The sequence below is a fragment of the Lactuca sativa genome, chromosome 6 (genome assembly GCF_002870075.4).
Source record: "Lactuca sativa cultivar Salinas chromosome 6, Lsat_Salinas_v11, whole genome shotgun sequence".
NCBI classification, from domain to species: Eukaryota; Viridiplantae; Streptophyta; class Magnoliopsida; order Asterales; family Asteraceae; genus Lactuca; species Lactuca sativa.
Window position 1 is genome coordinate 79457229 of NC_056628.2, and position 72089 is coordinate 79529317.

The following is a 72089-nucleotide window of genomic DNA, read 5'->3' on the forward strand; positions in this document are numbered from 1 at the left end:
TTCTCAACCCAACAACGAAAGAGCCTAGCCTCCATGCTGAAGGGTTATTGACAGTTCTTATTCCTCAGGGAAAGCGAAATGACTGATTGATGTGACGGTTTGGTTGCTGCACAATTTTTAAGGAAAAAGTGCACATCACTTTTTAGGCGTGGCGTATGGTGTGGTAACTAGCCCTATTTTCAAGGAAACACGTGGCATGATCTTAATAAACAACCACTTCAAAGTCAAACTTGGGGTTCATGTATAAAAGGGTATTGGGGACGTTTCATTCACTTTTTACACAATCAGACTTAAGTTTTCCCCAATTTTCTTTCCTTTTATTCTCAAAGCTTCACACCCTAACAATGGCGGCCACAAATATGAATGTTGATCCTTCTCAAACCACCGATGATACCACATCTCAACCTCTGTTGAAGATTCAGAGTTCCAACTATGTTGTTCAACCTAATGTTAGCAAGTTTCCTGAAGAGTTGAAGATGCTGATTGTGGCATTGAATCACTCGATTTTATCTGCAGTGGTGTCATCTTCTTTTTCTGTTTCGATGACATGGTTTTCATTTGTCGGTTCAACTGCTTTGTTTAACAAGACAACCAAGGTGGTTATGTTTCAACTTGAAAATGACAAGAAATACAAACGGTCAATGAAGCAATTCACGCAAATCTTGAACATTCCCAATATTGAACCTTTCTATGAGGTCGCAAATGAACAAATTGTTCATATGTTCAATGAGATGAGACATCAACCTCCACTTACCAAGATCAGTTATTTCAAGAAATCTTCCTTACCTTACATCTGGAATCTTCTCTTTGGTATTTTTCTTAGATGCTTGACAGGTCGAAGGGTAGGGTTGGATAAAGCCAATGTCGAAGTGGATGCGATGGTGGCTGGTCTATATTATGATCTTCAAGTGGATTCTACAACTCAGTTATGGCAAGAGTTTGGTAACAGTATTGCTCACACCAATGTTGTGAAGGGTGTTTTTGTGCCCATTACCGGAGTTAGATTTTGAGGTATGTGTATCAAAAAGAGGGTATCCTGGTCAATGATGTTCCTAAGGCTAAGTTTGTTCTATATCAACAGCCTAAGACGGTGGAGGATAATTCTGAAATTTTTCCAAATGTTGCAAGGATCCTAGATACAATACTTTGAAAAGTTGATCCAACTAATTCTGTTCTAGTGGCTTATCTTCAAAGCATCAATCCTTCTGTCGAAACAGGTGTTCTTCTGCCAAAAGGAATTGCTGGTACTTCAAAATGTGGTAAGGGTTCGAAGAAGGTTACTAATCCTGTTCCTACTCTGAAGAAGGTTACAAAGCCTATTCAAGTTCAAGATCCTAAAGAGTCTGTGAAGGAAGTTGTGCGTTCGAAATCTGGAGTTCTAAAGAAGTTGAAGAAAATGGCTCATTGGCCTCGTCATTCTCCTGAAAGACATCCTATTATCAAATCTATCCCTGAGCAGTTTAATTCTTCTCCTTAAGAAATGTTTGCTTAAAAGATAAATAAAATTCGGAAACTCAGACCAATCGCAAGGGGGTGATTATTAGGGAAATTCCTGCTCCTGTTTCTCCAGGTTCGAAGAAGCGTCGAGCTCATGAAATGGTGAAGAAAATTAAAAAGAAGCGAAAACAAGTGGATGATGATTTGGACGAAGTTGTTGTCGAGACAGAATTTGAAGATAGTGGTAAGTCTAAATCTCCACTTCGTTCTAATGATATTGGCTTCGATTCATTACAGAAGGACTCACTAGTCAAGTCGACTTTCGAGGCAACTAGTAGTCTTATTGGCAATGTGGAAACATCTAATGTGGACACAACCACTAATCTGGGTGAACATTTTGTTTTATCCGTCCCTGAGCAGACTTCGGTCATACCATCGGAAGTTTCGATTGCCATGTCCAATATGGAGGTGGTTCGAACTTCAAGCATCTCTTTGGGCATATCTAATATGGACAAAAATGTCAACATGGTTGATGGGGTGTCGACTTTCGAAGCCCATGCTGTTTCAAATATTTCTACTACCAATGTTCATGTTTCCATTATCATCTCTTCTACTTTCAAAACCACATATATATATATATATATATATATATATATATATATATATATATATATATATATATATATATATATATATATATATATATATATATATATGTATATATATACATCCACTTAGCTACCACCATTTGATTCACCCATGCCTACATCCTTACCTGCTTCAACTATCTCACCTACATATTCAAACATCATGAATCAACCTATTACTTCATTATTTCCTTGTCATTCCACTGAAGGACCCAAATCCATTCTGGATGATACCACAGATGATGATGATGATGATGATGTTTGTGTTTCATTTGCTAATATCCAATTTGATCTAGAAGAAGAAAATATTCCAGATCACATGCTCATGTCTAGGAAACAATATAAAAATATGAATCAGAAGCTCAATTCCTTGTTACAAGTTCAAACTGATGTTGGTAATCTGAATATCATATATGGGATTGAGGTAAATGTTTTGTTGAAAGCTCAGGAACTTCGGATGAAAGATATGTCGGATCGAATTGATAAGAAGAATGAGTTACGAATGAAATTTTAGTTTGATTTGTTTACTCACGAAGTCAAAGATTTACGAGCAATTGCCAAATAAAGGCGCATTTTTTTGTCGAAGCTGTAAAGCAAGTAAAAGATGATGTTAATTTCAAGCTTGAGGATATTTGTTATGATATGGCGAAAGAGGTTGCAGAACTTCCTCACAATTATTCATCTCTTCACACTAAGGTTGATATTATTGCTGCTGTTGTGACTAAGTTTGTTGAATCTTACACTTCTTTACTTCTCATAGTTGATACAAAGTCTGAGTTTGATACTTAAAGTTGTAAAAAGTTGGAAGAACTCTTAGGCAGTTTGACAAAGTTAGTTTCAAAACTTGGGTCTTCGACATAGTCTTCGATTACTTTAGACTCTTTATCTCAGAAGCTTTTGTCTTTGGAGTCCACACTCAAGGCTGATTTCGCCCCACTTATGAAGGTGGCTCATCTAATGCTAACTGATGCCCCACCTTTTCTCACATAGGTGCAAGAGGGAGAAAGGAGTGTTGGCATGAAATCAAGTGTTGGTATGGGTTCGTCGAAGTTTGTTGGTAGTGGTTTATCTAAAAGTGAAGATGATGGAAAAGTTGTTGGGAAGGTTATGCCAACACAAATTTCTATTACAATTCCTATGTCAACAACAACTACTTTAACAACCACAACTTCGAAGCCTTTAACTAAATGTGTTTTAATTGGTTCATCTGCTGGTGGATCTAGTTCGAAGCCATCTCCATCAACAAAAGAAATGAAGGGAAAAGGAAAGGGTATTTTGACTGAAGCAACTGCAGAAGAAAAGAAGCTTACTTTAGAGCAGGAAATAGAGAAACAAAGAAAAATTCAAAGTATTCATTGGCAAAGACAGAGTGATCCTCCTGGTCTTGATAAGGGTGATCCAACAAAACATTACAACTATGAAACAATTGAAGCCTCTGTTTACAATGGAGTTATGCATGAATTTGCTAAAGTTCCTAAAAAGAGATTTGATATCGAAAACACTGATTTTAATCAGTTGGACTTTCCTATTAACAAGATGGTGTTCATTTCTGCTCAATATCAAATTGTTGATAATTTTGAAGATAAAGAAGAGTATAAGATACAAGTATATAAGTCAAAGATACAAGTATATAAGTCAATGTTTATTCGTTCTTTTTGCCTTAATAGGAAAACAAATATCTTTGGGCCCATCGGTGATTTGGTGTTGACATTATAGTGATGGGCCCAACAAAGACTGGATTGATGTGTAAAGTTAGTAGTCTAATGACGTCATCACAAATCAGGAAAAAAAAGTTTGGACAACAGATTGATGTAATCCATGTCTCATGTTAATATGATATCTTGAAGAACGTATGAATATTTGATCACTTGTCTTAGGGCCAATGTATGATTGGGTCCTAGTTCGGTAGTTGCTTCGGAAAACACACTTTGCTGTGTAATTTAGAAGTTATACTTACAACGGTAGTTACTAACTTATCGAATTGGGAGACTGTTAGGTTAAGGTGTCTAAACCAATAACTAAATTGGTATATACTTGAATTAAAAACAATTTCCTTTTTGGGTTGCCCTTAAAAATAGTAATTGACTAGAATGATTTTGGAGAGAGAGAGGTTGATTTATTGATTTATTATATGATTAATAAATAGAAATAAATTATTTTTAATATATCATGAGATTAATATATAAATTAGCAATGGTATTTTTTAAATTAAGAATTAATTAGAATTAATTTTGGGATTAATTGGTTTAATTAAAAATGGAATGACTTAAGCTGTAATTGTTCAATAGTTAAAGGGATAATGAATTAAAAGGTAAAATATTTTTTGATTTGTACACATTTAGTCACTGACTTTTTTTTGTCCATATTTACCCTTTCAACTTGTTAAACTGTACACATTCAGTCCTTATGACCGGTTACTTCAGGTTAGCCGGGAAAATGACTTAATAGGGTAATATATTTCTCATTTTGTACACATTTAGTCCATAGTATTTTTGTACACATTTATTCCTTAATATTTTTTTTGTTTAAAAATAAGTCATTTTTTATTTGTACTCATTCAGTACTCATGAATGATTTCTTTAGGTTTTTCTCACGGCATCTTACGTGGGACAATTATTGATGAAGTGTGTGCGGCTGCTAATGTTTATATGTAACGTCTCATTTTCACAAAAAAAAATTCATTTTTAAATAAGACAAAACACCCTAATTATAAATCCATTATTAAGAAAAAACGTTTATTCCAAAATTTATCGAAAATCATAGTAATATAAGAAACGCGGAATCCTCAATACTGTTGATGAGTGTGTACAGTCATGTATTCACCTTCCAACGATCAACGATAGAACCTGAAAACATAAACAACCCTAAGCACAAAGTTTAGTAAGTTTTCTCCAAAATACTCGATACAAAAAACGTATTATCATGCATAATGGACCCACACTCATCAGATTGGAATACCTTGGCCCAATCAGTCATCCGACTGGAATACCAACACACAACAGGGCCATTCAGTCATCAGACTGGAATACCCAGGGTTTGTCGTCATGTCGTCTTAACCTAACCACTCTTCTCGAGCCTCTGTGCCTACAACTTACAGCCGATCTGCACCAGGTATCTTGGCCTATAACATATAGCAGGACTACCTCAACCTATCTCGCCACCATATCGCTATCCCACTTAAGATGTGAGAAAAACCTAAAGAAATCGTTTATAAGTGTTGAATAAGTACAAAAAAAAAATACTTATTTTGCAACAAAAAAATATTAAGGACTAAATGTGTACAAAAATATTAAGGACTAAATGTGTACAAAGTGAGAAATATATTACCCTATTAAGTCTTTTTGCCGGGTAACTTGGAGTAGCCGGTCATAAGGATTGAATGTGTACAGTTTAACAAGTTGAAGGGGTAAATGTGGACGAAAAAAAGTGAGTGACTAAATGTGTACAAATCAGAAAATATATTACCCTTTTAAGTCATTGTCCCGTAGTTAAACAAGAAGGTATTCCAGAACCTTCCTAAGCCTTGGACACTTTTAGGAGGCTAATTAGGGTTTCTGGAATATTACATAAGGATAATTAGGAGTTGGATAATTACCAAATTTGAAATATTAATATTAGATTCAAATTTGGGTTTCTAAGGCTCCTTGTATTAGCTGTAATAGGGCCCCTTGGCTCCTTATTTTTGTATATCACTTCTACGAATGGAATAACCGAAATTCCAACTCCATCTCCTCTCTCCTCAGGTGTTTTAATTGCTAGGGTTTAAGTACAAACCATTAAAAACGTTGGATTTTTGGTGCCTGTATTCCAAGACTCTTGAAGAAATCACTACAAATAAAATACATTTATTGGCACAAATTTTTAGTAGCATATTTCTTTTTGTGTCACTATAAGTGTCTTTAGCGACACAAATAGTTTTTGTGCCACAATAACCTTGAAAATTCTAATTTTTATAATGCTGCTTCTAAATCCCGCTAATAATAAAAACTTTCTGCCCAATTTTGGATTTTTGCGAGTTTGAGTTTGACAACCTTATCCAGAATTTAGGGAAGCTGGTGTAGTTTACGCTATTCGCAATATACCATCACCGATCAATTGTACATCCGCTTTTATACTTCCATTCCCAGACTCCTATATAGGAATGAGCAAACGAACCGACCCGGCTTGAACCAGCCCGAACCGGACCCGACTTGGGAACTGAAACCGGCCGAAATTAAGAACCGAAACCGATCGTCGGTTCTACCGGTTCTTGTCGTGTCTTCAATGTTGGAACCGGTCATCGAGAAATAGCAATATACCGTTCCAGTTTTTTCCGGTTCCTACCAATTCCTAGTTCTAAAAGTCCACAAGAATATCATCCCGGTCCCGGCCCGATCGGTTTTAACGGCTTTCGGTTCCAGTACCGGTTCCCCGGTTCAAATGCTCATCCCTACTCCTGTATATCCATCGTTTGCATCTTCTTCTCTCTCAGCGACTCAATCACAACACTATGTATCCCTTATCTACTTTAATATGGAGGTAAGAATGTGTTTCTTGAATCCTAATCCTCAATTTGGTGAAAAAGAAGCTGCCACCTTCTGATTTCTCTACAATATATGTCTATGATTTTAGGATTCAATGATTGTTCGAACAATAATATGAGATTTGGTGAAAAACAAGCTGCTATCTTCAATTTTCTCTACAATATATGTCTACAATTTTACGATTTTAGGATAACAAATACTTTTTTTAGAAATCCTTTTGAAGCATCTTAAATATTATGAAGATTTAAGCTTATATTTTAATTAATTAACAAAATTGTAACTTGTCATTGTATTTTGATTGTGGTTTTATGGGTGTTTGTAATTATGTAATTGCTTAATTTCATTTTATGCTAGGTCACCTTTTGGGTGGAGTTGCTAATTCTAACATTTTTTGCATTTGAATCATGGCTCGGTGCTGAAGATGAAAACATAAAATGGTCCTGACCTTCTTTTCTTAATTTGTTGTCTCAAAGAAAGAGCTTCCTGAGTGCCAACGTCTGCTTCCATTTCTTAAACGCTAATTAATCTTAATGGAAATTTTGTAGTTTCGTTAGCCTTACAGGTAAGGCTATTTTTAGTTGAAGTTCTACAAGTTTTAGTGAAAATATTTGTTTGATTATGGGTTTAAGCAATTTTGGCTATTTTGGTGATCAACGTTCATACTTATATGAAGCTTTCAAATCCAGAAGAAAGTAATGGCTACAATGAATTTGACATAAATTTGTGCTTTCACAGTTAACTTGAAACAGTGGATTGTACTGATGCTATCAAAATTCAAGGTTTTAATAAAAGGTTTAGGATGCTAAAAGGGTTCAAGATGCTAATGTACATCGTGGCCATTTTTGCTACCTAAACATATTCTGGCAAAAAAAAATATAATGAAATTCCAAAATTCAATAAGATACATAAGTAGAAGGTGTGTTGATATATAAATATATATAGTTACAATAAACTGTCTTTCCTAGCATGTGCTTTCTTCTCTTATGACATCATTAAAGTTTATTTTTATGTTGAATAAAATTTGTCTTGGTTTCATTATTAATGCATTGTGGTTTTTGGATTATTATATTAGTGAGTTTAATGTTGGAAAATTGATATAAATGGTGCAGGCACAATGCACAATCAAATATTCTACCAAAAAAAATGCACTAAATTGACATTAATCCGTCATTATCTGAATCAGCTTCCATCTTGATGATGGTTGGTAAGTTAGAAAATAAATAAATTTCTTATTTAAATAATATAGATGGTATAATTCCATAATATTTACACTTTACCTATTTAGTGTTCTTGTTTTTGTAAATTTTGATATGTTTGTTTTCATTGGTAATAAATTAATAAAAATTTTAAATATTATTTTTATTTATAGATGTATGCAGTTGGATCATCTTCAAGGCACCTATCATGATTGGAAAAAGGTCCACATGCACATTTGATTGTTAAGGTAAATACAACCTACCTTGTTGGAAGTTATTTTATTATTTTGTACATATTTGTTAACATATTTAAGTTTTACTTGATGTCAATGGCAATTATTTTTAACTCATATAAATATATGCTTCTTTTTATATATATCATGTTTATTGGTGATATTCTTATATGTTTTTACTATTTTATGTGATGTATTATGGTTAGATGGTAGACAATTGTTCATAAGGTATAAAGAGGAGAATCGATTATGCCAAGTTCGTCTACAATCAAGTTTCCTATTTTTTCTCTAAATATTTAGTTTGATAGTTTCATATTTTGAGTGTTACTAGCACCCCATTATATATACATACTAATTTACAACAACCACTTGAACAGTTCTTGACTTTCATTGGCTGGATTTTCAATTTTTTTTTTGATGATTTACTTTTATTTATTTATTTCATGGCTACTTGTCCTGTCTAAACCAATAAGAATAAAATTGTTGTAACTACGTGTTATGTTCTCAGACAACCCACCGCCACTAGACCTCTTGATGCTTCCCAATGCCTATGAACTTCGCTCCACCTGGGTTACTTTCATCCCTTCACCGATATACCCATTTCAGCTCCCCACGGATTTACTCTCTCTCTGTTCTCCAAAGACGTATCTGTAAGCGAAACCATATGGCGACGCAACATCTATCTTCTCTTTTCACAATCGATGATAGTGAATACATACAACATCAGCTCCTCTTCCACCATTGTTGAAGGCAAGATCTCGCTTGAAGTTCCAGAATCCAGTACGGAGTACACCGACAAATCATCATGTCTGGCTGGTCGGTGGTTCGGTTAAGGACGGAATGCTGGTGAAACATGAATTTCAGCCTGCGAATTTGAAGGCGATGGGGAAACTGCAACTGCAATTGACGGAGAATGCACAGAGTAATGGTCTTGCTACATCTACCATCGCTCTGACGACATCCAATACTCTATCCCCAACCCCAAAGACTAACTCAGGTACTTGCAATACCAATGTCGATATTTTAGGGTTTATAGGATTTTAGCTCAACAGCTTTTCACTTGTATTGATAAAACTACTTTTCAGGTCTTAAGAAGACATGCATGAAGAAAATTACATCATTACTGACTATTGTCATTATATATTCTTTTTTTTATCTAGGAGTTAATTACTCTAGGATATAATACAATATCTATTTGTTTCTTTCAAATTTCAAACGCTGCTTCTTGTGGTCAGTCGATTCTTACAATGTCTGCTTTTACTATTCAAACACTATCTCCCCTTTGTAAGTTGAGTTCTTTAGATCTATATCAAAACATATCTTACTTTTAGTTTTAGATTTTTATATATCTTCATTATTATAACCATATCAACACCTGATGGTTTTCAGGATGAGTCAGGAGATAAAGTTACATGGAGATGTTTACTTTGGTAATGTCAATGGTAAACTCCCCCATGGCATGGGTAGCTACACATGGTCAGATGGCACAGTTTATGATGGTAATTGGGAAGATGGAAAGATGTGTGGTAGAGGTCGAATCTCATGGTCTTCTGGAACAAGTTATGAGAGTGATTTTTCTGGTGGATATTTCCATGGTTTTGGCACATTAACAACTCCTGATGGATCTGCATACAAAGGGTCATGGAGATTGAACATTCAAAATGGTGTTAGAAGAAAGGAGTATATAATTCCGATGTTTATGATGGTTGTTGGAAAGATGGAGTTCATGAAGGAAGTGGAAAGTACGCTTGGGGGAATGGAAACACGTATATAGGGAACTGGAAATCTGGTAAAATGTTTGGTAGAGGGGTAATGAAATGGGTAAATGGTGACCTTTTTGATGGATCTTGGTTAAATGGGTATAGACATGGGTCAGGTGTTTATAGGTTTTCAGATGGTAATTATTATTTTGGGACATGGACAAAAGGGCTTAAAGATGGTCAACGCACATTTTATCCAGCAGGAAGTAAATGCTCATCTTTTAGAAAAAAAAAAGCCCATTCTCAAAGATTCAGGGATCCAGAACGTAATGTTACCCGAACTTATTCTGAAAAATTTACTTTTAGTAGTTTTTTTAGAGAGTCGGGTTGTATAACAAGCAGGAGAATCCCGCCGGATGACGATTATACCCTTGGGGATTCCACTAGAGAGTTTTCTACTTCTGAGAGAACAGAAATGTTTTCTCATATGTCGGATGAGGTGGCAAGAAGGTATATTTTGTGTAATTTATTTATTTTAGTTTAATGTGATTTACAAATTTTATTTTGTTTTAGGTGCGGTTTATAGTGATGGGAAATATATTTAAAACAGAATTATGGATACACGGGAGGTATGATCTGAAGGGTTCATATCAAGGAAGCTTTACATGTAAGGATCATATAGACGAGGGCACCAAATTAAAAGACCTTGATCTTGCATATGAATTTCATATGGACAAGACACTGCGTGAGGCCCTTTTCGAGTATGTCTATTATATTTTATTATAATAAGTTGAAATAATTTATGATTTTAACACAAGTATGTTATTTTGCAGGCAAATCCAGCTAGACTGTTTGTTTTTAGAATCTCAGCAGATTATTGATTATAGTCTTCTACTTGGATTGCATTCCATAGAGAAAGAGGAATGTAGAAGGTATGTCGTGGATGATGATAGCTAATCTTAACTAAAACTTTTTTAGTTATGCCCTTTTTCTTAACAAATTTTATTTTTAATATTGCAGAATTTCCTCCAAACTTAGGAAGTTTGTGAAGGTAAATGATTGACACTCAAAGATAAAAGATGAACCAAAAAGGCAAGGATTTCTTTCCATTTTTTTATATTTCCTTTTTGGACCCTTAGCTGTTTTTAACAGACATTACAATATATATAGATCAGGAAGAATTGGGAACCAGCTTGGTTTTGATGCTAGAGTTGCTGAAACAATGTTAAGAAACTGACGTTCTTTGGTATTCTTTTCCTTCCTGAATCATGTTTATTAGATAACTAAATGTGAAATTAAATATAAAATCAAATAAACCAATTTGTAGGAGACACACTTTAGATATGCTTGAAGTTGTATTAATAAAGTTTGATAGTGCCGGCAGTTTTATACCTTTGAGCACCGGAGAAAAATAACAAACAAAGATGAGGTTGGAACTGGATATGTATTTCATATGTTATTGTTATTTTTTTTAACTGTAATGACTGATCTATTATACAAAAATATGTAGAATACTACATTTTTACTTATTTGGTTATTCCTCACTAATTAATGACATATATTATGCCCCCAGACTATCAGTTAGTATAGGTATGAGTATAAACTGAAAATAAAAACAAAAAAAAGCTTTTTCGAAATTATTTATTAATAAGTGGATAAGGTTATAGTTAGAGAAAGATGGTCAATTTGAGTTGATGATGATGATGATGGAAGTGTTTGTTTGTATTCTATAAAGAGAGAAAAAGAAGGAATTTTTTTAATGCTTTGGAACATGGGGAGAGGCGTTGCTGAACTGTTGAGCTTTCAGAGTGTTTAGGAATCCAAAACCATGATTAAAGGTAACCTATTTTTTAAATATGATTGTCTTGATTTCTTGCTTTGAACATGATTTTCTTGAGAAATTTTCTTTGTATGTTGTAGGTGGGTCTATTTGTGACGATTGGAAGATTTGAACATCAATCATTACCATGGGAAAGAAGACTTGGGCACTACCAGTGAAGAAAGGTAATATTTCTCTTATTATATTCTCATATCTTACATTTTTTTTTTTACTATTAGATGATAATAAAATAAAGGGTAAACAAACGGATCCAAATTGATGATTGATGTTATATACTTATAGGAACAAAACTGACTGTAATTTTTATCAATATTTCAGGTCTTTCCCGTTGGGCCTAGGTGCAAACGCCTCCCATAATTCAATTATGGTGAGTCGTTATCTCTTATATTAGATCATATGCTGATATTAAGAAGATTATGATTATTATCCCTTGGCAAGCTTTGAACGGTATCCAACCATCTTCCAGCTGAATGATCACTGCTATTACATTAAATTTTAGTTTCTGTTTTTTGCCATCATTTTATTTATGTTAGTTTGGGAGTTTGTAATTGTATTGTTTCTTATGTTTAAATTAAATCGACTTAAGCAATAAGCGGTATGATAATTTTTTTCTATCAGTTAGTTTTTTCTAAAACAATCCAATGTTACTCAATAAAATCTTCCTATTGTGTCCACTTCTTTGACGTATCCAACCCCGCAAAGCGGGGATTCTTCCCTAGTTTGTACTAATTAAAATTTGAAGACATTTGTATTTTAAGTATTTTAAATATTGTTGTAAAACAAGTCAACTTTTAATCTAAGTGATGATGTTGTATTTTTCCATTTATTATCTTAATTTTTTAATATTTGTATTCCATTTAAAAAAACCCGACTTTTATTGATATAATTTTTGTGGTAAGAAAATGTAAGTAAAATAATAAAAAAATATTCATATTAGTAGTTAAATAATGACATAAAAATAAAGCTACTAAACCTATAAGTGTTTTAGTGTCTTAATAGAAAGTGCCACTAAAACCCAATAGGGGTGCAACGACACAATCAAAAAGTGTCACTATAGGCCTTTAGTGACAACACTTTTAGGGGCATTTTTTCTGCCGCTGATTCTCCAGTAGGGCTTTAGTGGTACTTTTTCGGTTTTTAGTGACATTTTTTCTATGTCACAAAATGTCATTTTATTTGTAGTGAATGAATTGGTTTGGATATTTTATATAATAATCAAAAGGTATGTAAACCCTAATACCTTAATAATTTCGATTATAGTAGGGCATCCATATGGTTTTTGATGTTCATAGATTACAACCATCAATAGAGAAAACTTAGATCCATAGGTTGTATGTGAACTTATTGGATAAGTTATTTCACCTCATGTGTTTAACTATAACCTATAAAACATATATATATATATATATATATATATATATATATATATATATATATATATATATATATATATATATATATACACACACAACCACTTCAAAAACCACACATTTTCTCCCATTCCATTGAAGTTACTCCAATTACATTCCAACATTTTATATTCCATTTCAAATGGATTATAGTTGTGGAAAATCCAAAAAACGGGTTCAAGCCAACGAAGAAACCGTTGAAAATATAGCGCAAGTGGTTTACAAGATTCACCGTATTTCATATTCCATTCACCAAAGCAAAACCCCAAATTATTGCTAAGGTCATCCGTTATACCACCACTAACCACTATAGTGGTGGTTGTCACATCACCATCACACTCCCGACCACTAAACACATATTTCCACCTTAGGATTTTTAATTAAATTTAATTCAAAAATAAATTAAAATCATATTTTCCAAATACTAGTTTTTATTAAATTAAAATATCACATTACATTAAAAAAAACTCAATAAAAAATATATGTTTTAAAACAAACATTACATTAATTTAATACACGCAACATAAAAAAAATTAAAAATGCAACCACAAAGAACTTAAATTAATTTTTAAACTTTGTTATTTTTAATGACTGAATTTTGGGCATTCCCTCAATTTTAGCCAAGCTTTGACATGTTTAAACATAATGTGCTTCATGTCTTCATATTGGTGCATCATCATAGCAAACGACTCGTGTTCGTGTACGTTGTTTATGACAAAGTTATAAATTTCATTGAACACAAGACATTTAACCCCCATATCGTGAAACTTCAAACATATATCATCAAGACTATGACTTCGGTAACCATTAAATCATGTACAACGTTTACAACTTTTACCCAAAAATTATGAGGCATTATAGCATCTGGATCTTCTGAAGCCGCCACCCATATATATAGTGTTAAGTTCTCTTCTTCATTTTCTGACCAATTCATTATTTTAGTAGCCATTGGTTTTGAATTACCAAGCAAATGTTTGATTGTGAATAAATTGAGAGAGGAATTGTGTGAGTAAAATGAAGGAAAAATTGTGGTATTTATACAAGATGTTTAATGGTGTTTAAAAGGTAAAAATTATATATATATATATATATATATATATATATATATATATATATATATATATATATATATATATATATATATGAACGTTACATATTTAATATTTAGCCGTTACTCACAATCGATTTTCATTGGCCGTTTAGAATCGTGATGGCTACCACGAAATGGAGCAACCACAACCGGCCGGGCTGGTATGCACGGCCGTGGTTCGTTGCCACCTCAACCATGGACCGGTTCGTGGGTTGTATACCGTATGGCCTAATATCCACTATATTTTAGTTCACTTATGATGCAATATTAGTATAACCACTTTCGAATATCTCAAGATCCTTCCAGTTTTAGTCTCTTCCTACAATATCCACCTTCCATTCCCAATACCTAATTCCATCATTCCAAAATCTCCTTGTTCTAATAAATGAGTAAGTTTATTCTCTTATTGACAAGTGTCATAATATTAGAACTCATCATTAATATTATATGTCTCTTATCATGCCACTTGTCAACCTATTAATTATCCATATGAAATTTCAAATTTTAAATTTTCCACTCTAATTACATTAAATTAATAATTGATTCTCCACTTTAAATTTTAAATTTTAAATTTTTTCAATTTCATTATATTAAATTAATAACATTAGATTAAAAAATAAAATAAAATCAATACAGATTATAAGGTGATATAACTTTACGTATTTGTTTAAATCAACGATAATAATTTTATATAACAAAAAAATATCTCTTAAGTAATAATTTATTTAAGATAATTGATTAATAATTTTAATTTTTTATTATGAAAATTTAATTAATTTTATAACCTTGGTTCTCACGGGTTATAAACTAGTTCTAAAATATAAAGCTCTAATTGTAAATTTTTCCCTTTTGTTTTGTGGTAGGTATATGTTCTAACTCTATTAAAAGAGCAATTATATAGGAAAATATCACAATGAGGCCGCTCGAGAAGTTATCACATATTTATAGTAGAAATCAGTAAGCAACAAACGTCAACAAGAACTAAGAGCAAATAAACTTACAAAGTTATAACCAAAATCTCAGATTCCCTAAACTTGTTAATTGAGGAATGGGGACTGGAATTCGCTAAATGCCAAATCCTGATCTTGAATCGTGACTTTGATGTCGTAGGGTTCAGAGAAGTCTGGTAGAGAACTCGTCTCCTCGTTAACTCTAAAACGGCAAAATCTAGTCCCCTATCTTCCTGCTATTTTTGTTTCCTTTGTTACTTCTTCGTTAAGTAATACGATGCAGACCGAAATGCACTCATTTTCCTATATTATTTAAACATGTTACTGAAAAATGGGCCTCTAGCCATTGGAGGGCCCTGGCGATTCGCCAACTTTCGTTCCCTATAGGGTATGAGGAGGAGTTACGCTTGTCAAGGAAAAACAATAGGAAAAAGATATGCAACAGTTTAATTTTTTTTAATGAAATGTTATTTTTGTTTTTAGTTTTATTTATTTAATTTACTAAGTGTTTATTTAAAAAACTTAATTGTAGAGGTTGACAGGGTTGAAAGAGACGAATTTTCATATGTTGTTGGTTCACTCGGTAGAGATGCACCACAAAAAATGTGGGCGTTAGCGGCGACATGTAACTGACGTGTTATATGTTGCCGCTAATACCTTACATCGCCGCCAATGCCTACAAAGTAGCGATCCACATCAAATGAGTCATGTCCGTTCGATATATATTCCATCCAACGGTTGTAAAGGTCTAAAAAAGGCGTTGACTTTTCCCTCCAGGGATGTCGCTGCTAATACCTCTTTTGTTGTCGCTAATAACTAGGCGTCGTCGCTAATACCTCTTTAGAGATAACCCCCAGTCTTCATTCTTTCTTGTATTGTTTGCCTCTTCTCTCACAATCCTCCCAACCGACTGCTCCCTGCCGATTCCAATCAATGAGTGCCGGTTGCTGCCATAACACTTGCTGCCAACCAGACCTCCATTACCGGCGTCCAACGACTAAGAGGGAGACACAGCTAAATTTCGGAAAAAATTGACAATCTACGGTCGAATTATTTCCCTAATTTCTATTCTTCTTCTGTTTTGATGTTAGTTTTAGTATTGAAACATGTTATGTCATTGATTTATATGTTTTCTAAGATTTTGTTTGATTGAGTGATTATATATAAATTGTGAGGTATGAAAGTGTTTATGCAATTTGAGTGATTCTATATGTTTTCTCAGATTTATGCAACCTATTGTATAATTGATTTGTGTTTATGTTCACGTGGTGTCTTGGCATGAAAATGGAATTAGACATGGTTTGTTTGATTTTGTATCTAGATGTATACATTTGTATGAAATTGAAATTAGTTGTCTAAAATGGTAGATGCTGTAAGGGATGATTGTATGAAATGGGATGTATTGCTTAATTGTTTGAAATTGGAATTTGAATTAGATGTATTGTATGCTTAATTGTATGAAATTGGAATATGAAAGTTGTATTGTATGTCTAAAATGAAATGAAAAATTGGAATTGAATGTATTGTATACATGTATGATTATGTGATATTTAGGTTTAATAGTTTGGTGTATATAAGATGAAGTGATAAAGTTCTTCATTGATAAGTTATAGTTATTGTATTTGGACGCTATTGTTTGTATTGTAAAATGCTTAATTGATAAGTTAAAACGTTTGATAAGTTGAAGTGTTTATATTTACATGTATGATTGTATTAGATGTTTATTGTGTTTTTATTTTCTTGTTAATATGGTTTCCAAGTGCTTAATTTTGTTAGTGACATAATGTTGGTCATTACAACTTTAGATTAATTAGGTTATTAATAGCAACGTATTTTTAGTAACTTTAAATTACTTATAAAATAAAGTTAATATTAATACTAAAAGAAAATTAAATTAATTATAAAATCATATTAAATTAATTTAAAATATTAAACTAATAACAAAAAAGAAAATATTAAATTAATGAGAAAATGAAATTAAGTTAATTTTAAAATCAAATTAAATTAATTATAAATTCAAATTAAATTAATAATAAAATCAAATTATAATTAATATTAAAATAGAATAAAACAAATTATAAAATCAAATTAAATTAATCTAAAAAGACTACTAACAAAAAAAGAAAATGTTAAATTAGTTATAAAATCAAATTAAATAAATTTATAATCAAATTAAATTAATTATAAAATCAAAATTAAATTAAATATAAAATCTAATAAACGGTATATTTTTTAAACCATAATATTATGTAATATAATATTAAAAGTACGATGCTATAATAGAAAATAAACAAAAGTATGATGTTATAATTAACAATTATAGCATTATGCTTTTGTTTATTTTCTATCATAACATCATACTTTTAAAATTATGGTTTAAATAATGTATCGTATAATATGATTTTCTTGTTAAAACACATTAAATCATTGATTTTAGTTTATGTTTCTTCTTCATAATCATCAAGAGCCTAGAAATACCCGCCTGAAATTGATTTAGAAATTAATTTTAGGCTGTCCCCATTTTGGGACTGCTTTTTTGAATTCTTTATCTCATTTATGATATGAACATGTATTACATGATTGTTTGTTTAAGAAAGATTCGGTTTTCTCTTTGCTCCTCGGGTATATATTTATATATATACTTTGGAGCTAAAGGGAAATGCTGCCGAAATTTTCTTAAACATACAATCATGTAATACACATTCACATATGAGATAATGTATTCAAAAAATGGGTTTAGAAGCCTACCTTTGTGAATACTCTATCCATTTATGATTATTTGTTCGTGTTTTCCCATGTTGGGGATACTTTTTGAATCATCGCCTTTATGAATACTCTGTTGGATTTTTTTTTCCTGTAGAGTAAACCTTAAAAACTAAACTATGTTTCAGTTGCATCATGTCTATTGATAAAAGCTGGATTACTAATCCACATCGTCAATCTCCCGAGTTCCAGCTAGGACTCGACTCTTTTGTCAAGAAATCCATGTTTCGCCTAGATTGTAAAGGTGAAACCAGATGTCCATGTGAGCAATGTGATAATCGTTACTTCATGGATCCGAAAGCAATGATACATCATGTTCGTATATATGTTTTCAGTCGGTTATACAGAACGTGGATATACCACGGTGAACCTTTAATTCCTCCGGCTGTAGATTTCATATCGCCAAGTAATGAGATGGCTGATGTTATTGATGATGTTATGTGGGAGTCGAGAGAAAATGATACCAACCTCGATGAAGGAACCTCGAATACAGGGGGTAGTGGTGTTAATGATGATTTTGAACAGTTGTTAGAGGCAGCCGAAACCAAGTTATATCCTGGTTGAACTACTCGAAACATAGCATATTTTTCGAGCTGATGCATATCAAGGTCAACAACAAATAGACTGATAGTTCATTTGATCAACTCCTTGAGTTGTTGCATTCAACATTTCCACCAGACAACACGGTTCCTCGTTCATATTATTTAGCCAAAAAGAAACTGAAGAAGTTGGGTTTGGGGTACGAGTCAATACATGTGTGCAAAAATGATTGTTTTCTCTTTTGAAAGGAACACAAGTCATTGCAACTTTGTCCCGTTTGGAACGAGAATCGATGGATTGATAAAAACACCAAGGGTAAGAAGGTGGCTCATAAGGTGCTACGGTACTTTCCAGTGACCCCTAAACTACACTGTTTGTATTGTTCAAGGTACACTTCCAAAATATGATATGACATAGTACCGAGGGATCATAAGATGGTGTCATGCATCATCTCGTTGATGGAGAGTCTTGGTAAAAAATTGATGTAGATTACCCTGAGTGAACCTCGCAATGTATGGATAGGGATGGCAGCTGATGACTTTAATCCATTTGGTACCATGTGTAATCCGCATAGTACATGGCCGGTGCTACTCACCACATACAATTTGCCACCATGGCTTTGTATGAAAGAGTCATCATTCATGTTGGCCTTGTTGATTCCCAGCCCTAAAGCGATTGGAAAGGACATGGATGTTTTCCTTAGGCCGTTAGTGGAAGATCTTAAGTTTTTGTGGCACTTAGACAACAAACGACTTTCCAGCTCACAGTAGTTTATCGGGTTGGAGCGGACATGGGTATAGAGCATGCCCAACTTGCAATGAAGACACTTCCTTGTACCGTGCAGTAAATAAAGTTTTTATATTGGTCATCGTCAGTTATTAGATGTTGATGATCCATTAAGGATGAGTTTGAAATTTAACGGGCAACCCGAGATAAGACCCAACCGAGACACTTTACTAATGAAGACATACAAGAGCAACTAGGTAGTCTACTACTTCATAAACCGGGTAAACATCCTAACACTCTCAAGGAAAACATGGATCGACAAGGATTCGAGTTGAACTAGTCGAAACATAGCATATTTTTTGAGCTCGAGTATTGGTCTTGTTTGCAGCAGAAGCACAACATAAATGTGATGGATGTCGAGAAAAATGTGGGTGAGAGTTTTTTGGGTATTTCTATGATGAATGATGAGAGTAAAGACACATAAAATGCATGTGAGGACTTGAGAAATCCGAATATATGACATAATCAATGGTTACAAAAAGGGTAACAAGTTCACTAGACCACATGCCAGCTACTCATTCAAGAAACCTGACAGCAAAATCTTTTTTCAATTTATAAGAGATGTTAAATTGTCTGATGGGTTTAGATCTAACATCAGTAAGAAAGTGGTAGATAATGATACTAACATTATTGGGTTGAAATCTCATGACTATCACATTCTTATGCAACGTTTGATACCGATTGGAGTTGGAGCGTTATTGGACAAAGAAACTTCTACACCAATTGTAGATCTTTGTATGTTTTTCAAGCAAGTTTGTGAAAGGTCTAGTATGCTCAAAAGTCATATTAAAGTGATATTTCCAAATAATATATGGTACTAATGGGTCACACTAACAACAACTTGATATGATTGATTATTTATTAGAAATTGATTTTAATAAATATTCAATAAAACTCTTATAATTGAATTGGAAATTATTTATTTCTAGGAAATAATTAAATTTCATTAGCAAGTAATATAACATATATTATTTCATAATGTATGAACTAATAAGTAATGTACAACCTTTTGGACTAGGTAAGCTTTTTGTCTTTTAGCAAAAGACAAAGTTTATATCTTATAAACTTTGAGTTTATAAAATATAAACTTCCCTCTCTGTTTTTGTCCATGATGGTCGAATCTTAAGAGTGTCATAAGGGGACATGGCTTTCCAATTTGTTTAATCAAAAGTAATAAGAAGCATGTGAGACATGTAAGCTTTAGGGACATGCTTGTCTAAAGTGGAAGGACCTAATGGTTAAAGACTTCACTTTAAGACAATATAAATATGAGGCTTCCACTCTTGAATTGGTGCTGTATTTTTTCTTCCCTAAAACCGTAACATCCTTTGAGGGGGTTACTCTCTCTCTCTCTCTCTCTCTCTCTCTCTCTCTCTCTCTTTTCTTCATCTCTTCTTGAAGATTACTTGCATTTCATGCCCTCTAGTTCATAATGGTTATGAACTTAAAGCTTAAGGGTTTAAGAGCTTTAGACTAGCATCTACATCAAGTTGAGTCATTGTTGGTGTCTCAAAGGTTCCAGATTCTTCATCAACTTCCAAGCCTCCCAAGAGGACCCAAAGAACTACAAAGGTTGTTATTTCGTTAACTTTTTTTTTTTGACGTTTAAATCTTTCTATAACTTGCAAGAAGATCCTTAGTGGGTATAAAATGTTTATGTTATTTCAAAAATTAAAGTCTTCCGTTGCCATATTCTTCAAGTTTATGAAACAAATTTTGAACTAAACCCAACAATTGGTATCAGAGCCACCTTGCAAGTTTGGTTAGATTTTTTTGTTTTTTGGAAATATTAGTTTTTGGAGAATATGGATAACTTGTTTTGTATAAAAATAAATTCATACATATTTTCTATGACAACTTATTTTTGTTATTTTATGTGACAAAAGTTTCATGCATCTTTTGTTATTTAAAGTTGTCTTAGAAAAACAAATGTTGTTTGATGTATATATTAATGTATATGATGTGCATAAACTAGCCAATGACCAATACGTTGTTATGTGTTGTGTTTGTTTTTTTTGTTATAAAATGGTTGTAATAATTTATTTATTCATATGGTATGTAATAATTAAATAGATTAGATTTTCTTGGTTATTTTTGTAGAGTAATAGATTAGTTTTTAGAATTGATTTATTTGTACAAAAATATAACAAGAAATCAAGTTGGAACCACTTTTTTTAAGACAAAAGAGCAATTTTCAAGTCTAAAAGTGTGCAGGATTTTCAGTAACATTTTCTGAAAAGTGTCACTAATGATGTTTATCAAGGGTTGTTGGCTTTTAACGATAGTTGCTGAATTTTAGCCTTCAAGAAGTTTTTCCAATCTTTTGCAAACAATGGGTGTTTACTCAAGTGGGAGATTCTTCAATAACATTACAAGAAGATTTTGGTCCCATAAATGTCCCTTTAGGAATGAACTCGGCATCTTTTGTGTTGGCTCACAAAAATGTCATTAGTTGGTTATGTTTATGCACATATCTTTTTATGTATGTTTGTGTTGTTTATTTTATGCAATTGTTATGTGTGGTTGATAAATTAGTTTTTCACATGCTAAAATAATTTTGGACAAAATAAACATCACGTGAAGTTTAGGCTTACAAAATTGGACATAAGATGTAACAAGTTATTATTTAAAAATAAAACACGGTTTTATCAAATCGTTAACAACGTAATATTTTTAAATACTCCGTTATAAGTTTTGAAATGATGGTTCTTATAACTTATACAAACTCCAAATATATAAGTAATAAAATGAAGTTTTATTAAATATATAAAAGGTTCAAATGCATTCAAATTTAATATCGGTTATTAAAATTACGAGTAATTACACGAATCGTCCCTCGTGTAGAAGCCAAAAGGCATCTTAGGTCCTTATTTTTAAAAATTAATTCGGACCATCCCTCGCTTAGTTAAAAATTACACGCCTCATCCCTCCGAACGTAAAATGACCTTTTTTTCCCTTATTTATTATTTTTTTTGATTTGTTTATTAGTTATTAATTATTAATCCATTAAAACAAATTGTTTATTAATTATTTATCTATTTTTTAATTAAATTAAAATGTGTAAAAATATTTCATAACCTAATTACCCATAGACCATCACCCCCAATCTTAAAATCGATGTCGGTGACAAACAGAACCCTTTCTCTCTTCTCTCCACCGGAAACCACCGACCACCACCGGTCCACCTCCCCTTCTTGCATCTGCTTCTTCCTATTTTTAGTTGGATCGACACAACCACGACCCTCTAATAACACTAAATCTCCTTGTTCTTCATCCAAACATACCAATAGAACACACGATTCAACTCCTTTCCTTTTAATCAAGTTGCAGGTTTCACATTCTTTCTTCCACTCTTTTCTCTTCTAAAAATCGGTACCAAAGCACACCATATTCTCTTTTAATTCTCAGATTTTAGGTGTTAATTTGTGGTAGTGTGTGATAGATGTACGTTTGATGGTGACTGGGATGGTGCTTATTTGGGTGGTAGATGACAATTATGGTGGCTGTAATGGAGGGATAAGGGTGGTATTGGGTTGCAGTGAAGATGATGGGTATGTAGGTGGTTGATGGTGTTATGGGGTGAAGAAGACGGTGATTAACAGGTGGTTAAAATTGAGGAATGGTGATGGTGTAAGGTTAAGATGATGAAGGTGGGTCAATGGTGATGGATGGAGAAGATCCAATTGTTTACGATGAGCCACCTCCTCTCAGTAACCTCATTGGAACTGCAAGGAGGGTTGTAAATATGCACTTCAGAATCGACCATAAAATTGGGTTCTAGCATTGATATATGGAAAAAGGGAAAATGGGTGGGTGTGATAGGTTTTCTTCCTCAAATCTGTAACAAAATAGAAGAGAGAGATGGTTGGTCCGGTAGTGGTGGTCCGACGATGGTGGTCTATAGTGGTAGCGACGATGATAGCTTTGAGAGCAGATGTTAGAGAAAAAGCGGGAGAGAGGAATACCAAGTTGGAATTTTATGGGGAGTGGAGTTTTTTATTTTCTTTTTTATTTTACAAATAACTTTAAGAAAATAAATAAATCCAAAAAAGAATAAAAAGGGTAGAATAGTCATTTTATGTCTCGCAAGGGATGAAGCGTGTAAATTTAAACTAATAATGGATGATACATGTAACTTTTAACCAAATGAGGAACGGTTCGAGTTAATTTTTAAAAATAGGGACTGAACGTGCAATTTAGTACCTGACCGATGGACGATTCGTGTAATTTACTCTAAAATTAAATTGCGTCAAATTACATAAAAAAACTAGTTTTTTATATAGAACCTTTAAAAGTGATTTTCTTTTGAAAATTGATACCACGGTTTATTATATGCATGTAACAACCATGATATCATATGTTTTTTAAACTAGAATTATAAAACATATAAATAGCCTTTTTACAAACCTCAAATCCATGCAATCCTTTTGAAGGACACTCACACGTATCTTGTATGCACTAGTGGGATAAATGATACCTAACTGCTTAGTGTTATCTTTTGATGGTCGGAGTGTATTCGTGATTTCTATAACCAAGTTATTGCCAGATTACACAAGTTTTTCAAATTGGACGATTTGATCAGAAATCTTTTGTGATAAAGCATACCTAAGCAAGAGAGTTCCGAGGCATAAATGAGATCAAACATGTCTAGTTAATTTTGTTATTAAAGATCCCATAAATATAGGAATTATATAGTGAGATATAAACGATAATCGATATCTACCGGGTTGAATTCAAATGGATCGGATAAATGATACCTAACCATTTATTTGTTTTGCAATTTGGATCCTAGACTTTGATAATTAAGTTTTTGGAAACTAAAAGGGTATTAACTATTAAAGATATAATATTCAAAATACTAAACGATTTTTTTGTTAAAATTCTGTAGTTAAATAATCCATTCTCATTATCATGAATTGTCATTTTCTTTAATGACTAAATGAAATAGTAACATTCAGTAGATATAACGTCAATGAATGAGTTCATTTCTTAAGAGACAATCTCGTGGGAGATATGAAATTATATACACTTAAAGGTCCAAGTCCTAAACAATTTGCTTTGAGCAATTAAACCTAAACATGATACCTAGTAAATATTGGAATAGTGTCTAATCCCGTAACTATATTTGGTATGTACTTGACCCGGTTGTGCATGGTCATTTGGGCTGCCTTCACCAAAGCAACTTGACAACGTAATTTAAAGAGAGAGAGAGAGAGAGAGAGGATATTATGGTTTATTAATGTATTATAAGAATAATATATTAAAGGAGAAATCATATTTATTTAATTAGTATTAGTCATAAATTAATTAGGAATTAATTTGATGACTAAAAGAGATTAATTAAATAAAGGAGCATAAACTGTCAAATGTGTGAGAGTTGAGTTTTGGGCTTGGAAACCTAATGAACCGAGGGGGAACGAAATTATGATGAAGGATCATCATATTTTGGTCCAAGGCCCTATTCCAGAAGGTTCCTTGGGTTGCTTGGTCATTAAGTTGTCCATTAGGGTTTAGACTGAAACCCTAGCAGCCTACAGTATAAATAAGACCCTTAGCCTTCAATTTTTGGCCACTTGCTTCCCAAGAGAAACCCTAGGACGAAATTAAGCATCCTCCCTCCTCTCTCATAGTTGCCTTCTTGCTTGTGGTGTTTGTAAGCCATTAGAGGAGTTACAATTGTGACTCTAAGCTCCAAGAAAGAAGATTCAAGCTTCCATTGAAGAGGTAAACATCTAGATCTGATGTTATATGTTAATTTTGAGATTATGTATGCTAGATTAGGGTTTGTAAGTCTTGGATTCGTTGCATCTACAATAGAGAAACCTAGATCCAAGCATTAGGGGTTGCATGAGCATATATGATTGTTTTTATGCATAAAATCCATCAATGGTATCAAAGCCTTGATTGGTTTCTGTTGTATGTGATGTAATTGTCGAGTTTTTACTGAAAATCATTTTTCTGGCCTCTGCCTGACTCGACTCGGCGAGTCTGTCCAACTCGGCGAGTTTGGGAGTCAGACAAAGTATATCTCAGGATTTTCTTGCTGTTTTGCTATAGGATAAATGCCAAAATCGTTTTTTTAATAATTTCAAATCTTTTGAATAATAGTTTATTTATATGATAAATACGGATTATTTAAATTAGAGTAGTTACTGAAATCGTCCCTGTGGCTTGGTCAAAATTGCATGTTTGGTCCCTAACTTTTTTTTTGCACTTGGATCGTCCATGTGGTTTGATTTTGTTGCGTTTTTGGTCCCTGTGGTTTGATTTTGTTACATTTTTCGTCCCTTACATACATAAAGTTAGGGACCAAACATGCAATTTTTACCAAACCATAGGGACGAAAAACACATCAAAATCAAACCACAGGGACTATCCGAGTGCAAAAAAAAAAAAAAGTTAGGGACCAAACATGCAGATTTGACCAAACCACAGGGACGATTTCAGTAATTTACTCTTTAAATTATTTGGTAATTATCTTGTGACTAAAATTGGATTAGGTCAAATATAGATAATCATAAAGTTAATTTTTTAACTTATATTATTTGTTATTTGATCCCTTGTGTTTTGAAGAGTTCAAAACTTGTCCTCAAGTTTTGAAATTTAAATTTTATGATTAAAAGTTTACTTTTGAATGATTTAAATTTCAAACCCTTAAGAATTTTACAAGTTTAAAATTCAACCACATACTATTATATTATTACAAGATTAATTAATATATATGTATAACTTAAAGTGTTAGTCTTACCGTTAGTAGGCCTCATTCACGAAACTGATCTATAAGGGGGGTATAGGTTATAGCCTATAAAATGGCCGTTTAATGGGTATCCACTCTTACCCACCGCTTCCTTGATTGGTGGAGGGACGTTAGCTGAACGGGTAGGATAGGGCAATCCTCTCCTCGTTAAAAGTATAATGAATGATACAAAGTAACTACAATGTTTTTACAAATTCCCAATCTTAGTTACTTTAGGGTAAAATGTGAAAATGATGCTAATCCATTGAATTACACTTTGTACCCTTGTCAAATGTTAATGGAGCATGTGTGGTTAACTGACACACTACTTTGGGATTGACATTGGTAGTGAAGGGTGGCTCGATGTTTGCCATAGATCAATGGAGCGTGTGTGGTTTACCGACACATTGATTAGGTGATAGAGACATTGAGTGCACCATGTTGATTTGCATGGTTATTCACCCCTTGTTTATGATCCTCGGTATCCCAGTCACAAACTTGAATGGCATATCAAGATATAAACATGCCATTGAAAAGTTCAATGAATCTCAAAAGAATCTAGGAGTTTTCAAATACATTTAAAACTTAAATTCTTTTTTTTTTCATGGTGGAAATTAGTGAATCATCATTCACTTACCTTCAAATTATTTTCATTTAGATTACGACATCCCTTTTCTAAGTTGTGAATAATGTTGTTGGATCCTAGCCTTGATTTTTTATTTAGGTGTTTAATCGGGGATTCATTTCTAATCAAACTTTGTTCCTTTCTATTTTCAGATGTCTGTTAACAACAACAACAACACTTCTGGGTCATTCTCGTTGATGAACGTATGTCAAAAGGTGACATTTGATGGGTCGAATTTCAACGAGTGGATGAGATACATTCATGTGATCACGCACTACGACGACAAAGAATATGTCCTCGATGAGAAGCTTGAAAAGATCATCCCAGATGTTGCTACTACTGAAGAGTTGGCCGCCTTTGAGGCCCACGAGCATGATGCTACGAAATTTCGTTACATCATGTTGGCCACCATGAACCTCAAACTCCAAAAGTCATATGAGGACATGTATCCATATGAAATGCATCAAGATTTGTTGGACAGATACCACCAAAGCGCGAGGCAAGAGCGCTATGAGATCATTACTAACATGATCACCGCTAAGATGGGGATTGGAGAATCCCTAACCTCTCATTTGCAGAAAATGCAAAGGTATATTGATCATCTTCTCAAACTTAATGTTAAGTTTGATGAGGATTTGGCTATCGATATCATCCTCCACTCCTTGCCTTCCTGCTACAACCAGTTCAGAATGACCTACCACATGAATAAGGAAGAGGTCTCCTTGAATAAGCTTCAAGGACTGCTGAGAGCAACCTCAAGGACAAATCTGTTGCATCATCCCCTACTGTGGCTGCTCTTGTGTTGGCAATTGGCCAAGGGAAGGGAAAGAAGCGGAAGGCTCCTTCAAAGAGCCACCAAAAGGGAAAGTCCCGTGATGGTTCATCCTCTAGTGGGACCAAAGCAGGTTCTACTAAAACCTCCTCTGACCCTAAGGAAGCAGAGTGCTTTTATTGCCACGAGAAGGGCCACTGGAAACGAAGCTGCCCTAAATATCTACAGAACATTAAGGATGGGAAGATAAAGCCCACCTTCACAGGTATGTATTCTATTAAATCTAACAACTCATCACTTGCTACTTCATGGGTTCTTGATACAGGATGTGGTTTCCACATTTGTTCTGATTTGCAGGGCCTAAGAAGAAGTAGGGAGGTGGAGCATGGGAAAATAAACTTGATTATGGGAAACAGAAGATCGTCACCTATGACCAGAGTCGGAGTTTATTCTTTAGTGTTGAGTAATGGGTTAGGATTAGATTTAAATAATTGTTGCTATTCGCCAGATATGGCAAAGAACATCATTTCTTTTCGTGGATTATATAGACAGGGTTTCAGATATTCATTTGATAATAGTAATGGTTCTATTAATGTTTGTTTGAATGGTGTTTTTTATTTCAATGCATTTCCTTGTAATGGAATATATGAATCTGTGTTGGTTGTAGACAATTTAGGAAATTATGTGTTGAATATTGATTTGTCTAATAGTCTAGACAAATCATGCTTATGGCATTGTCGCATTGGCCATGTCAACAAGAAACCCATAGCCCAACTCCAAAAGGATGAAGTGTTGGAGTCATTGGACCTTAGGGACGATGACGTGTGTGAATCTTGTTTAATTAGGAAGATGACTAAGTCACCTTTTACTGGCACTTTTGAAAGGGGTGAGGGTCTATTGGATCTCATACACACCGATGTGTGTGGGCCCTTTAGATCCACCACAAGGGATGCTTGCCGATTCTACGTGACTTATACGGATGATTATAGCAGATATGATATATCTACTTAATCAAGCAAAAGTCAGAAACCTTTGAAAGTTCAAAGAGTTTAAGAATGAAGTGGAGAATCAGCTGGGCAGGAAAATCAAGATGCTTCGGTCAGACCAAGGAGGACAGTACCTAAGTCTTGAGTTTAACGACTATCTAAAGGAATGCGGAATCGTTTCACAATTGACGCCTCCAAGAACGCCACAATTGAATGGTGTGGATGAGAGACGTAATCAGACCTTGTTGGACATGGTTCGTTCTATGATGATTCGGGCTTCGTTACCAATAGCTTTCTGGGGGTATGCCTTGGAGACTGCCGCCCATATCCTTAACCTAGTTCCCACCAAGAAGGTTGCCAAAACACCTCACGAGATGTGGACAGGGAAAGCTCCCTCTTTGGCGCATATCAAGGTTTGGGGTTGCGAGGCTTTCGTAAGAAGAGAGACTCACGACAAGCTCGAACCTCATAGTGAGAAGTGTTATTTCACCGGCTATCCACAGAAGTCCTTTGGTTATCTCTTCTACAGACTGAGTGACAATGTTGTCTTCGCTGTGAGGAGAGGGGTTTTCTGAGAAAAAGATCTCATAAGCCAAGAGGACAGTGGGAGGCAAATTGATCTTGAAGAGATTCAAGAGCAAAGCGATGAAGGAACTTCTAACACTAGCACTTAACCTGAGGAGGAAACTCCTGTTGAACCTGTTGACGAGTCCTTACCTCTTAGACGTTCAAGTAGGGCTAGTGTTCCACCCCAGTTGTGTGGATTTCATATGACTACTGAATGGGATACATTTATTAGTGATAGTACACTAGTAAATTTGGACGAACCTAGCAGCTACAAGGAAGCCATGGCAGGCCCGGAGTCTGCTAAGTGGAAAGAGGCAATGGGCAGCGAGATTTAGTCCATGTATGACAACCAAGTTTGGAATTTGGTTGATAATGTGTCGGGTCATAAGATAGTCGGGTGCAAGTGGATCTTCAAGAAGAAGACATACATGGATGGGAATGTGCACACTTATAAAGTGCGATTGGTTGCAAAGGGCTTTACTCAAATTCCTGGAGTTGACTATGATGAGACCTTCTCACCAGTTGCCAAGATAAAGTCTATTAGGTTGATGCTCGCAATAGCTGCGTTTCATGATTATGAAATATGGCAGATGGACGTGAAAACTGCTTTTCTTAATGCAAAGTTGGCTGAGGATGTTTACACGAATCAGCCAGAGGGTTTTGTCAATGCGAAGCATCCAAATAGAGTGTGTAACCTTGAGAAATCCATTTATGGATTGAAGCAAGCGTCTCGCAGATGGAATATTTGTTTTGACGAAAAGGTCAAAGAGTTTGGCTTTCTGCGAAGCGAAGATGAGTCATGTGTGTATGTCAAGGCCAGTGGGAGTATAGTGAGCTTCCTCGTATTGTATGTCGATGACATACTACTCATAGGAAACGACGTCCCAACCTTTCAAGAGGTCAAGTCCTGGCTTGGGAAGTGTTTCGCTATGAAGGACCTTGGAGAGGCTGCATATATTCTGGGAATAAGGATAGTAAGAAACAGAAGTAAGAGACTGATAGGAATCAGTCAGGATACATACTTGGATAAGGTACTAAAACGTTTTAGTATGGAAAATTCCAAGAAAGGGGAGTTTCCAATCCAAAGCAATACCAAGTTGAGTATGACTCAATGCCCGAGTACAGAGGCAGAAATAGCTGATATGAGCCAAGTACCTTATGCTTTCACAGTTGGCTAGATCATGTACGCTATGACTTGTACTCGCCCTGATGTGGCCTTCGCTTTGAGCATGGTCAGCAGATCTCAGGGAAACCCTGGTAGAGCCAATTGGACTGTAGTTAAGAACATTCTTAAGTACCTTCGGAGGACCAAGGAATGGTTTCTAGTCCTCGGTAGGAGTGATGACTTAAGGGTAAGAGGGTACAGTGACGCCAGTTTTCAGACGGATCAGGATAATTACCGTTCGCAGTCAGGCTGGGTCTTTACCCTTAACGGAGGAGTAGTGACTTGGAAAAGTTCCAAGCAGGAGACTGTGGCTGATTCAACGTGTGAATCAGAGTACATTGCAGCAAGCGAAGCATCAAAAGAGGCAATATAGTTGAAGAACTTCATTGAAGACCTTGGAGTTGTGCCATCCATAGAGGAGCCCATGGCGATTTTCTGTGATAATGAAGGAGCGGTTGCCTTAACCAAGAAACCAAGGGATCACGGTAGATCCAGGCATATTGACAGAAAATACAATTTTATTACACATTGGGTAGAAGAGGGACTCCTCATACTGAAGAGGGTATCCTCAGAAGATAACCTAGCAGATCCCCATTCAAAGGGACTGAGCAGGGTTAAGCATTTGCAGTAGGCTACGAGCATTGGGCTGAAGGATGATATGAGTTTGGATTAGATAGATAGGAAACGTGTAATAGATAATTTTTACTTGACATTTGATATAAATAAAGGTGTTTTATTTAAGAGTAAAGTTACTATCTTGTGTTGGTTATTTATCTATTGTTTCAGTTTTGCATGTTTTGACTTCCTGAATGATAAGATTATTCAAACGATCCACAGTCTTTCATATGTTGGAAGTAGATATGAAATAAGACTGTCATGAATCTGTTTGTAGATTGTCTAAAAGGTTTTGGACATAGCAATAGTTTGTTTCAAATTTCATGAGTGCTTATGAATTGTGATTTGAGTATTGGAATAAACCTGTGTTTGCTGGTATCACTTCGTGGTATTTTACCTCCGTTGATCGCAAAGCGATAATATCTTATAGTCTTAAAACTTAGAGATATGGTTATTGTTTGCTGGTTGGTTGTGGATTGATGATGTGTAAACGCATTAGTAACTTGATGTTATAATGTTATAAAGTTACTTATGTTATAAAGGTGATATCTTGGCCACTCGATGATTTGGTTTGACTTATGTCTCGGGCCAGGTCAGAACAAAGTTGATGTGTTCAACTACGTTCTATATCGAATGCATCAAAGATCGAGAAACAAAGTGCTGACCAATAATTATTGTAAGCATGATATCTAGAATAGAGGATTATACGATCCCTTATCTGAAGGACAATATTTTGGTCAGAGTTGACAGCAGCGTATAAGAGCTAAGATTGCTTATCGGATCCTAAAGTCATATGTGAGATATAGTTACGAGACTTAACCAAGTGGGAGACTGTTGGAATAGTGTCTAATCCCATAACTATATTTGGTATGTACTTGACCCGGTTGTGCATGGTCCTTTTGGGTTGCCTTCACCAAAGCAACTTGACACGGTAATTTAAAGAGAGAGAGAGAGAGAGAGAGGATATTATGGTTTATTAATGTATTATAAGAATAATATATTAAAGGAGAAATCATATTTATTTAATTAGTATTAGTCATAAATTAATTAGGAATTAATTTGGTGACTAAAAGAGATTAATTAAATAAAGGGGCATAAACTATCAATTGTGTGATAGTTGAGTTTTGGGCTTGGAAACCTAATGAACCGAGGGGGAACAAAATTATGATGAAGGATCATCATATTTTTGTCCAAGGCCCTATTCCAGAAGGTTCCTTGGGCTGCTTGGTCATTAAGCTGTCCATTAGGGTTTAGACTGAAACCCTAGCAGCCTACAGTATAAATAAGACCCCTAGCCTTCAATTTTTGGCCACTTGATTCCCAAGAGAAACCCTAGGCTGAAATTAAGCATCCTCCTTCCTCTCTCATAGTTTCCTTCTTGCTTGTGGTGTTTGTAAGCCATTAGAGGAGTTACAATTGTGACTCTAAGCTCCAAGAAAGAAGATTCAAGCTTCCATTGAAGAGGTAAACATCTAGATCTGATGTTATATGTTAATTTTGAAATTATGTATGCTAGATTAGGGTTTGTAAGTCTTGGATTCGTTGCATATACAATAGATAAACCTAGATCCAAGCATTAGGGGTTGTATGAGCACATATGATTGTTCTTATGCACAAAATCCATCAGTAAAGGCATCTATGTGATGCTTAATATGTTTATAACAGCAAGCTAGGAATAGTTATTCAAGACTTCTAGGAAGTCTTGGATAATTTAAAGATATATATATATATATATATATATATATATATATATATATATATATATATATATATGTCAGATGATATAATAGGTCAATCAATATTCCAATAAATACAATGATATTTTATTTAAAGCCAGTTTAAACATTGGAATAATGCAAGGCTAAAAGAGTCACCTAGTGTGATCTAAGAGGCCCATGTTTCATGGACTGAACACCTTTAAATCGAAGAAATCTACTAAATCCCACATAGATTGATCTTGTTTCTTTTCTGAAGAGACTGGACATTGGAAGATGATTTACTCCTCTTATTTCTTAAAGAAAGTCTGGAAGAGACTAGTACTTTTTGTATCTACTAGATATAACTCATACTTTTCATGTAACACTTAGGTACTTGGTACTTAAATGTTAATCTAATATTTGTAAATGGCTAGCAAATATTTACTGAAGAGTAACCAAACTGAGCACAATCAAGTAGGAACTATACTCTCAGAGTTTAGTTTATTATGCTTAGTACATAAATTACTTGTAATGTAAAACAAAATTTGTTTTGGAACAATGTATGTTTTAATTTAGCATGTCTAAATATATGTCTCCGTTATTTTATTCAAATGTTTGATCATTTACTTAATCATTTTTAATAACGATAATATTCATATTCTAAAATGATTAACTTCTATTTATGAGGCCAGATCTCTTAATAGATTTGTGAAGTAAATATCAACATTTCATAAATAAAATTAAGTTCTATATGCAAACACTTTTGACTTAAACTTGTTATAAATCAAACTCATCTTTGACATTGTTATCTTTATTATATAAATGATATTCACATATTCCAACTTCAATAAAGGGATCTTTGAAGGAAAATAATGTAGTTTATTTGACATATGTGAACCTTATATTTATATGTAAAGGATTCCTAATGCTATTTTCACTAAGGTGTAGAGAAAATAATTAAGGAACTATACACTTTGATGTATGACTTCCTTCCAAATGAATGTATGAGATTAAACACAAGATACCAAATCAACTTTGTTAACAACTATAGTAGTTTTAATTATATTTTACGTGCTAAAACATAATTGTGAAATCTTGGTTGAAGGTTTCAAAAGTTGAGATACAAACTAATAAGAACCATCTAAGGCCTTAATGATAGTAAATAATGAATTAAATCTTACGTGGTATGATTTACTTTCTAATTGGTAGAAATATCCTCCTTTAATCTTTTTGGGATAATACTTCAATCACTATTAATTGTATCTTGAATAGAAATACCAACTAATAAGTAGATTAAACACTTTATAAGATTTAGTATGGAAATGCCCCATTCTCATCTTACTTAATGTTTTATGGATTTGAAGCCGACGTTGGACTAAAGTTTCTAAACCCAAAATCTACTAAATACATATTTGTATAATACTATAAATGTGGCTTAGATTGATATAAGCAAACCCACCAAGAATAGGTTCTCTTATTTTTATGAAATCTAAGTTAGTAGAAATCAAGTTTCTAATAACAAAGCAAGTGGGAGGTACATGGAACTTGAAACAGATCAAGAACCATAACTTATGTAGTAATAGTTGGTACTAGTTATAACAAGGATTGTTAAACTTGAATAATAGCTATTCACAAACACAAATTGTTCGCATTAATGGTAGAATTCATCTATGACCTGAGAAATGTGGAATCTCTCATTGATGAGCTTTTATTGATGGTTTTTGGAAAATCGATCAAATACCAAGATGCTATGTCAGATCTCAAATCTTATAAATGACTTAGATTCATGAACATGAGATGTAATCCATGTATGAGAATCAAGTATGAGATTGATTAAAATTTATCTCTATAGCAAGGCTAGAATGAGAAAATGATTCTTCTAGAAAGAATAAATTACATGGATAACCATACACATTTAAAGCAAGACTTTTTGTATAAGGATTTTCTTATACTCATGTCATTGACTATGGTCCTCATCATACTCATGACATTGACTGTTATCAAACCTTTTCACACGTAGCTATGATTAGATCAAAAAGGATATTATTTGCAATACATTCATATTCTTAATATGAGATATACTAAACAGATTTCAAGAAAGACCGCTTTTCTTAATAAACATCTATAGGAAGTTATCTATATAGATTAGCCTGGAGGTTTTCTCCATGTTATCCTGAACAAAATGTGTAGAGCATGAGATCCACTTGTGGATATAAATCAAACATCTTGATGTTGCAATCATCATTTTAATGTAAAACCACAAGGTATGTTTTTATATCAAAATGAATAGAACGTGTGTGTTTACTAAGAACTAGTGGGAACATAATGAAATTCCTAATCTTGTATGAATGTGACATACTTAACATTTGAAATGACATTCTGACTAAGCAAGGTCGTTTTCACCTTGACTTAGAAAGCGTTTCTAAAATGAAAGACTTAGGAAGGAGAATGTACATTCTTTGATGTAAAATATATAAGGGATAGATAAAAGGAATGTTAAAAGTTTCATGTCCTTATACATATATTAACAATATCTTGAAAGGGATCTAGACACAAGATTGTTTTGGAGAATTCTTGGCATTGTCATATGGCACCATTTTGAGATAGCCTCAAAAAGTACATAGCTCATAGGATTGAACTAGATGAAATGATTTTTATTCTATTTGCTTGGAAAATGAATTCATCATTTACGCCATATTATACATAAGACATTGTATTTGATCATGCTGAAAGCATGTCATAGGATACTAATTAAATACATGGTGTAGTCACTGGATGACTAAGAGAGCATTCTATGGGTACTTTACAAGAACTAAGAGAATGCATATGAGACAATCAGTTTAAAAAGGATCTTTATAGAAAGAGCTACACAAGATGTTAATTTCTAAACATATATAAATAATTATAAATTATAATTAGATGTTGACTTCATTATGGAATAAATGATAAGTTTTATTAGAATGAGGTCCAAGAAAAACATAATGACACAATCTACTACAAAATAATAATACACTACGTTAGAAGTTGAACTCAAATATGATTGGATGAATGAGATCATTGAAAAACTATGTTGATTTATGCCATTCAAGGATCACATAGAAATGTTTGTGACTTCGAGAGTATACTTAATCAAGCTAAGGGACTTTATGTCACAAAAGAAAACCAATAATATTCTCCAAGTAATTTAATTTTACTTAGAGTAAAGTTAAGTATGGAGATGATAGTATTCATAGAATTCACATAAATTAAATTTTGATAGATCCATTGATAAAGTCATTCCTTTGAGCTAAGTATGAATAGTCACACTTCAGCTATAAAACTTTATTATTCTAGAAATGGATTTTGATTTGGATTCAATATTTGAATATTGGAACATCATAAAAACAACTATTAGATGATGTTATGATATATTGGGATATGGTCATCACATTAATACTAGTCGTGTTCTATATTAACATGTTTAGTCCATCAATAAAGTTATTATTCTAAAATTTCATAGTTAGTTATAATTGTGGGAGAAATTATGAAGTAAGACTAATATGAATTGGATTGGTTGAATCTCACTAGATGAAAGTAGGCAGGTGGTTGTAACTAAGTTTCATAGGTACTTGTCAGAGAACTAGTATTGAACTGACCTGCATCAAGATCATCTCATGGATCACTATCGTGAATGATCCTTGATTAAAAAAGGTACTATCTTTGTAACCTTAAAACCTGAGATACATAGTGGGACTTAAGTGTAGGGAGTACTATGCTTTGATATGATCAAATGTTGTTCCATAATTGGGCAATTATAAAAGCCATTTTTAGGTATGGTGTGAACTATGCAAGAGGCTTATGTAGTAAAGATGGGATTTTTTTTCTCTTCTGTGTTGAGGCGCCTTACCAAAAGTTGAACAACTAATGTGATTGATCGCGATCCGAATCTCATGTTCAACATGGTGTATGTAGCAAAGGGATAACTGATAAACTTACCTTATACACCAATTTTAGCTTTCAGATTTATGGGAATTGGGTGTTGATAGAATGGCACAAAAAGTCGTATGGTCTTGGGGGCAGTGAAATGTTGTTAGACGTTCACCACTGTCTATATCAGTCTAATATGAGTCTTGCGCAAGTGGGAGATTGAAAGGTCTAGTATGCTCAAGAGTCATATTAAAGTGATATTGCCAAATAATATATGATACTAATGGGTCACACTAACTACAACTTGATATAATTGATTATTTATTAGAAATTGATTTTAATAAATATTCAATAAAACTCTTATAATTGAATTGGAAATCACTTATTTCTAGAAAATAATTAATTTTCTTTAGCAAGTAATATAACATATATTATTTCATAGTGTATGAACTAATAATTCATGTACAACATTTTGGACTAGGTAAGCTTTTTGTCTTTTAGCAAAAGACAAAGTTTATATCTTATAAACTTTGATTTTATAAAATATAAACTTCCTTTTCTCTTTCTCTCCATGATGGATGAATCTTAAGAGTATCATAAGGGGACATGGCTTTCCAGTTTGTCTAATCAAAAGTAATAAGAAGCATGAGAGACATGTAAGCTTTAGGGACATTCTTGTCTAAAGTGGAGGACCTAATGGTTAAAGACTTCACTTTAAGACAATATAAATATGAGGCTTCCAGTCTTGAATTGGTGCTCCATGCTTTCTTCCCTAAAACTTTAACCTCCTTAGAAGAGGTTACGCTCTCTCTCTCTCTCTCTCTCTCTCTCTCTCTCTCTCTCTCTCTCTCTCTTTCTCTCTCTTTTCTTCATCTCTTCTTGAAGATTACTTGCATTTCATGCCCTCTATAAGTTAATATTGGTTATGAACTTAAAGATTAAGGGTCTAAGAGTTTTGGACTAGCATCTACATCAAGTTGAGTCATTGTTTATGTCTTAAAGGTTCCACATTCTTCATCAACTTCCAAGTCACCCAAGACGACCCAAAGAACTACACATGTTGTTATTTCTTCATCTCTTCTTTGGTTATTGTTTAAATCTTCCCATAACTTGCAAGAAGATCCTTGGTGGGCATAAAATGTTTATGTTATTTCAAAAATTAAAGTCTTTTGTTTCCATATTTTTCAAGTTTATGAAACTAATTTTCAAGTAAAACCCAACAGTTTGCTCCAAAACACTAAAGGTAGAGGATATGAGGAAAGAAAAAGAAGACATTATTAGAATCTTGTGCAAGTTAGAGTTGATTTATCCTCTAGCGTTTTTCGACATTATGATTTATTTAGTTTTGCAATTACCCGATGAAGCGATTCCCATAGGCCCGGTATGTATGAGACGGATGTATTCGTTCGAAAGGTATATGAAATAAATAAAAAACTATGTGAGAAATAAGGTGAGTCTGGAAGGTTGTATAGCTAAAGCTTATGTCGCTGAAGAAGCTTTGTCATTTTGTTCGATGTACCTTCGAGATGTGCAGACTCAATTTAATCTCCTTGAAAGAAACAAGGATGTTGTCATTGATAAAAACAAAGTTTTGGATGTTTGAGTCCAAGTGTCGACCGGTTAGCCCAACGCAAATCGAAAATCTTTATATAAGGGAAAAACGTAATATAGAATGGTTTATTGAAAGACATCTTTCATACTTAACATTATTACTCCAAGTTGCTCCAAAACATGCTACATGCATATTTATAAAACAGTATTTTACATTAATAGTTTAATTACATAAGACTGGATACAAGCCGACTAAGTTTTAGTATATTACATAACTACCCAGGAAATTATAATTTTATACATACATGATCACTAAATACAAAAGTAACATTATTAACTATTCTAAATCTTCCAACAGTATGTGTCTATACTGGATGCTTATTACCTGTAATAGTTAAACACTGAGAGAGATAAGCGGTGACGCCTAGTGAGTTCAGTAGCACATACAATATAACGGTATGTCATACAAATATATATATATATATATATATATATATATATATATATATATATATATATATATATATATATATATATATATATATATATATATATATATATATGATAGAAGCAAAATGGAACAAAGATCAACAAAGGCATATGTGAATCATGTGACAAGCTTTCCATTTTGGTCAATAAATTGATTTCAAGATTTACAATCAATGAGACATAACACTTTGAGCTTGATATACATCAATAAAGCTTCAGCCAAAGTGGCACCGAAAATATAAAATTTCTTATTATCATTTTGCTAGAATATAAAGGCTTTCAGCCCTACATATCCCTATGTCAATATCAGAAGTGATACGAGTCATGCTCTACATGGCCAAAAGCACAAAGCCGATACCAGAAGTTATACGAGTCATGCTATACATGGACAAACACATAATACAAATACCAGAAGTGATACGAGACATGCTCTACATGGCCAAAGGCACATTGCCAATACCAGACGTTATACGAGACATGCTCTACATGGCCAAAGGTATAAAACCATATTCAGGATAACATGAGAAAACATATTACACATATAACACATAACATACAATTGTTTCTATATATTGAACTCACTGTCAAATAATCGGAGGTTAAAATGGTAAGTTGGGCAGCACTTCGTTTCTACAAATAACTTTCTTCAAAGAAACCAGGAGCTTTATTGAAAACCGAGCCTTGCGAGGGCTGAGTTTCAAACCAAAAAGATAAATTCATCGGGGTCTTCGGGTGCTTCGGAACGTTCATCGGGTGTTGGGTATGATCTTGGGGCTTCGAGGGATGTAAAATAGCTTGAAAGAAGGTTTAAAGTGAAAAAGTGTGCAAAAATCCAACCAAAACCAGGAGGGTTCACACCTCCCCTTATATAGGGCGCGAGGCTCGGATCTGAAGAGGGAAGGAGGACATGCATCAACAACGAGGGGGAGGGGGAGAGGCACACGTCGGGCTCACAAGGCTGCACGTGTTGGATGCAAGGGTGAGGCACGCGTCGGATACGTAGGCGAGGTGTCTTGCTTCAGACCTTCAGACGCGCCATGAATCAGACACGCGTCACGCATGCGAGGCTTGTACGTGGCCGAGTCCGAGCCTAATATGCGAAGCTTCTCGAATTTTGTGCCTAAATCTTCAAAAACTCATAACTTTCGAATGCGAGCTCCATTTTCAACGTTCTTTATATCCACGCGTAGGTGAGATTATACTTTACAACTTTTGTTTAGACTCCGTTGGGTAATTTTGACTTTATTTTCAATATTATTATTTTTAACAGACCAGGACAGGAAAATCCGTTAAAATTTCATAACTTCTTCATCCGATGTCTGTTTTCGTCTGTCTTTTTACCGTTGTACTAATATTGACGAGACCTTCGATTCTCGTTTAGGTTGTGTCGGCTAAAAATCAGTCGATCTTTATTTAGAGTTTTTAGTTGTATACTGCTATACCGAATCATAGAAAAATCATAACTTACTCATACGAAGTCAAATTTTGACGATCTTTTTATGAAAGTTCTCGGTTTAACGAATCTATGACATTCATTTAGATCACAAAAAGATAAAAAGTAGTTTATTGAAAACTCAATTTTTATGCTAAATTGTGTTTTGTCGGTTTTGTCGCGTATCTTCGATTGGTCATAGCTTCTTCGTTATAACTCGGATTTCGATGAGGTTTTTGCCTAAATGATTCTAACAAGATAATCTACAGCTTTCAATAACATTATTTTTATTTTTTTAAAACCTTATATTTTCGTTAATTTTTATAGTTGACTTTTGATCGGAATGTCATAAGACTTCCAATACATTTCGAGTGATTCTAAACATAGTTTTACTTCAAATCTCATAAAAACCATCTTGTTAGAACTCAACGCTCAAAACATATAATATTACTCATTTTAAGCTAATAAGCTTTACAAACGCGATAGTCGAACAAGGTTATTAACGTGTAGGTTACAATTACCTACTCCTTTCGAGGATTTCGTTCCCGAAATCACAATGATTAAAACAAATGGGGATATTTCGCTCTTATCTCATTCTTATTTTCCTAAGTATAATTTGGGCCTCGATGGTGTTTCCACTTGACAAGAACCAACTACACTTCTTTGTTACATAGATTAGTCTTTCGTTCGTTTACTATCTCTTCAGGCTCTTCTACATATCTTTACTTATTATCCAGTTTCACCTCGGATAATGGAACAGTTTCATCATATATGCTTAAAGATTTACACAGATAACTAACATGAAACACGTCATGAATACCTGCCAAATCTTCAGGGAATTCCAAGCGGTATTGTTGTTTACCAATTCTCTGGATGATTTTGAAAGGACGAACAAATCTAGGAATTAGTTTTCCTTTCTTTCCAAATCGCATAATACCTTTCCATGGGGATACCTTCAACATTATGAAATCACTCTCTTGGAATTCTATTGGTCGTCTCCTCCTTTCTGCATAGGATTTTTTTTCGATCCTGGGCCTCTTTCATTCTTTCTTGTACAATTTGAATCTTGTCAGTGGTATGTTGAATCAATTCAGGGCCTCCAAGGATTTTCTATCCTACTTCACGCCAACATAATGGAGTATGAAATCTACGTCCATATAGTGCTTCATATAATGGCAATTTGATTGAAGCGTGGTAACTGTTATTATATGAAAATTAGACAAGAGGTAAGTACTTGTCCCAGTTACCACCGAACTCCAAGACAGATGCACGAAGCATATCTTCTACTGTTTGGATCTTTCTCTCAGTCTAATCGTCTGTCTGGGGATGATAGGCTATGCTAAGAGCAACTTGAGATCCCAATTCACGTTGCATACTCGCCCAAGAATTAGAAGTGAAGCAAGTATCACGAACGGAAATAATCTTTGGTGGCACACCATGTCTCGCAACAATTTCATCCAAGTACACTTGTGTGTATTTCTCCATTGGATCCGTTTCACGCATGGCAAGAAAACATGCGCTCTTAGTCAATCTGTCGACAACTACCCAAATACTTTCATTCTATCTAGTAGTCTTTGGTAATTTGGTAATAAAATTCATGCATAGCTCTTCCCATTTCCACACGGGAACACCAAGACTTTCTGGAATTCCGTAAGGCTTTTTGTGCTCTGATTTAACTTGTAAGCATACTAAACATTCCTATACGTATCTTCGAATGTCTTTCTTTAATCTAGGCCACCAATAATCAGCTTTTATATCATAGTACATTTTACTTGTACCAGGATGTATTGACAGCTTAGCTTATGAGCTTCATCTAAAATTTTCTATCTTAATCCACCAATCTTTGGAATCCATAGCCGATTCTTAAATACCTTCAATCCTCGTGGATCATCAAGTAAAACATTAGTATAATGTATCGTTCCTTCTTTCTTCACATTTTCTGGCTTTAAGGCCTCTACTTGACATTTCTCTAGTTCATCAAGAATAGTGAACTTTATTGTAGTGTGAGTAATAGTATAACACATACTATTACAATAAACTCTTTTGCTAAGAGTATCAGCAACTACATTGGCCTTTCTAGGATGATATAATATTTCACAGTCATAGTCTTTGATCAGCTCCATGGCTCGTTGTTGGCTCATACTTAGAGTTTGCTTACTGAATATATACTTGAGACTTTTGTGGTCGGTAAACAATTGGCATTTTGTACCAAAAAGATAATGTCTCCAAAGTTTTAGGGCAAATACCACTGCAGCGAGTTCAAGTTCATGAGTGGGATAATTCTTTTCATAATCTTTCAGTTGTATTGAGGCATAAGCTATCACTTTACGATGTTGCATCAACACACAACCGAGTCCCAACCAAGAAGCATTGCTATATACAGAGAAATCATTATCACCTTCTGGAAGTGATAAGATTGGAGGATGAGTCAAAAGATCTTTTAAACTTAAGAAAGCTTTTTCTTGGGCTTCACTCCATTCGAACTTTGCTTCCTTTCGTGTAAGACTTGTGAGAGGTACAACTATACGTGAGAAATCTTTGATGAATCTCTGGTAATACCCCACGAGACCCAAGAAACTGCGTATTTCAGAAGCATTACGAGGCGCTTCCCAATTCTGAATGGCTTCAATTTTGGTAGGATCTACGGATATACCGTCACCAGAAATCACATGGCAGAGAGATTGAAATTGGCGAAGACAAAATTCACATTTTGAGAATTTTGCATATAGTTTCTGATGGGTTTGAGCCATAGGAACATTCCTATGTGCACATATAAACCCTAATGCTTGGATCTAGGTTTCTCTAATGAACATGCTTTCATCCAAGACTTGCAAATCCTAGATCTATAATATAGAATTCGAAATTGACAATCTAAAAGAGATCTAGATGAGTACCTCTTCTTGAAAGCTTGAATCTTGTTATCCTTGGAGCTTAAAGTCACAATTGTCGCTCCTCTAATGGATTACAAACACCAAGAAGCAAGAGGATGATTTGGAGAGAGGCTGTAGGCACAAAATCAGCTCTAGGAACTCCTTAGGGTTTCTGGTAGCCGATTTCTGTAGCCCTTGGGTTCCTTAAATACTTGATATGCTAGGGTTACAACCTGAAACCCTAATTAGATTGCTTAGGCCTTAAGAAGTCCAAGGATCCTTCTAGAATAGGGCTTGGACGAATTCAAGGAGTCCATACACCTTGATTTCGTCCACCCCATGACCCATAAGGATCCACAGCCAAAACAAACTATCACACAATTAACAGTTCCAGTCGCCATTATTTAATTAATCTCTTTTAGATACAAAATTAGTTCTTAATTAATTCTTGTCTAATATTAATTAAACTATATGATTTCTCCTTTAATATATTAATCATATAATATATTAATAAACCATAATAACCTCTTTATTTATAAATCATCCTACCATGTTGCTCTGGTGAAAGCAACCCAAAAGGACCATGCACAACTGGGTCAAGTACTTACCAAATATAGTTACAGGCTTAGACACTAATCCAACAGTCTCCCACTTGGATAAGTCTAGCAACTATAAATATAAGCACAATCCGATTAGCAATCGTACCTCTCAAAGACGCTGTCCAACTCTAATCTTATCAGTAACTTTGATTTTATACGTGTGCACATTCCCATCCATGTCGGTCATCTTTTTGAAGATCCACTTGCACCCGAATGTCTTATGTCCGGGCACATGGTCAACCAAATTCCAAACTTGGTTGTCGTACATGGACTGAATCTCACTGTCCATCGCCTCTTTCCATTTTGCAGACTCCGGGCCTACCATGGCTTCCTTATAGCTATTAGGTTCGTCCAAATTTATTAGTGTACTATCATTAATATACGTGTCCCCTTCTATAGTAATATGAAAACCATATAACTAGGGTTGAACTCTAACTGTTTCGGAATGTCTAAGAGGTAAGGACTCGTCAATCGGTTCAACCGAAGTTTCCTCCTCGGGTTGAGCGCTAGCGTTAGAGGTTCCTTCATCGTCCGACTCTTAAATCTCTTCAAGATCGATTTGCCTCCCACTATCCCCTTGTCTTATGAGTTCTCGCTCTCGGAAAACCCCTCTCCTCGCAACGAAGACAACATTGTCACTCGGCCTATAGAAGAGATATCTAAAGGATTTATGTAGGTAGCCGATGAAAATACACCGCTCACTACGAGGTTTGAACTTGTCGTGAGTCTCTCGTCTTACTAAAGCCTCGGCAACCCCCAACCTTGATATGTGCCAACGAGGGAGCTTTCCCTGTCCACATCTCGTGATGTGTTTTGGCAACCTTCTTCGTAGGGACTAATTTAAGGATATGGGCGACAGTCTTTAAGGCATACCCCCAGAATGAGATAGGTAGTGAAGCACGACTCATCATGGAACGAACCATGTCCAACAAGGTTCGATTATGCCTCTCAGCCACACCGTTCAACTGTGGTGTCCTAGGTGGCGTGAATTTTGAAACTATTCCGCATTCCTTGAGGTAGTCGCGGAATTCAAGACTTAGGTACTCTCCTCCTTGATCGGATCGAAGCATCTTGATTTTCCTGCCCAATTGATTCTCCACTTCTTGCTTAAACTCTTTGAACATTTCAAAGGTTTCTGACTTGTGCTTGATTAAGTAGATATACCCATATCTGCTATAATCTTCGGTGAAAGTCACTTAGAAGCGGTTTGCATCCCTTGTGGTGGATCTAAAGAGCCCACACACATCGGTGTGTATGAGATCCAATAGACCCTCACCCATTTCACAAGTGCCAGTGAAGGGTGACTTGGTCATCTTTCCAAGTAAACAAGACTCACATACGTCATCGTCCCTAAGGTCGAATGACTCCTACACCCCATCCTGCTGGAGTTGGGATATGCGTTTCTTGTTAACATGTCCAAGACGACAATGCCACAAGCATGCTTTATCCATATTATTGGAAGAATCCACACACAACACATCATTTCCTAAGTTATCTACAACCATCACAGTTTCATAAATTCCATTACAAGGCAATGCTTCGAAATATAAAACACCATTTAGATAAGCATAAATAGAACCTTTCTCATTATCAAATGAATAACTAAATCCTTGTCTAAACAAACCATGAAATGAAGTGATGTTTCTTGCCATATCTGGCCAATAGAAACAATTATTTAAATCTAATCCTAATCCATTACTAAACACTAGAGAATACACTCCAATCTTGGTGACAGGCGACGATCTTCTGTTCCCATGATTAGATTTATCCTTCTACGCTCCATATCCCTATCTCTTCTTAGTCCTTGCAAATCAGAACATATGTGAAAACCACATCCTGTATCAAGAACCCAAGAAATAGCATGTGATGAATCATTAGATTTAATTGTGTAAATACATGCGAAAGATGGCTTGATCTTCCCATCCTTGATGGCTTGTATATATTCCGGTCAGCTTTTCTTCCAATGCCCTATCTTGTGGCAGTGGTGGCACTCTGCCTCCTTCGGGTTAGAGTTGGGCTTAGCAGAACCAATTTTGGTTCTAATAGAAGAGGTACCATCTTAGGATTTTCCCTTGTGGTGGCTCTTTGAAGGAGCCTTCCTCTTCTTTCCCCTCCCTTGCCCAATGGCCAACCAGGAACAACAGCTGGAGTGGGAGTTGATGCAACAGACTTATCCTTGAGATTGATCTCAACAGTCCTAAGAAATCCTTGAAGCTTGCTCAAGGTGACATCTTCCTTATTCACGTGGTAGGTCATGTGGAACTGGTTGTAGCAGTGAGGCAATGAGTGAAGGATAATGTCAATTGCCAGCTCGTCATCGAAGTTAACATTCAACTTCAGCAAGCAATCAACATATCTCTGCATCTTTTGCAGAATAGTGGTAAAGGACTCTCCATTACCCATTTTAGCAGTGATCATTGAAGTGATGATCTCATACCTTTCTTGCCTCACAGTCTGGTGGTATCGATCCACCAAGTCTTGATGCATCTCATAGGGATAGTAGTCCTAGTAGGACTTTTGTAGTTCAGCAGTCATAGTCGCTAGCATAATGCGATGGACTTTCGTGGCATAACGCTCATGGGCCTCAAAGGCAGCAATTTCTTCGGGAGTAGCAGTGTTGATGTTCACCTCCTTTAGCTCCTTATCGAGGACATACTCTTTGTCCTCGTAATGAGTGAGCATTCGGATGTTACAGATCCAATCATTGAAATTGGACCCGTCAAAGATCACCCTCCCACACAAGTTCATGAGTGAGAACGAGCTGGATGAGGTGGAGCCTAAAGCGTTGATGTTGTTTGAGTTCGACATCTGAAGAAGAAAAGAACAAAGTTTGATTAGAAGTGAATCCCTAGTTAAGCACCCAAAATGAGAAATTAGGAATAGGATCCAACAACATTATTTACATATTAGAAAAGGGATGCTGTAATCTAACATGCAAATAATTTGAAGGTAAGTGAATAACGATTCACTAATTCTCCAGCATGAAAAACCAAAAAAATTAAGTTTTAAATGTATTGAAAACTCCTAGATTCTTTTGAGATTCATTGAACTTTCCAATGGCATGTTTCAATCTCGATATGCCCCTCAAGTTTGTGACTGGGATGCCGAGGATCACAAAGCGGGTGTGAATAACCATGCAAATGTACATGGTGACCTAGTTAATATTTGTTGCACGATAATTCAACAATTAATTTAAATAATCAAGTATTATCAAATAAGGAAAATATTATTTAAATAATTGGTAAGTATCTTTTGTTTTGATGAGGATATTGATAAAAAAGTAATAAAATTCGGATTTTATTAGACTAAAACAATTTAGGTAATTATCCTTAAGCAAAACAGCAAGAAATCCCGAAATTCCCTCTGTCTGACGCTCCAACTCGCCGAGTCCCCTTATGGACTCGTCGAGTCCACAAGAGAAGCCAATCAAGGCTCTGATACCACTGATGGGTTTGAGCCATAACAACATTCCTATGTGCATATACAAACCCTAATGCTTGGATCTAGGTTTCTATAATGAACATGCTTTCATCCAAGACTTGCAAACCCTAGATCTATAATATACAATTCGAAATTGACAATCTAAAAGAGATCTAGATGATTACCTCTTCTTGAAAGCTTGAATCTTGTTATCCTTTGAGCTTAGAGTCACAATTTTCACTCCTCTAATGGCTTACAAACACCAAGAAGCAAGAGGATGATTTTGAGAGAGGTTGTAGGCACAAAATCGGCTCTAGGAACTCCTTAAGGTTTCTGGTAGCCAATTTCTATAGCCCCTGGGTTCCTTAAATACTTGAGCTGCTAGGGTTACAACCTGAAACCCTAATTAGATTACTTAGGCCTTAAGCAGTCCAAGGATCCTTCTACATTAGGGCTTGGATGAATTCAAGGAATCTATACACCTATGTTTTTTCCACCCCATGACCCATAAGGATCCACAACCCAAAACAAACTATCACACAATTGACAGTTCCACTCCACATTATTTAATTAATCTCTTTTAGCCACATAATTAATTCTTAATTAATTCTTGTCTAATATTAATTAAACTATATGATTTCTCCTTTAATATATTAATCATATAATATATTAATAAATCATAATAACCTCTTTATTTATAAATCATCTTATCATGTTGCTCTGGTGAAGGCAACCCAAAAGGACCATGCACAACCGGGTCAAGTACTTACCAAATATAGTTACGGGCTTAGACACTAATCCAATAATTTCTCCTTTCGAAGAAGTTCTAATATTTCACGAATATGAATGGCATGATTAGATTCCGACTTGGAATAAATTAGAATATCATCAATGAATACGATGACATATTTATCGAGCATTGGATGGTATACGCAATTCATTAGATCCATGAATATAGCAGGAGCAATTGTCAAACCGAATGACATGACATGGAATTCAAAATGCCCATATTGAGTACGGAAAGAAGTCTTCGGTAAATACTGCTCGTGTAACTGATGATAGCCAAATATCAAATCAATCTTCGAGAAATAGCTAACACCCTGAATTTGTTCAAACAAATCGTCAATGCGAGGTAGTGGGTACTTGTTCTTGATAGTTACCTTATTTAGCTCACGGTAATCAATACACATTTGAATTGAATCGTCCTTCTTGACAAACAACACTGGAGCACCCCAAGGAGAGGTACTCGGTTGAATAAAGCCTTTTTCAAGTAATTCCTAAAGTTGGATAATCATTTCTTTCATTTCAGCTGGCGTAAGACAATAAGGAGTCTTTGTAATCGGAGCAGCACCAGGCACAAGGTCAATTTAGAATTCTACTTACCTATTCGGAAGAAGTCCAGGACAATCTTCAGGGAAAACATCAGCATATTTATTAACAACAGGAATATTATTCACAATTTTCTTCTCCTCTTTTGAGATATCAACTATATAGGCCAGATAGATTGAACACCCATTCGATATAAATTTACGAGCTTTTAGGAAAGAGATTATTTTTACGATTTTAAGTCTTTATTCAACGTAGAAATAAATAGGATTCTCCCCTTCGATAGGAATGCATACCATCTTTTCATAGCATAAGAGTTCTGCGTGGTTCTTTGACAACCAATCCATGCTGAGAATAATATCAAAGTTAGGCAAGAAGATAGGAATTAGATTAGCAAGAAAATTTAAGCCTTCAATTTCTATAACACAACCCCTATAGATTTTATCAGCAACTAATGATACACTTCCCGCAGTATCTACATGAATTGGTTGTGTGAGTGCATAGCAAGCAATTTGAAAGGAATGCACAAATTCATGAGACACAAAAGAATCTGAGGCACCAGAATCAAATAAGATGTGAGCAGGTCTAGGGTTGACTAGAAATGTACCAGTCACAACATTCGGGTCTTCATGTGTCTCCTCTATGGTAATCTGGAATGCACGACTTTTAGCTTTTGGCACCTCCTCCTTTTTAGTTGGAGTACTCTTCGGTTGTTGAACGGAAGCTTGAATCTACGCTATTTGACAAGTAAGAGTAGGGCAGAAACGCTTCCTGTGTCCAGTAACACCACATGTATAGTAGGTAACATTCTTCATGGGCAAACAGGTTTCATGTGGCCCACTTCTCCATATCTATAACAAACTACTGATCCCTTTTCTAATCTGTATTCGCCCTGATGATTCTTTCCACAATTTTGACATGATGACGACTGAAGAGAAAAAGATTATGACCTACCGCGGCCACGAAAAGCGCTCTGAGATTGCACCTTTTAATTAGAATCAGGTCGAACAAGTAGAGCTGATGGAATAGAGGAAACATGATCAGTTCGATCAATACATGGATGCTTCAGAATAGAAAGTGTGGCACCACGTATCTCTACGTCATGCTCGCGCTTTCGGGCATACTCTACAGCTTTATCAAATGTTAGAATATCCCAATTGATCATGAAATCACGGATTTCATATCGTAATTCTTCCATTAATAACTGAATTTTATCGTCTTCAGTTGGATTATACTTTCCAACAAATCGTGCTCTTTGGTTGAATAGAGTTTCATACTCATTCACATTAATTCCTCCCTGCTTAAGCTTTAGGAACTCTTTCTCCAGTCTTCTCCTCATGTCTAGAGGACAATAATTTCCTAAGAAGCGACTTTTGAACATCTCCCAGTATAAGTTCTCCGGGTCAGACTCATTAAGAGCTTCAAATGTTGCTTCCCACCAAACCAAGGCTTCTCCAATAAGCATTGCAGCGACATAGTTTGCCTTGTCTTCATTAATTACATGAGAGATACGAAATATTTTCTCTATGTTTTGGATCCAAGTAAGAACAACAAAAGGATCGAGGACACTTGTAAACTCTGTAGCACCACTACTTTTAAAAGTCTTGAATGAGGGACGCTTCGCCTTCTCTCTCTCAAAGATTCTCCAGTGGCTTTCTCTTTGCCTTTATCATTATCCTTCTTGTGTTCTTCGAGAGTCTGTCGAATAAAACCAGTAAATTTGTCCAAGAGTCTCACATCACGAGGGGATATCGGGGTATCTCCTTCATCAGGATGAGAATCTCCACCCACATCTGGTGTATGACTACTCACCTGTTCAACCATTGCTCTAAAAATTTGGAGTAACATTGTATTTTAGATTATTAGGATTTATTATAACATAATACTTCACTTAAGTCTTTCCTATGGTTTGTATCCATGTACTTATAATGAATCCGTTCATATATTGAACTTCTAATAGTTTAAGTCTAAATACTAATCCATGGGATTTAGTTCACTTAAACTACTACTATGATACCATGATTGAAAGACCTCTTTCATACTTAACATTATTACTCCAAGTTACTCCAAAACATGCTACATGTATATTTATAAAACAATATTTTACATTGATAGTTTAATTACATAAGACTGGATACAAACCCACTAAGTTTTAGTGTATTACATAACTACCCAGGAAATTATAATTTTATACATACATGATCACTAAATATAAAAGTAATATTATTAACTATTCTAAATCTTCCAACAATATGTGTCTATACTGGATGCTTATTATCTGCAATAGTTAAACACTGAGAGAGATAAGCGGTGACACTTAGTGAGTTTAGTAACAGATAAACACTGAGAGGGATAAGCGATGACGCTTAGTGAGTTCAGTAACAGATACAATATAATGTTATGTCATATATATATATATATATATATATATATATATATATATATATATATATATATATATATATATATATATATATATAAAGACCCTTTTACTAAGATGTCACTAAAAAAACACGGTTCCATAATCGACACGTAACCTATCCTCACCGATCGACGCAATTTATTAGTAGCTAGTTACATCGATTCAATCCATCTGTTGATCTTCAACTTCTACGACTCCCTTCTACACATCGACTTATCCACAAATTACTCCATCTGTTTCGCAACGCGTCCGACTGTATCCCCAACTGGAATCCGACATATCATCCACCCAAAAAAAACCTAATTCGTTGTGCAAATATTCCACCAAGTCACTTATGCCGATGGTGGGTTGATTGTTGATTCTTGAATCATCAAAAGAGGTAATATTCATTTGGTTTTCACTTAAATTACATAATCCCCCAAAAAGTCATAACTTTTGCCATTTGAAATTATCCCTGAAAGTGTAATGTTGTTGAATGCGGAGCCAAAGAGGGACAACACAATCGTTCCATTTGCTGTCAACATGTTTCCTACATGTAAATTATCTTCACGAACCCTAACTTGATCTTGATCTTATCTATTTCTTAGTGTTAACCCAATAATTGGATTTTCCTGCCCCGTTCAGGTTTCTATTGACAATTTTGCCCTAATTCTTATTAACATTCTCTCGCGTGCCACCAAGTATCAAAATCATGTCCTGATTTTGTGTTTTGTTTGAATTAGAATGCAGTTTTTATTGTTTTATTGTCGTTGATTTTTTAATATTGTGGATGTTTATGATTTGCATTGGGTCATTACCGTTGTCCTTAAATTGAAGGGTTTATGTTACTTTTTACTTTGAGGGTAAAATTGACAATTGCTACTAACATGCTTCAAAGGCAATCAATCAACAGTTTATGCTCTAATATGTGTTTTCAAGTAAATAACCCTACTATACTAAACAAAAATCACTTCTATATATTTGTTTGTTAGGGAGGACAGAATTGTGAATGTTGCTCTTGCTTCAGCAAATTTTTTGTAAGGCAAAAATCTTATCGAAAATATAATGGACTTTCACTTGTTGATTATAAAAATGTATATGCTCAAAGTAGATGTTTATACATGTCAACTGCCCTCACCTTATATGTTATTGTTTTTTAGATGTGTGTCTATGATCAGTGATAGATTAATATTTGCCACAGAAGTCAAGGCTCTCATTCTTGTCTTTTCATTTTCGTTTATTTCCCGAGATAATAAACCTCTCTTTGAAGCTTAGCTTCTCAAATAGAACCTTTCAATAAGAAGAGAAAATTAATGGAAGAAGATATGTTTACAATTTGTTTTACATTTTCTATTTCTATTTCTATTTTTACGCTATTATTAAAATTAAGTTTTAATATTTCTATTTTGCCCGAGGTTTGACTAAATGGGATTTTATTTCCTACCCTGATCAGGTTTGAACTGGTATTTCAATCCTTTTTCATTTTTAGAATTCCTTCGTCCTGAAAAGAATTTAGTAATTCCATCCATTTTTTAGTCAATTTGTTCGTTTATTATAGTTTTAATTAATAAATTCACAATGCTTAACATTCAATAAATTGTAAAGATAAAGATATAGGAAATTTATAATGTATATAAATTTTATAAAGAAATTAGACTCTTTTACATAAAAAGATGCCAGCAAATAGACCTAAAAGATCAACAGGTAGGGCTGGCAATCGTGTCGTGTTCGGGTTGGCATGTCACGGGTTGGCGGGTCAAAATATGTCAACCCAAAGACAGCCCATTTAAATATACATGTCACAGGTTAGCGGGTCATGGGTTGGCGGGTTTGGAACAGAAACCCATATATGACCCGTCAACCAATTTATTTATACGGGTTTATAGGTTGGCGGGTTCGTGGGTTAGATTGCATAAATAAAATTGACAATTAAACATGAATAAATTCTTGATGGTTGATGCAAACATATCCGAATTTTAGACACTTAACTACTTAAGTCTTAAACATCCAAATGAAAATTAAAAAACATTCATAGAAACATGTTCAAACTAAACATTAATACAAACATAGATAATACTTATTAAATATTGATACTTGATACATAAATACATGTAAAAATAATATATATATATATATATATATATATATATATATTTGTGTGTGTATATTATTAAAAATATAAACGGGTTGGCGGGCCAATCCATTTATTTTTTGAGAAACTCATATATGACCTGTTTAATAAACGGTTGACAGTTTGGCGGATTGGCGGGTTGAAAAACTCAACTCAAACCCATTTATTTCGTGTCGTGTCATGGGTTGTGTCGCGGGTCGTGTCGAGAATTGCCAGCCCTATCAATAGGTCATTTTCAGCATTCCAAATGACAGCATATGTTTGCATACTACCTTCAATTAAAGCAGACCAGGCTTTGACTAGATGTCTTTATAACGTATTGTTAACAATTAGTTAATGTAAATATAATATAATGTGCTATCAATAATGAGTTTTATGTTAGTTTTTAATGGCTTTTAGTTTTTTTAGAACAGTTTTTACATCAATATTATCTTTTTTGTTTATTGATGTGTGTTCTTGTTTGATATTAACATGTGGTTCACAAGCTGATCAAAGGAATTCAAAATTTATGTATTAATGTACTTGCATTTAGGTATAATCATAATCTTTTTAATGAAAATTACAATCATAATTTATTTGTTAATTGAAATTGATGAACTAACATTTGGAAATGAACCAGATCAGATCATCAACTACTCAAATGTACTAGATTTACGATTGAAAAGTGATTCCAACCAAAACAACCCACACATGTGTCATATATGACATTACTTACAAAGTATCTCAATTTTTTTCGTGCACAATATTATAATCTTCATCAGAAGTGACAATAAAGTGACAATTATAAGTCTTAGATAAAAATAACACATCCATCAGTATAGTTATATGATATACCAATTAAAATTATTAAACAATTGTCATCAAATTAATGATTTGTAATCATCAACCATCAACAAATCACACAAAAATAACAATTGGTAGTTGTTCCAAGCAAAATAAGAAACTATATAGGAGGATAGCTATCATAAATTGGAATTTTTTTTGATAAATGTGATGAGATAATAGAGAAGTTGGATATGACTAATGTTGCTCTTGCTTATAAGAAACAATTAAGAAAGGAAGTTGTTATAAAATGGAAAAAGAAGAAATTAAAAATGACCTGCAATACAAATGTTACAATAAACAAGTCAAACGAACAAATAATTGATACCATACACACAAGTATATGCAATTTAAATGAAAACATCACTGAAGAAAGCAAAATACTTAACAAAAGAATACTTAGAGATTTGGGTCCATCAAATGAGAAATCTACAAATCTAGGCAAAAAATTGCAACAAAAATGGAAAGCATCTCTTACAATAAGTAATTTTTTTACTGATGTTCTTCCAGAAGTAAGGTGTTGTGTCTATTGTCATGCTGTGAATTTTTTTTCCGAAACATCAAATTTTTGCTGTTCAAAAGGTCGTATTGTTTTATCCAGTAATGAACTCCCACTCGTCATGTGATATTTATTGACATCTAACTCAGATGAGACGAAATCATTTAGAACATATATAAGAACATATAATAATCATTTCGCATTAACTTCATTGGGTGTTAAAGCTGATAAAAAACTTACAAGACGAAATAAGGGTATTTACACTTTTAGAGTGCAAGGTCAAGTATATCATTTCGTGAACGATCTACAACCTAAAGAGAAAAGTGAAAAAAACCTTCAATTATATTTTCACGATACAAACAATGAAATAGAAAATCGACAAACATCTTCTCCACGATTATCCAATGGCATAATTGCAACGTGTATAACTTATCTACAACATAATTCATATGCACGTTTTTTTAGAAATTTAAGAGACAATCCATCTTTGAATGAATATAAAATTATTCTTAAGACTATTCCTGGACAAGATCAACAAGTATATAACAAACCAGAAGTTTCACAAGTTGCGGCACTATGGGTTGAAGGGGAAGAGAACGGAGAACATGGTCGTAGAAATATACAAGTAAGAACACATAGTGACCATCAAAGGACTGTTGAGTACTATTATAGTTGTTATGATCCTTTACAGTACCCTTTAATGTTTCCATTTGGAGAACTTGGCTGGCATCAACACATTCCCCAAAAAATACCAATAAACAAGGTAATAGTGGAATAGGAACAAGTTCTGCAGAAAGGCTTATTTCGCCATTTGATGCTACAGATGCTGATGAATTATTAAATATGGAACAAACAGGTAAACATGTTCCATTAACTTTTTTTTCTACAATGTAGTATTAAGAAACTAATTAATATTTTTTGGTAGTTATGAACAAAACTATAGAGAACTCAAATTCTGTCTCTGTTAGCGAATATTATGCTTACAAACTTCAAATACGTTTACATGATAAATCATGCATATTGCTTTTCGGTCCCTTATTACAACAATATATAGTTGATAGTTATGTAAAATTAGAGACACAAAGATTAGCATTTTATAGAAATCAACAAGAGTTACGAAAAGAGTTACTTCAAGGAGTTGTAGATGCTATGGCAAGTGGTGAGACAAATGCATTAGCATTGGTCAACGAGTGGTTTTACCAACAAATTTTATAGGTGGTCCAAGGAACATGAGACGAAAATACATTGATGCTATGGCATTAGTCCAAAAGTTTGGTAAGCCAGACATTTTTTTAACCTTAACATGTAATCCTAATTGGCCAGAAATCAAACAACACATGATGCACCATGAGGAAGCACAAAATATGGCGGATTTAATTGTTAGAGTATTCCATGCAAAACTTGACCAATTTAAAAAAGAGATTTTCAGAAATGAAATATTTGGTAAGGTTGTTGCATACACTTATGTTGTGGAGTTTCAAAAAAGAGGTTTTCCACATGGTCATTTTTGGCTAATACTTGGAACTCCTTATAAGATGTACCATGCTGACGAATATGATGAAATAGTTTCAGCTGAAATACCAAATGAAAATCAAATCCTCATCTATTTTGCATGGTAGTGAAACATATGCTACATGGTCCCTGTGGTGATCTTAATCCCAAAAATGTTTGTATGAAAAGAAAAGGATATTGTAAGAATTTTTATCCAAAAGCATTTTGTGATGTAACAACACAAAATATTGGTACATATCCAGCATATCGAAGACGTGACAGAGGAGTTAAAGTTATAGTTTCAGGTGCCAAGCTAGATAACAGATGGGTTGTTCCCTATAATCCCTATTTACTTTGTAAGTTTGACTGTCATGTAAATATAGAAATATGCTCTAAAATTAAAGCTGTCAAATACATTTATAAGTACATATGCAAGGGATGTGACAAAATAAATTTCCCGTAACACAAGATGATGACTCATCTAGCATAAATGAAATATATCAATTTCAAGCAGGTAGGTGGATATCACCCCCAGAGGCAGCTTGGAGAATTTTTAGATTTTCATTGGGTGAAATCAAACTAGTAGCTATTCATTTGCCTCTATATTTGGAAAATTACCAACCAATTAATAACATTCAAAAAGAAAGAATGGTTGACTAATATTCTAGATAATATAGGTAAAAGAAAAACAATGCTAACCGAATTTTTTGTTAAAAATAGTACAAATAGATATGCACAACATCTTAATTTAACATATGTTGAGTTTCCTGACCATTTTGTATGGAAACCGGATAACAAAATTTGGTTACCTAGACAAACTGAAGATTCAATAGGACGAATAGTGTTAGCACACCCAAGTGAAGTAGAATGATATTTTTTAAGAATACTATTAACAAAAAAAAAGATGTCTAAAGTCATACGATGACCTTAAGCTTTGTAAAGGACAAAGATTTGACACCTTTCGAGAATCTACATTACTACATGGATACCTACTTGATGATAACAACCAACAATTATGTTTGGAAGAGGCATCAAACTTCCACATGCCATATGAATTACGAAGACTTTTCGCTACCTTACTTGTATATACAAATCCTAACATTCCAAGAAAATTATGTGAGTCATTTGAAGCTGCCATGCTTGAAGACTTTGTACACTGATATTCGTTCACTAACTGAAGCAAAGCGATGTGCATTTCAGCAAATTAATACATTGCTACAGTCTAATGGAAGACAACTTCATGAGTTTGACATATTGCCAAATGATTTATCATATGCTGATTTAGAAGATGACACAAGAGAAGTAGCAACAGAAAAAAGTATCATTGTATCAGAAAAAGATCAAAGAGCAATGCAAAATCTCAACAAAAAACAAAAACTTACTCTTGATACAATAATTAGAAAAGTAGAAAGTAACAATGGTGGGGCATTTTTTATTGATGGTCCAGGTGGTATAGGGAAAACTTTCCTATATAGAGCATTATTAGCATACATCAGATTAAAGGGACAAATAGCTTTAGCAGCTGCAATATCAGGTATAGCTACCTTATTACTACCAAGAGGTAGGACAACACATTCTAGATTTAAGATTCCATTAGATTTGACAGATAGGTCGAATTGTAGGATCAGTAAACAAAGTTCATTGGGTATATTGATTAAGACTTGTACGATACTTATTTGGGATGAAGCTCCAATGGAAAAAAAAAGGCAAGCAATAGAAGCCCTAGATGACCTTTTACAAGATCTTATGGAATCAACTAAAATCTTTGGAGGGAAAGTAGTTGTACTTGGTGGTGATTTTTGGCAAACATTGCCAGTTGTTCGAAATGGAAGCAAACATGATATAATTACTGCTTGTATAACTAACTAACACATATGGCCATGACTATATGTACTACAACTAGATGAAAACATGAGGGCATTACTAGATCCAATTTTTACTGAATTTCTTCTAAGATTAGGTGATGGTAGAGAAAATTTAGAAGATGATGATGTTGTTTCTCTTCCATCACAAATTGTCATAGCAAATAATGATGAATCACAATGGAAAAAAAAAGGCAAGCAATAGAAGCCCTAGATGACCTTTTACAAGATCTTATGGAATCAACTAAAATCTTTGGAGGGAAAGTAGTTGTACTTGGTGGTGATTTTTGGCAAACATTGCCAGTTGTTCGAAATGGAAGCAAACATGATATAATTACTGCTTGTATAACTAACTAACACATATGGCCATGACTATATGTACTACAACTAGATGAAAACATGAGGGCATTACTAGATCCAATTTTTACTGAATTTCTTCTAAGATTAGGTGATGGTAGAGAAAATTTAGAAGATGATGATGTTGTTTCTCTTCCATCACAAATTGTCATAGCAAATAATGATGAATCACAAGGGTTAAATGTTCTAATCAAATATGTTTACCCACATATATTTGAAAATTCTATAAATAACCTTGCATCCTTCAATCAAGCTATTTTGACAACTAAAAATACGTTTGTTGATGAGCTAAATGATATCTTAATACATAAATTCTAAGGAGAAGAGAAAGAGTATATTAATTTTGATGAAACACTTGATCCAAATGACCAAGCTCATTATGAGGATCTTCTACATTCTTTAACTCCACATGGTATGCCATCACATAAATTGATTTTAAAGGTAGATGCACCTATTATATTATTAAGAAACATGAATCCAGCAGAAGGATTATGTAATGGTACAAGACTTTTTTGCAAGGACTTTGATAGAAATGTTATTCGAGCACATATAGCATTCAATGATTTTGCTGGAAAAGAGGTATTTATACATAGAATACCTTTACAACCACCTACAGGTGAAGAATACACAGTGCCATTCAAAAGAACACAATTTCCAATCACGGTCTGTTTTGGAATGACAATTAATAAAGCACAAGGCCAAACACTAGACAGAGTGGGCCTATACCTTAAGGAACCTATTTTTTCACATGGACAATTGTATGTTGCCCTATCTCATGGTAGAAGTATTGAAAATGTTAAAGTTGTTATAAAAAAGTCTCACAAAAATCAAGAAATACATAACAAAAAAATATAGTATATCAAGAAGTATTACAATGTTCCAAACACAACTAATGGTATGTATTACTATTAATCTTAATATCTGGTATGATGACGAAACTAAAATCACACACATTGTTGCACATTGATTAGATAAGATAGCCGGTAATTTTATTTTTCCAATTTTCATTTGTGCAATACCTCCTTATATGATAAATTTTCATGCATTAATTCAATTGAATTTCAGGTATGCATTCTAGCGATGGTAGTTCCTTTCTTTGCCAAACAAATTACAACCACCAACGTAAGTGTTTTTGCAATATCGTGGTTGCTTGGCAAATTACATGCTTTTTTATATAAATTTAGACCACGAATATTTCCAGCAGGTAAAAAACTACTAAACCGAAAATAATGATTTTGGATCAGCACAGGAATACACTATTCAGTGATATGGTAAGTGCACTTTGTTTTCTGCATTCATTCAAAATTTCATTCATTTCATTAATATTACTTGATTTAAATGATATGTCAATGGACTATCCAAAGAAATCCATTTATTTTAGATTATAGCAATTAATTTTTATTACATACTGTAATAAAGCAATATTTCAATAGTAAACAACATGCAAAGAATCACAACCCTTTTGGAGATCCATCTCTTTCATTAATATTTGTATGATTGCATTACTTACAGAAAATTATATTATCCTGATTAAAGTGTTTATTTTCATATTTGCACTCTCTTTTAAAATTAATTCATGCAGAAACAACTTTATTGCAACATCATATGGCAATACAAAAGGAAAGGGACAAGTTCAATTCATCACGCCAAGAAAACAACATGCAACATCTGCAATTGCTTTATTACATAAAATTTGCAACCATAAATTGTATTGTCATACAGTTTCATTTATGATTTTATTTCAAATTTATTTACTTGTATATGTTGAATCAGATCATTTGCCATCGATTGGTCATTTGAGGCCTAAATTGTTAATTTTTAAATTAACTCAACTATAAAGGAAATTACTAATGATCATCATTGCCGCAATTTTGATCGTCTTCATGATGCCATTTTTTTGAGTTAAATATAAAATACATCAAATACAATTGTATTGTTTAAAATCATAAAGCCGCAACACACAAATTTACTAACATGTATGTTCAACGTTCTTTCCAATTTTGCATCGTCGCATACACACAAATTTACTTTTCGGAAGACACTGTCAACTTTCACTATAAATCTTTAATGCATTCCATCTATTTGCAAACACAATTTACAACACCAATTCAGCACAAACACATACGTATTGGCTGAAATACGAATGTATTATAATATACAATTTAACATACATTTATTAGAATATAAGTAACTCCTACACAATTCTTCAGTGTATTATGGAAATTTGTAAGAATATAATCGACAAAACAACATACCACTTCCACATACAATTCTAAATGGTCATCATCCAAATTTTGGAAGAAGACGTTATCTAAAAACCATATATAAAATATGATCAATTTGGCTAACATAGCCCAACATCTATTTTGGTAAGAGACACTTTTATTTTAGATGAAAACATGGTACTATATTATTTATATACATTTAATTTCGATATTGTCAATGTATGTTGATTGTTTTTTTAAACTAATGTTACCTTCATAGCATTTTAATACATGTTATACGCATCAAATAATTATATATACAATGTAAATAAAATGAACAACATTAATAAATATAACTCTTAGAAACTTAAAGCTATGTAAAGATTTTGTACATCTGTCATAAACATTAATATACCAAAAGTACTTAATGCATTCCAGAACCAATTCATTACAGTTTATTAAGAAACAATGACTTTTTTCACAACACAATACATAGCAAACACCAATGTCGAGAGACCAATACAACATTCATGACATAATTCCAAATATGAAGAAAAATTGGACCGTCTTGATTCAAGTTTTGGCATATGGACACATACAACTGAGTAGAGAAAATAAAAATTTTAGAAGGCTCATGTTTGCTGACACACAGGTATACAATAAATCCTTGCATATCTTACAACATCTGCATAAATCTAATCACGTTTCAAAACAGGGAACAAGGGTGGCAGCATTAATCTGGAACAACGACCTTGACTTTTATGAAAATACTTTCGAACCCTACAAGCGCTATCAAATATCAAATGCTAATTTGATATACAATGAACCACGTTTTCAACTCGATTCATATGGAAATTCATGGACACCGAGCAAATTGGCACTCATTGAAACTTTTCAAGATGAAATCCCACCAACACTCACATGCAAGTTCACCTTTACTCCCTTTAGTGACCTATACAAATATGCAGATGAGGAAAAAGATTTAAGTATGCAAAAATTACTTGTTCTATACTTATCACTCATTTTTAATTTGTTCTTTACTAACTTTGATGTTCAAATTGCAGATGTGTAAGGGGTGTTGTAATAAAATGTTTTCCAAGTCAGAAGATGAAACCAGTCCAAGATCCATCATCGAAAAGAGATGTAATCATTGTTAACGAAGAGTATGTGCACAATTGCCCAATAACATAAACGATGACATTTTTACTTTGTTAAATTAAAAAATTATTCATCATATTATTCCTACCTTTTAATTTTTAGGAAAAAACTTTTAATATTAACATTATGGAATTACATCAATGAAAATGAAGGCAATACCTTAGACCAAATACTAGAAACCGGGCCAATGATATTCTCAATGAGAGTAAAGGTGACAACTTTCTACGATAAGATAATGTTGCTTAAAACACAAACACAGTATATATATATATATATATATATATATATATATATATATATATATATATATATATATATATATATATATATATATATATATATATAACAAAATTTTTAAAAAACATCTTATCTTATGTCTTATAATCACACAGGACAATCACTCTCAACAAGTAGTAGCTCTGCAATTCTTATAAATCCACCAGTGACAGATGATCTACAGCTAAAAAATTGATATAATCCACAAACCCATTAACCAAAATTCAATTTAATTAATTCTATTTGTATGTGATAGGTATACAAATAGCAGAACAGGAATTAAAGAACTACTTCAAAAACAAACATATAAGGATACCGATATTCTGTTGCCCCCTCCCCAAGAGAGAGACATACTTCCGATAGCCAAGCAATTATAAGAATGAAAAATGTTAGTAATATCAACATTTTTTCATGACCTTTTACTTAATATTATATACTATACGTTATCTATATAATTTTTTTCATCTAAACAGGGTAAACCAACATGGATAAAAGGAACTCTTATATTGCCTCGTCAAGATAGAAGTTTCACACAAACAGAATGTGCCAACTGTTTAAAACCAGTTGTGGCTGATGTAAAGTGGATCATCACATGCTCTGCTTGCAAAAAACAATCTAAAGTACAACTCATGTAAGTATTTTCCATCATTCAAGTATTTAAACCATATTTCTTATACTAAATGATAATTCTATGTGAAGGTCAAGGGCAATAATTGAAATTGATGATGGTACCAACTCAATTCCAGCAAGCATTTCAACGCCGGAAATTGAAAAGTTCATTAAATTGGACCCCAATGAAATCGAAGATGCGGAAGAAAATGTAAGCCTATTATTTTAAATATTACAATTGTAATTTAACAATTGATTATTTATGTTATCATTTTACAAACCAGGAACAAACTGTACAAGATATAATTGCAAAATCAATTGGATCATTACCACTTCTGGCATATGTACGATCATATCAGACATTGAATCAAGAAAACCCTATTACAGGATTCGTCGTTGTGAAGGCACATAGACTCCTATAACATCAAAACGAAAACAAACAACAACTTCAACTATCAAATGAAGATGGAACTTTGTCAACAACAAAACCACGCTCTCCTAAACAAACACAAAGCGAAACCAAACGGACAATTAGAAAGCAAAACCAACTGAAACATCGATAGCTGGAACATCAAGACCAAAAAAAAATGAAACAGATATTCACACCTATCAAATTTAAATAAAAATTGTAAACTATTATTATATTTAATACTGCTACTTCCATTAGATATTATATTCATCAATTTCGTATGATATTATGCATATGTAATTAACTCCAAGAATGATATATAATTATATTTTAAGTTTATATATATATATATATATATATATATATATATATATATATATATATATATATATATATATATATATATATATATATATATATATATATTAACTCTTATTAATTATTGTTGCTTCTAAACATAGTTCATATTATAACATTCCATTACATTAATAACTGTATAATAGTTTACATCTCTTCAGAGCACCCCATGCATCTCTTATATCATAACCATTGCAATAATGACTGTTGATAGTTTACATTTCTAATTTTAATAAACTATATCTGATGATCATTTTTTAAAACAGCATAATACTAAATGTCAAAAAGTTGATCAAGTATCATCCAATATTTAAATTTTCAAGTTTTATCTAATCTATTTTTTTTTCTAATGTTTGTCGGTGTAGTCTAATAGTTTTTCAATGATACGCAAAACACTACACTTGGGAGTGCTAAGCACGGGCCTCGAAATTTCTAGTGTATATATATATATATATATATATATATATATATATATATATATATATATATATATATATATATATATATATATATATATATATATATATATAAGCAAAGAGGAACAAAGATCAACAAAGGCATATGTGAATTATGTGACAAGCTTTCCATTTTAATCAATAATTGATTTCAAGATTTACAATCAATGTGACATAACACTTTCAACTTGATCTACATCAATAAAACTTCAGCCCAAGTGGCACAAAAAATATACAATTTCTGATTATCATTTTGCTAGAATATATAAGCTTTCAGCCCTACGTAGCCCTATATGAATACCTGAAGTGATATGAGTCATGCTCTACATGGCCAAAGGCACAAAGCCGATACCAGAAGTTATACGAGTCATGCTCTACATGGCCAGAGACATAATACCAATACCAGAAGTGATACTAGACATGCTCTAGATGGCAAAAGGCACATTGCTAATACCAGAAGTTATACAAGACATGTTCTACATGGCCAAAGGTATAAATCCATATTCAGGATAACACGGGAAAACATATTACACATATAACACATAACATACAATTGTTTCTATATATTGAACTCACCGTGAAATAACTGGAGGTTAAAATGGTAATTTGGGCAACACTTCATTTCTATAAATAACTTTCTTCAATGAAAACCAGGAGCTTTATTGAAAATCGGGCCTTGCGAGGGTTGAGTTTCAAACCGAAAAGATAAATTCCTTCGGGTCTTCGAGTGCTTCGAGATGTTCTTCGGGTGTTGGGTATGATCCCGGGGCTTCGGGGATGTAAAATAGCTTGGAAGAAGGTTTAAAGTGAAAAAGTGTGCAAAAATCCAACCAAAACTGGGAGGGTTCGCACCTCCCCTTTTATAGGATGCGAGGCTTGGATCCGAAGAGGGAAGGAGGACACGCATCAACAGCAAGGGAGACGGGGAGGAGCCTGTGTCGAGCTCGCAAGGCTGCACACGTCGGATGTGAGGGCAAGGCACTCGTCGGATGCATAGGCGAGGTGGTTCGATTTGGACATTCGGATGCGCCACGAGTCGGACACGCGTCACGAATGCGAGGCTTGTACGTGGCCGAGTCCGAGCCTAGTATGCGAAGCTTCTCAGATTTTGTGCCTAAATCTTCAAAAATTCATAACTTTCAAATGCGAGCTCCATTTTAGACATTGTTTATATCCACGCGTAGGTGAGATTATACTCTACAACTTTCGTTTAGACTCCGTTGGCTAATTTTGACTTTATTTTTAATATTATTATTTTTAACAGACCGGGATAGGAAAATCCGTCAAAAATTCATAACTTCTTCATTCGACGTCCGTTTTCGTCTCTCTTTTTACTATTGTACTACTATTGATGAGTCCTTCGATTCTCGTTTAGGTTGTGTCGGCTAAAAATCACTCGATCTTTATTTCGAGTTTTTAGCTGTATACTGCTATACCGAATCTTAGAAAAATCATAATTTCCTCATACGACGTCATGTTTTGACGTTCTTTTTATGAAAGTTCTCGGTTTAACGAATAATATGACTTTCATTTAGATCACAAAGCTAAAAAGTAGTTTACTGAAAACTCAATTTTTATGCTAAATAGTGTTTTGCCGGTTTTGTCGCGAATCTTCGATTAGTCATAACTTCTTCGTTATAACTTGGATTTTGATAAGACTTTTGCCTAAATGCTTCTAGTGAGATAATCTATGACTTTCAATAACATTATTTTTATTTATTCAAACTTTATATTTTCGTTAATTTCAATAGTTGACTTTTGATCAAAATTTCATAAGACTTCCAATACATTTCGAGTGATTCTAAATATAGTTTTTCTTCAAATCTCGTAAAAACTATATCGTTAGAACTCAATGCTAAAAAACATATAATATTATTCATTTTAAGCTAATAAGATTTATAAAACATGATAATCGAACAAGGTTATTAACGTGTATGTTACATATATATTGAATAGCTGTCAAGAAATCAGACAATACATCGAGTAAATGTTCTTATTTTTAATTATCTTTCATTATTTATTGTTACTTTTTCCATTCATCAATTATATATATATATATATATATATATATATATATATATATATATATATATATATATTTGTCATCTAGATAGAAAATTCAAATATGAACATTCTGAAAGTGACGAAAAGACTAAATTTGCCAACTGGTTTCTTGAATAGGTAATAATAATTAATAAACAAATATGTTTAAGAAATATATCAAATCAAGAATACATAACACATCAACTTATGTTTAATAGGTTTTATTTCAGATGGAAAAAGAAAACTTTCCAAAATTCCACAAAGAGTTGTCAGCCATTTCAATGGGTTCACAAATAGATGTTTATACTTATACCGCGTGCATAGTCAATGGTGTCAAGTTTATGGTATTTAGTCGTGATGCACAACACAAAACACAAAACTCTGGGGTTCTAGTGGTTGGTGAGAATGGAGAGAAATATTATGGCCAATTAGAAGAGATTATGGAAGTGAAATATCCATATGATTTTTTGACTGTAATATTTTGGTGCAAGTGGTTCGATACGAAAGATATTCCTGATGATAATTTCATCAGTATCAACACAGAAAAAGAAGCGTACCAAGATGATCAACTCATATATGCTTCTCAAGCCAAACAGGTGTTCTATATCCGTGAGCCTGTTAATCATCAAAGAAACCAAAGCAACAACCCTCATTGTGTCGTCGAGCATGTTAATCATCGAAGTATTTGGGATCTACCATCCGAAAATGCTCGTGTCCAAAATGCTTATAGTGACTCTATCCAAGATGTCGACAATGTGGTGACTGAAAATGTTGACATAATTCAAAATAACTCTTCATCTAGAGCTAAACTATTTTTAACGACTTCTCACAATACTTTCAAAACAAGATTGATGTAGCTTAGAAACAATGTTGATTATGACGATGAGGACGAGACTGAAGTACCTCTACCAACGGGTAGAATCGATAATGATTCTGAGGAAGAGACTGATTATGATGATGACAATTCTGATTATGATATTGATGAGGAAGACATTGAAGTGTATGATGGAGATTCTGATTAAAAAAATCAAACGTTTTTTTTTTGTAATAGAAACTTTATTTGAACTGTACCTTTTATTCATATTGTTTGTCTAACTTTTATTCATATTGTTTGTCTAACTTTTATTCATGCTTGTCTAATTTTTATTCATATTGTGTTTTTATATTGTATATCTTGTAATTTTACAGGCTACATATGATGCTTAGTTGGTTGATACTCTTTATCATGATGTCCGATGTTATGGGCCTTGGACATGGAGGTGATGGAGCTGGGGATCCACCACCTCCGGTAGGATTTGGTCGCGGTCATCATGAACATGATGGTAAGTCTTATTATGATATGTTTATTAACTACTTTTTTTTTAATTTATTATAAATTATCGTGACTAATATTTTTAATTTTTTTTTCCGCTTAGCTTCTAAAGAAAAGAAGGTGTTTATCTAAAAACATCAAGCTAGGAAAGTTGACATGGGCAAACAAGGGAAAGCTCGTGGATTTGGATTTTGATAGGAGATCACATATTCCCCTGTCGGGAAGCGTGCTAATTGGTTTTCACATGAGATTGGGAGGTATACATGGATGCACATACCTTTCAACGTATCTGGTTGGAACAATCTTTCCTCCGCGTTAAGGAATGCAACAGACGTTCATCTAAAGATAACTTTGTTAATATTTAAGTTTACTTATGATTGGTATTTAATTAACTAACTCTTTTATATTTGTAGAATAAGTTTGATTTGGATAAGGTTAACTTTGATCCCAAGCATGCTTAGTTTTTGTGGAGCATTGATGTGAGTTTTGCAAAAATTTATAGAGGGCAGGAAAGTAAAGCCCATACTTATTTTACAGATATCGAGGGGCCTGCAGATATCCCAATGACATTAAACAACCCCCCTGATGGTATGTCACGTGAAAATTCGGCGAAGGCAGTCGAACATTTTCAAACACTTAAAATTTTAAGGCATTCGACGTCAACCAAAGAAGTCCGTGCAAAACAACAAGTTGTAAATAGAGGGGGTTCGACCTCTTATAGCAATGCATGTTTCAAAGAAGTGGGTTATGATATATTCAATTGTTCATTTAAAAGTATAATTAATATAATATTTAATGTTAATACCAATCGTCAAGGGGTATTTAGTAGTCCTGCAGTCGAGCAACAATACATAAATGGTTAATTTGTATTTTTCATAGAAGTGTTTATATAGTCAACGAGTATTTAGTAATCTAATTTTTATATTGTTTATCTTTTTTTGAAAATAAAGTTGGCTTTAGTCCATGAGATTAATCAACAAACCCAATCTTCTTCTGAATTAAGATGTCTAACACTAAGTGAAATAAAAATTTGTTTTGAAAAAATATTGGGTGTTCGACGCAGGCATATCAGAGGCATTGGGCGTAAACCTCCTATGGTTATGTCTATGTATGATCAGGAACAACCGATGACACAACAACCACGACAATCACATGTAATTGTTAGTTTAAGTTGAAAAGTATAATGCTATAATGATATGTTGGTAATTGTTTGTTTATATATAATACAATGCTACAATGGAAAGTAGAATGCTATAATGATATGTTGGTTATGGTTTGATATGTTGATATTTTGTATTTTGGTAATTTTTAGAAAGTACAATGCTATAATTGAAAAATGAAAAAAATTATACTGTTATAATGAATATGGAATATTGTGTATCATGTAGTTTAGTAACTTTTTGGAAAGTACAATGCTATAATGGAAAAAGGTACAATGCTATAATGTATATGCAATATTGTGTATCATGTAGTTTGCTTATAGTTTGATATTTTGTAGATTGGTAATTTTTTGGAAAGTATGATGCTATAATGTATATATTGTGCATGATATATGTTTAAGTGTATTTGGAAAGTAGAATGTTATAATGATATGTTGGTTATAGTTTAATATGTTGGTATTTTTTATTTTGGCAATTTTGGAAAGTACAATGCTATTATGATATGTTGGTAATATAGTTCACTTTTCTTTTTTGTAGTTGGAAATGTTGCAAACAATACTAAAAGACCAGGTCTGTTCTACGACACTGGAAGACTGGTTTCGCTTATTGTTGCCACGAAATGATAACGAAGGAAATGATGAGAGTGATGAAGACTAGTAGCTACTTTGTTAGGATTTTATGAAATGTTTTGTTTGAATTAATATTTTGGATATATTGTTCGATGAATATTTAGTTTGGGTGAATATTTGGATCGTTTGTGTATGGACTAATATTTCAGCAAAATTATGTTTTGTAGTCGTTTGTATGTATGTTATAGCAGTTTTTATAATGTCACATTAAAAAAACCTAAAATGTTTTAGCGGCGACACTCACGTACTAGTGGCGACAGTGTATTAGCGGCGACACGTAATATTAGCGGCAACATGTAGTATTTGCGGCGACAAAAGAAGCAACTGGGACGAAGTAACAACAGTGATCCTTTAGCGGCGACAAGTTGCCGCATATAGCTTTAGCGGCGACAAATGTACTCTTCAGCGGCGACCCATGTCGCCACTAATGCTCACATTTCTTGTAGTGATGAAAATAAAAGAACAGAAAAAAAAAACTGATATGACATCTAAATGAAACAGTAAGTTGAAAGAGACGAGAGGGATATAGTCCATGCACCCTAATGGGTTAATTGCTAAATTTCAAAAAATCACTGAATTAATTATGGAAAAATGCTGCAAGAACACTTTTCTTTTTTCATATGTTTGGAACTATCACGTCTTCTAAAGTTAGGCAAGTCATTTGAATTGAAAAGGTTCTTATTGAATAATATCCCTACATTTCACTGTCAAAAGTGAATTGTGTATTCAGTCCACAATATTAATACAACGGTAAAAAAGACAACAAATGAATGGCTTAAAATTTGATTAGGATCTTAGTTGTTGGTAAATTGACTTGTAACCAATATAACACTTATATATATATATGATACATGTGTCGTATTTATTACCTGAACCTCGAGTGCATGGATGATCCATGGCTCACTATTACTTTTTCCTTTGTACCCTCCTTACCTTTTCATTATCTTTTTATGGAATATCCGCCGCAAACCACCAAGTAACTAACTTCGCTGAGAAAACACCTGGTGGAATCCGTTTCACCAAAGAAATCGGAATTCCATTCACAAAGACACTAATGGGTACCATTAATAACTACATATGGACCACCATCTTGCAACAAAGCGATCCTGCTGACCGAAAGCCTGTGCCGACTGTGAACATTTATATCGTAGACTTCAAAGGAGCCGAAGCAATCACTTGGGGTGATAATATTAATGTTAGTGCTGTTTATCTACTAGGGTATCAAGGGAACCTGAAATGGGAATTCACGTCCCTCTTGTACCATGAAATGACTCATGTTTTTCAATGGAATGGCGAGGGTAAAGCTCCTACAGGCTTGGTAGAAGGGGTGGCAGACTATACGATTTTAAAAGCAAATTATTTCCCACCCGCTTTTGCAAAACCAGGAACTGGTAATAAATGGGACCAGGGGTATGATTTCACAGCTCGTTTTCTCGAGTATTGTGATGGGATTACCCCAGGGTTTGTGGCAAAGCTAAACAAAAAGATGAGGAAAACTTTTGACGTCAAGTTTTTTCAAGAGTTGACAGGAAAGCCCTTGGATACACTATGGAAGAATTACAAGGCTAAATATGGGAATATAAAACATGGTGATGAAATAACTGAATTTGTTAATTGAAAATATATTAAAACTGGTTTCTTTACGAATAGTAATTATAACAGGTCGCAAGATATCAAAAAAAAAAAATGTTATGTTGGTTTTTTATTAAACAAGAAACGTAGGTGTTCCTTGGAAGATCTATTTTTATGTGAATACTAGAAAAAATAACAAAAACCTTCACTCGCAACATGATGTCTCGAAATATAAATAATGTATAGATCGTTGAATGATGAATAATGATGTAATAGATCTTTAGTTAGGAGATAACTAGTTGATGCTTATCAGAAATGCAAATCTAGCTAGTGTTCTTCTATCATAACTTTATTTTTAGCCAGGAAAATTAACTCAACCAATCCCGAGCAAATTGTAACATTATCAGCTGGCAATATAAAGCTTGAAGGTTGGGGAAATCCTACGCTTCTTGGGTCTAATTAATCTTCAACACTTATACAAAATTTATATAGAGAAGTTAGTTTAAGATTTAGATGGTATAACTATAACCTTACATTACTTGCAAGAAATTACAGCTTCATGACAAGGAAGTAACTCCCTACACAAAACACAAGCTAAAGTTTTTGGAACCGAAGTTTGTTTCTAACATAAAACCTTTTCTTACATAAAACACTGAAAATAAAATTGGTTACATGTCTCTGTTCTATATCCTTTAGCTACTATTATTTAAACTCTAACATAATATGTTTGTTTTCACGCAAAAAATATTTGTAACAAGTAACGTATTTACATTGAGTAGTGATGATGACGTAACTATATATATATATATATATATATATATATATATATATATATATATATATATATATATATATATATATATATATATATATATATATATATATATATATATATATATATATATATATATATATATATATATATATATATATATATATATATCTTTAACCAAGATACCTTATGAAAACCAATTAAACGGTTATTTTTCTATAAATATTTTCTTCAAGTTAAAAAACTGTCATTTTAAATCTCAGCCATGCATATTTTATTTCTTCTTTAATCATAAAGTTTGGATAGGTTATTTGGGTGATGTTTTTATTATATTTAATGTTCTCATTGCGTGGATATTTGGTTAATTTTCTTATTTTATTTAAAGATTTTATTGTGTGATATTTTAGAATTCAAATGTTACGAGAACCAAATATGGAGCCGCTGGATTAAATTGGGTGGAACATGGGCATGATGGTCATTGTCAACAGGCTCGGTCCATAGGTAATTAAGGCCTTTGGCCACAAGACATAATAATCCCCCCTGTATTTATAACATATATAACGAACAACATAATTTATAAAACAAAAAAATTGTACATTTTTATTTAAAGAATTCATAACCATATAAACAAAAACTTGCAACCATCACCTAAAACATCAGTTTTCATGTATTTTTAAGCTAAAAATAATCACACATAATCATTGAAACAGTTAGCGTATGGCTAATTCACGGGAAATCCTGACTAATTCACTAGACATCCTATGTAATTACAAATGAAACAATATAATTAAAAAAAAAAAAAAATACAATCATAATGCTTGACTAAGTTTCTGACGGACATGAAATAAAAGTTTTAGTTTCCATAATTTCAGTGAATTCTATTACATAACATAGATCCTTGGTTCACGAAGAAGATAAAGATTTTCAAGGAAAGAATAGTTCAAAATAAAAAATAAAATAAAATAAAAAACCTATTCTTAGGGACAACTGATTATAAATTTTTTTTAGAGAAATTAAATTTTTTCTTACTTTTTATGCCTATAAATACTTCTACACACTAACATTATAACACATTATATCATTCCATATTTACTTAACTATCTCATAAAGACTATATTAGGAATCCTCCCTAATAAATGAAAATAATTTTGCCACATGTCACTCTCTTATTAACTTGGACACATGTCATTTTTTGGTATTTTTGAATAAATGTTTTTTCCATATGTCATTTTCTCATTGTTTATCTTTTTTTAATTAACACATCATATTTACATTTCAATTAATAATTGCCTTATTTGAAAATAACCATTAAATTACAATATTACAACTCATATACTATTGAATATGTTTCCTTTTAAATTCAAATTTTAAATTTCAAATTTCAAATTTAAATAAATTTTTATTTAAACTTTCATATTTAATTTTTTTGTTTTATCCAACCCGTATAACATACGGGTCTCACAACTAGTATATTATATAAAATTAAATTGAATTGTGGAATGATACCAAATGTCATAATGTTAGTGAATATAAATATTTGTAGGCATACAAAATATGAGGTAATTTAATTTCTCATATTTTTAATCAAAAGTACGGCGTTTTGAATGGTTCTATACATAAGCTTATATATATAATACAACTATATATATATATATATATATATATATATATATATATATATATATATATATATATATATA

At 33.4% G+C, this 72089-nt stretch overlaps 1 protein-coding gene, 2 long non-coding RNA genes and 1 pseudogene across 3 annotated transcripts; all 4 read left to right on the plus strand.

The window, feature by feature from the left end:
• The first annotated feature begins 6186 nt into the window (after window positions 1-6186).
• On the plus strand, window positions 6187-8370 carry LOC122194448 (uncharacterized). The gene is made up of 3 exons (XR_006183919.1): window positions 6187-6602; window positions 7977-8051; window positions 8243-8370. It is a non-coding gene; the product is annotated as an uncharacterized LOC122194448 (long non-coding RNA).
• A 98-nt stretch (window positions 8371-8468) lies between these two features.
• Window positions 8469-11359, plus strand: LOC111903364 (phosphatidylinositol 4-phosphate 5-kinase 8-like; annotated as a pseudogene).
• A 13-nt stretch (window positions 11360-11372) lies between these two features.
• LOC128125877 (uncharacterized) lies at window positions 11373-12241 on the plus strand. Its single transcript, XR_008224586.1, has 3 exons — window positions 11373-11574; window positions 11657-11740; window positions 11895-12241. It is a non-coding gene; the product is annotated as an uncharacterized LOC128125877 (long non-coding RNA).
• A 56694-nt stretch (window positions 12242-68935) lies between these two features.
• LOC111903344 (uncharacterized) lies at window positions 68936-69964 on the plus strand. Its single transcript, XM_023899122.3, has one exon. The coding sequence runs from the start codon at window positions 68941-68943 to the stop codon at window positions 69661-69663; it is 723 nt and encodes a 240-aa protein (XP_023754890.1). The 5' UTR covers window positions 68936-68940; the 3' UTR covers window positions 69664-69964.
• Window positions 69965-72089: the final 2125 nt, after the last annotated feature.

Excerpts from the sequence above, each read along its gene's own strand:
- LOC111903344 (XM_023899122.3), top strand. The coding sequence starts at position 68,941 with ATGGCTCACTATTACTTTTTCCTTTGTACCCTCCTTACCTTTTCATTA.